The sequence below is a fragment of the Myotis nattereri genome (genome assembly GCF_964212035.1).
Source record: "Myotis nattereri genome assembly, chromosome: 5".
Lineage (NCBI taxonomy): Eukaryota > Metazoa > Chordata > Mammalia > Chiroptera > Vespertilionidae > Myotis > Myotis nattereri.
Window position 1 is genome coordinate 33,241,961 of NC_138080.1, and position 60,860 is coordinate 33,302,820.

The 60,860-nt window shown below is 48.6% G+C and overlaps 1 protein-coding gene across 2 annotated transcripts; it reads left to right on the top strand.

The window, feature by feature from the left end:
• The first annotated feature begins 18,553 nt into the window (after positions 1–18,553).
• Positions 18,554–44,752, top strand: SCARA3 (scavenger receptor class A member 3). Of its 2 annotated transcripts, none has more exons than XM_081090695.1 (5): positions 18,554–18,643; positions 20,069–20,188; positions 22,099–22,197; positions 23,471–24,514; positions 36,867–38,722. In XM_081090695.1, the coding sequence occupies exons 1-5, from the start codon at positions 18,616–18,618 to the stop codon at positions 37,316–37,318; spliced, it is 1,743 nt and encodes a 580-aa protein (XP_080946821.1). In that variant the 5' UTR covers positions 18,554–18,615; the 3' UTR covers positions 37,319–38,722. The 2 variants fall into 2 exon arrangements, with proteins under 2 accessions (XP_080946821.1, XP_080946822.1); XM_081090696.1 differs by lacking the exon at positions 36,867–38,722 and adding an exon at positions 44,251–44,752 and having other exon boundaries at positions 18,594–18,643.
• The last annotated feature ends 16,108 nt before the right edge of the window (positions 44,753–60,860 follow it).

The following is a 60,860-nucleotide window of genomic DNA, read 5'->3' on the forward strand; positions in this document are numbered from 1 at the left end:
GGACCATCCAGATTACAACTCCTCAGATCTATAAGGGACACACTCAGGGGGCAGACTCAGTGAGCACCAAAGCCCCACTGAAGCAAGTCTTGCCCCATAAGGGTGTCTCCAGCACAGAAGTTCTCCCACCATAGACACAGCTGATTCTCACAGCCAATTGGCCTGGAGGTCAATTCCTCCCAGTGATACCAACAACAATCAAGGCTTAACTACAACAAGACTGTGCACACAGCCCACAAAGGGGTGCACCAAGAATTTCCACCTCAGGTAATTAGGGAGGCTGAGCTACTGGGCCCTATAAGACACGTAACACAGAAAACCACTCTATCAACACAGGAAAACAGCCAAAATGTGGAGACAAAGAAATAGGTCACAAATGACAGAAATGGAGGAAAGCAAACTACTGGATATAGAGTTCAAAACCACGGTTATAAGGTTTTTCAAGAATTTTCTAGGAACCGCTGATAAATTTAATGAGACCCTCAATAAATCTAGTGAGACCCTCGAGGATATGAAAAAGGACAAACTAGAAATTTAGCATACACGGACTGAAATAACAAATATTGTACAGACTCCCAACAGCAGACTAGAGGATCGCAAGAATCAAGTCAAAGATTTGAAATATGAAGAAGCAAAAAACACCCAACCGGAAAAGCAAAAAGAAAAAAGAATCCAAAAATACGAAGATAGTGTAAGGAGCCTCTGGGACAACTTCAAGCAAACTAACATCCAAATTATAGGGGTGCCAGAAGAAGAGAGAAAGCAAGATATTGAAAACCTATTTGAAGAAATAATGACAGAAAACTTCCCCTACCTGGTGAAAGAAATAGACTTCCAAGTGCAGGAAGCACAGAGAACCCCAAACAAAAGGAATCCAAAGAGGACCACACCAAGACACATCATAATTAAAATGCCAAGAGCAAAAGACAAAGAGAGAATCTTAAAAGCAGCAAGAGAAAGACAGTCAGTTACCTACAAGGGAGTACCCATACAACTGTCAGCTGATTTCTCAAAAGAAACTTTGCTGGCCAGAAGGGAGTGGCAAGGAATATTCAAAGTGATGAATGCCAAGAACCTACAACTAAGATTACTTTATCCAGCAAAGCTATCATTTAGAATTGAAGGTCAGATAAAGAGCTTCACAGATAAGAAAAAGCTAAAGGAGTTCATCACTACCAAACCAGTATTATATGAAATTCATCACCACCAAATCAGTATTATATGAAACGCTGGCTGGGGAGGTTTTAAATTGCACTTTGTTCTGAGTAGCGTAATAAAATCTCACACTGTCCCACTCCTTCCCACCTACGATATGGTCATCCCTTTGTCCAGCATTTCCATGCTGTATGTACAGTACAATAAGGTAATTAGAGAGAGAGTCCACATTCACCATTCACATAACTTTTATTACAGTATATTGTTATAATTGTTCTATTTATTAGTTACTGTTGTTAATCTCTTGCTGTGTCTAATTTATAAATTAAACTGTAACATAGATATGTATGTATAGAAAAAAAACATAGTACATTGGGTGACCCCAAAAATGTACACACACACTTTAAATAATTATAAAGGCAGTGTTTATGACAATGCATTTCATTTTCAAAATTGAGCTATCAGCTGTTAAAGTGTGTATACTTTTTGAGGGTACACCGTGTATGTAAGGTTCAGTCCTATCCATGTTTCCAGGCATCCACTTGGGGGTCTTGGAATGTATCCCCGACAGATAAAAGTGAGCTACTGTATTAAAAAATTCCAATATTTGGTAAATGTAAAATGAGAGGGAAATCTATAGGCACAGGAGAAATTTCAGGTGAATTTCTGAGAGGAAGCAATGAAAGATAAGAAACTGAAGAACTGTGAAAATATCACATGGTTGAGAGAATGAGCCAAAAAAGGCCAACTTAACACTTCTCTGGACAAACATCTTCACTTGAGAATGTTGATGGATTCTTTCCCAGGGAATTCTATTGCTTATTTTAAAGGGAAGCCAATGAAAAAATAGGCTAAGGTCCAACTCTGCTCACGCAGAGCCCACCTACAAGCAGACACCAGTATCTTTCATCTTTGCTGAGGCATCTGCATTACCATAGCAACGCCTCAGATCCTGGGAGAATGAGGCTCATATGGCAGACTCAGAATCCAGATTCAGGGCCCTGGAGTACATCGTGACTACCAGGTAGGCAACATCCTCTCTGTCCGCGTAAGAAACGTCCAACCTATAGAGGATCTTTATGCGTTTATTTGAGCCAAACTGACCATAATTGTGGGAAAGTAAGATCTGAAATGCTCTGAAGAATGACCGTTTCCTGTTCCTTTTATACATTTGGAATTAAGTGAGGAAGTAAGGAAGATTACATGAAGACGGGGAAAAACAAGAATGGGATTGGATGAGAAGACAGTTAACAAGATTATGTGCTCTCTGGAGGGTGCTTACCTTCGGAGGGGTCTGAAGGAAGAGGCATTTCAAAGGTGCGGTAAGCTAGATGCAGAGAAGCAATGGGTGGGGCTTGCTCAAGGCAAAGATGTAGCTTTTACTAGGAAAGCTAGAGGTCTCCTCAACGTGGTAGCCTGGCTCCTGGCTCCCTCTCTCAAGGTTGCCTTGAGGTTCTGTTGAGATAATGGAGAGAATGCACTTTGGGAACCGAAACTTGTCCTTGGGAAGTGGGGGAGATTAGAGATAACTGAGCATCCCCTTTCTTTTTTTAAAAAAATATAGTTTATTGATTTCAGAGAGGAAGGGAGGGGGAGAGATAGAAACATCAGTGATGAGAGAGAATCGTTGATTGGCTGCCTCCTACATGCCCCCTACTGGGGATCGAGCCCACAACCCAGGCATGTGCCCTTGACTGGAATCAAACCTGGGACCCTTCAGTCCGCAGGCTAACGCTCTATCCACTGAGCCAAACCGGCTAGGGCAGCATCCCCCTTTCTGATTGGGTGGGAGAAAGTTTCTCTGCCCTTCCGGCCTCACCTACTTTACTCGGAGGGTTAAATGGGGATGGGCATGGAGGTGTGGGGATATGGGAAAAGGGCTGTGATCCCTTCTCTCACTGCACGACCCTGGACCCTGCCCATCCTGCCTTAGCAGCACACACACCTCAGCACCAGTTACTTGTTTAACTGTGGGCTTCCCTCACCAGATGCACCTTCCTGGAGACAGTGCTAGTGTGAAGTGTTCCTCACGCTCCTAGAGTTTGGGGCAGAATTTGACACATGTAGGTGCTCAGCAAACTAAATGTTTGTTTCAACAATGAAAAGTAACATGTGTGAAGATCTCAAAGGAGTGCCTATGACGAGAGTCACAATTTCTTGCTAGAGGTCAGTGTCCCTCAGATGTCACTCTTTACATCAGCGGCGCCTTTACCAACAAAATCACAGAATTTGGGCCCTGCTGCATGGCTCAGTGGTTGAGCATCGACCTAAGAACCAGGAGGATTCAGGTCAGGGCACATGCCCAGGTTGCGGCTGGATCCCCAGTGTGGGGCATGCACGAGACAGCTGATCAATGATTCTCTCCCATCATCATCATCATCATCATCATCATCATCATCATCATTCTCTCTCTCTCTCTCTCTCTCTCTCTGACATCAATAAAAATATTTTTTAAAAATCACAGAATTTGGGAATGCTGGGGGCCCCATTCTCTCAGGTAGGAAACCAAGGTTTGGAGAGGTGAAGTGGCTGCTCAAAGTCACCCCCCTAGGGTGGCAGAGCGAGAATGACCAACCACTCTGGTCTGTTCGGGACTGGGGGGTTCCTGGGGTCGCGGGACTTTCAGGGGACAGTCCCAGGCAAACCAGGGCGGTGAGGGCTGGGGCTGGATCCTAGGAATCCTTTTTGCTTCCAGTCCCTCTACCCCTCACCGGGGAGAAAAATGTCCAGGGCGAAACTCCAGCCGCCACCGCCACCACCGTCCACCCCCACCCCGCGCCACCAGGCGGCCCCCACCGGCCAACGATGTTAGAAGAGCCTTCCCTGCGCGCTCCCCGAGGTGCTGCGCGAGCCGGGGACGCGGGCGCAGGGACCCACGGCGGCACAAAGAGGCCTGGCCGCGGCAGTTTTGAAAATACCAAGGAAGTTGATCTGGGCCAGGGCCCAAGAAGTGACGAAGAGGGAGGGCGCGAGGGAGGGCGCGCGGGGATCCGGGGGCCGCAGAGCTCGCCGGCCTCCAGCGGGGAGCGCGGGCGGCGGGATGGGCGGCGGGCGCGGCGCCCCCGGGCTGCGACCCCGCGCACCCTCCCCCCGGCGCGCCGCCTCCGCGGCCCCGCGCTCCAGCAGGACTCCGACTCCCAGCCGGGCTCCCGCAGGCGGCGCGTAGGGCGCGATCGGTGCCCCTCGAGGAGCCGCCGGCTTCATCCCGGTCACCCCGCAGCTCGAGCCGCCTGCAGCGAGGGCCTCCCGAGGCCCCGGCACCAGGGACCATGAAAGGTAAGCGGTGCGTGCGCCGGAGTTCCCTGGCGAGATCCTGCGGAACCACCCCGCCCAGGCGGGGCTGAGGAGGGGGGACTCCCCAGGGCAGGAGTTCAGGGGACTGCTCCCTGCCTCTCCGACCGACCCTCTTGCGGAAGGCACGGGGAGGACAGCGTGGAGCCCTGTAATCCCGAGGAAGGGGAGAACATGGAGAAAGTTCTAACAGTCCTGTCCCGCTCATGGGTCTAGCGGCTCTAGCCCTAAAAAAACGGTTTTAAATTCTAAAGCGGTTCCTGATCTCTTTACCTGGACAGCGCAGAAAGATGTCACCAGTCCAGCCTCTAGCAGTGTAAACCCCTCCCCAGGAGAGCCATCTCGGAGGCTCCTGCAGCCCCACTAGCCTCTGTCCGGCCCCAGGCGAAGGGCTCTCCTCCAGGAGTGCCAGCCCCTTCTTCAGAGAGCCCTGCGTGCGGTGCCCAGGTCCCCCGGGCCCTGCCCTCCCCAACCTCTGATCCCTGGCTGACCTGCCCTGCCCTCTGACCTCCTGGGAGCGAAGCAGCTAGAGTAGAGGAGTGGTCTGGGCCTGAGCTGTCCCCCGGGCAGTGGGTCATCAGATGGTGGCCTTTCCCGCCAGTTTTCGGGATGGAAACAAGAACCATACTTGGTTCCGGGTGCTCCTACCTGGGCCTGGCTTCCCTGGGACCTGGGAAGGAGTGCGCTTGGTCTTCAGGTTCCTTTTCAGGTGCAGGGAGAGGCTATGGGACAGGGAACCATCGGCGTTTCTTCGTGCTGTCCCCCGTCTTTTGTCTTTTGGTTAATCCTTCCATGCACCCAGGGCAGAAGCCTGTGCTCTGAGCAGTGAGAACCCACTACCTGTTCGGCTCACTTGAAACTATACCCTCAGGTGGTGCTGCAGAAGCGGCTGTTTGTCTCTTTTACATGTAAAAGTCCGGGCTTCTCTGATTGAATACAGTCTCCATCGTTGAGGAAATGGAGGCCCCCTCAGGTGGGACCAGCGGCACGGGTACACAACCTGGTACACAACCTGTGCATCCCCACCGGGGCCTGGGCTGGGAAGGCCTCGCCCTGGGTGAATGCTCTGCTGTCACTCTCTTGAAATTCTTAATAATTTCTCTAACCAGGGACCCCCAATACTTTGTTTTTTGCACTGAGCCCTGCAAATGATGTTGCTGGTCCTATGGGCAGGAGTGAGGACTTGCTTACGATTCACAGCGAGTCAAGGGGAGTAGAGCCGGGGCTGCTGACTTCCAGGCCCGAGCGCTTCCTTCCCTGTGGCCTCTGGTCCCTCTGTCCTTCCCCATGGCCTCACCGTGTCTTGGGTGGTCTGCGAAGAGGCAAGTTACAATCAACCCCAGGGAGTTCGAGTGGCAGCAAGGAAGAACCTCACCCAGGAGCCATACACTCCTCGGTTGGCCGCTGGGTCAGCTGCTGGGGGCAGGTCATTACCCAGAAGCCTCCGGAACGGTCTTAGACCACATCTCCCCACAGGCCTGGAGCCCATGCTGCTCTCAGCCTTAATGATGCTGCTGAGATGCTGCACATTCTCAGAGTGGTTTGGCTCCACCGACCACCCCGACAAACCATGGAGAAAATACAGTGCAGGAAAGACAGGCAGGGCCGAAAACCTCTTTTTTTAAAAAAAAAAATATATATATATATTTTTTATTGATTTTTTACAGAGAAGAAGGGAGAGGGATAGAGAGCTAGAAACATTGATGAGAAACACCGATCAGCTACCTCCTGCATACTCCCTACTGGGGATGTGCCCACAACCCAGGTACACGCCCTTGACCGGAATCAAACCTGGGACCCTTGAGTCCGCAGGCCGACGCTCTATCCACTGAGCCAAACCAGTCAGGCAGGGCCGAAACCCTCTTAAACGGAGGAGACACCCGCTCCCACGGAAGAGGGAGTCAGATACACACACCCCACCTTTCGAAACTCAGCAAGGCCATTCTCCTCTGAACGGAGGAGAAAGGAGCTGGCGTGACAGCACTTAGAGGAGCTTCCTGAGGAGGACCAGCTGAAACCTGTCGTCATGTTATCAGGCCTTAGGTCCAGCTGGCCGGGAGGCTGGGAGTCCCAGAAAGAAGCCCAATGCCTGCCCCTCTCGCCTCCTTCCCTCCCCCCACCCCCCCTCAGCCAAGAGCCTCACCACATGGGGCCCGATTGCTGCCCACGGAGGCCTCAGGCAGCTCTCCTGTGTTTTCCCTCCAGTCTCCAGGAAACCTGCCTGTGATCTCCCATAACAGACCGGGGACCGGGCTGCAGAGCTTCAGGGGAAGCTGAGGGGTGATGCCCAGCGCACCTCCCTGCAGGGGCTTCCCTCGCCCTCCCCAGGAGCCAGGCATTGCCGCCTCTCCGCCTGAGATGGAAAAGGCAGGGCAGACAGCAAATATTTGGCCTTTGGGATCTGTGGAGTGTGAAAAAGCCGGATTTTTTTCACTCAGATGGAAAAAGTAAAGTGCCCGGCAGAGCAGCCCTTCCCCAGGGCAGTGCTGCCCATGCTTGGCCAGGGCCCCTCCCATTTGAGAACGACATCTGTTGACAAAGATTCACCACCCCCGCTCAGAGCCAAACACAGTGATGTGATGTTTTTGGGGGGAGAGGGGTGTTGGCGGGGGGACGGTACTTAAACAAGAAAACACGTTCTCTGAGGAGCCCTGCCACCAGTGGCCAGGGGCCAGGCCACCTCTGCCAGCCAAGCTGTTTCCACCCTGAGGCCCCTCCTGCCTGCCTGCCCGCCAGCCAGGCCTCCCAGGCAGCAGCATCTTTAGATGCAAGCTGGCACCTGGCCCCAGGCAGAGCCCCTCTCACACCGGAAGGCCACACAGCTGCCTCCAGCCCCTTGGTGATGGGCCCACCTTGGAGCTTCCCTCTGACTTGTCAGAGCCATGAAGAGCCACCTGTGGGATTGTTTCCACAGCTCTGAGGAGAGCGTCCTGTGGTGGGAGCCCTCCCAGCTATAGGAGCCGCACCCCCCAACCCCCAGACGCAGCCTGGCCCTGCATTCAAAGCGTTTCTCTCTCTCTGGGTCTGGTCTCCTGGGTGTCCCTGAGGCCATCCTGCTCTGATGCACGTGACTCAGCCCCGGAGCTCTGGGCCTGAGTGCCACTTGGGCAGCAGAAATGACTCGGTAGAGAGCTGGTTGGAAGTGGGCCTGCTGCATGGGCCACTCTGCCCCCAGGAGACTTGTCCTCAGCTGCCAGGGACCGGGCAGAGACACGCCCCACTGTTCCCTCAGCGGGGGAGGAACAGCCCTTCCCCAGGAATCAGGGAGCAGTACCCACTCCCTGTGGGCAAAGGACAGGCAGGAGAAGAGGGGGCTGTGGAACACAGCAGTGCGATCCCAGGAAAATCCACCTCACAGCTCGGTGAGGGGAGATTTTATCCTCTCATGAGTGGGCAGACTGGGTCCCCTTTGGAACCCTGACCTCCATCCCCAGACCTCGGGGTGCTAGAAGGAGCCTGAGACTAGAAGAAAAGGAGCTGATGTGGCAAAAGTGTAAAGACCCACTAAATGGCCCAAATCAGGGGAGGGGGAGGAGCTTAGATGTTGGAGATCAGCTTCAAACTCTCAGACACACACACACACATTGGTCACCTTGTCATCCAACTGGGGTAATTTTAATAACTGAAGACTCACATCCCATAGCTAATTTTGGAGAGAGGAAAACGAATTATTTTTCTCAGTAGATGTTGGTGGATAGCTTGGCAGTTTTCATGGCCAGGCAGCTGTGCTGGGTGTTAGAACTGGCAAGTCCAGTAACACGAGAGACTGTGCCAGTCATATCTACACTGCCATGTGAATTATGCTTAATTTAGCAAGTGTGTGTGTGTGTGTGTGTGTGTTGAGCACTGCTGAAGCCATGGTTAGACCTGGCTCTGTCATAGACTCGCTTTATAACTGTGATGAAGTCATTGATACTCCCTGGCCTCCAGTCTCCTCCTCTGCAAGTAGACTGGCTGATCGTCAAGGTTCTTTCTAGCTAACATTCTACTCTATTGTTTTTCCTTCTGTGAGGGTACACACACACACACATACACACACACACACACACAATTTAGAACTGTAAAGCCCACAGGGTAATATAAGAATGTGAGTTTTATGAGCATGGGGTCTCTGCCTGCCTCTTTCCTGTCTCACTCCTGCACAGTGCCTGGCACATAGGAGGTGTCCACCTATTCATTCAGGGGATACATCTGAGTCTTCCACCGGGTTGGAATCCTTAAAGGCAAGTATCACACCATGGTATCCCCAGACTCTAATACAGATATTCAGTGAAGATTCATACTTCTACTTAACAAACATTTATTGACCAACTACTAAATGCCAGGGTTTGTACATTCATGTATTTCTAATGTCCAAGATTCAAAGAAGAGCTCAGACATTGCTCTTTCTCTCAAGGAGCTTACCCTTTGCTAGGACACTTCAGATTTGTGCCCAAATCATTAAAAAAAAAAAAAGACTAAAAGTGGTAAGTGTCATAAGAGAGGCAGTTTGGGGTGTTACTGGTTCTTTTCCTGTCTCTCCTCCTTTGCTGGATGTGTCTGGTTTCATCTGTGAACTCCTCGGTCCTTACTGGGCAGCCATTCTTTGAACAGTCGTGCCCAGTTTCATAGATTTGCTATGGGAATAGGCTGACGGTACCAGGTTTCCCCTCTGAGCTCCAGTCATCTTTCCAACAGTGTCTGAACATCTCCAGATGCACACCTGCAGGCACCTCCTTCAAGGCTCAGATGAGATCCCTTTATGTTCACCTGCATCCAAGCTACAATACTGGTTATTCTGGGATGTTGTCCCACACTTTTCAGTCAACAAACTTGTATTGAGTACACGCTTTGGGGAAGGAAACATGCAAGTTTAAAGGCAAACCAGGATGGTTCCTACCCTCAAGCAGAGACTAGACCTTCACTCTTTTTTTTTTTTAATATATTTTATTGATTTTTTAAAGAGAGGAAGGGAGAGAGATAGAGAGCTAGAAACATCGATGAGAGAGAAACATCGATCAGCTGCCTCCTGCACATCCCCCACTGGGGATATGCCCGCAACCCAGGCACATGCCCCCGACCGGAACCGAACCCTGGACCCTTCAGTCCGCAGGCCGACGCTCTATCCACTGAGCCAAACCGGCTTCGGCTAGACCTTCACTCTTAAGAAAATCAGATAATTGCCCAGCCGGTGAGGTTCAGTGGTTGAGCATCAACCTATGAACCAGGAGGTCACAGTTCGATTCCCGGTCAGGGATACATGTTTGTGTTTCGGGCTCGATTCCCAGCAGGGGGACGTGCAGGAAGCAGCCCATCATTGATTTTCATCATTGATGTTTCTATCTCTCCCTCTCCCTCCCGCTCTGAAATCAATAAAAATATATTTCTTAAAAAAAGAAAATCAGGTAATCACGGGAGATGAGGCAGAAGAACAAATGAGTACTACATAGGGCAGATTCAGTAGGAATCACCTGAGATAAAGAGAGCATTTCAAGTTGGGGCAGTTGAGGAAGACTTTAGGGAGGAGTTGAAGGGTGGGCAAGATTTGGATTAGGTCAGTGGTCGGCAAACTCATTAGCCAACAGAGCCAAATATCAACAGTACAACGATTGAAATTTATTTTGAGAGCCAAATTTTTTAAACTTAAACTATATAGGTAGGTACATTGTTATTAACTTAATTAGAGTACTCCTAAGGCTTAGGAAGAGCCACACTCAAGGGGCCAAAGAGTCGCATGTGGCTCGCGAGCCGCAGTTTGCCGACCACGGGATAGGTCATTCAAGGGACAGTCAGAAGAGGCAGGAGTCAGCGCCGGGGAAAGCTGGGCGTTATGCCATTGGATAAATGTGTTTAGGGGTGGTGGGTAGAGATTTGTCTGAAGTTGAGAACTGGCTGAGAAACACAGGGAGTCACTAGACCAGGGGGCCTTGGGTGCCATTCTAAGGACTCCCAACCACGTGCTGTTGACAGTGGAGAGGATTTGGAAGGGTTTGTCAGGAGAGGTTGTGGTTGCTGCTTCTCCCTGGAGACCTTGGGAAATCTCTCCTTTTAGAGAACGAGGGGAAGAAAATGAGCTCCTGAAGGAGCCAAGAGGAGTGGTCAGGGACTCGTTCAGAGACGTAGGATGGTAAGTCATGGAAACAGAGAGGAGAAAGTTCCAGGAAAGAAGTCAACAATGAGATTGACTGTTAATCAACAGAGCTGGCCCAGGATGATCTGATCTAGAGAAAGACAGGCGACACACGCTGAGAGGGGCATGGGTAGCTTGGTAAAAACGGTGCAGGGAGGCCTTGGGTCAGAGAAGTTTCAGAAAAAGGGAACTAAGTAATTAAAGTAAGAAGCCGGGCCAGGCATGGAGGGTTTTGCAAGGTTGGCTTGTGGTCAGTGAGAGGTAGAGGGAAAGAGGAGAAGGGAGAATTGGAGCCATGGTGATGAAGAAGGCAGGAATGCGTGAGCTTTGCTGTGGAAGGAAGCAAGGCTCTCTTTATGGGGTCCCCAGGGAAGGACATGGACATAGACTTTTTGCATTACTAGTTGCATTTAATCTCCTTATGACACATACTCATCATGAAAACTTTTGAAAAATACAGAAAAGCAAAAAATAACAGCCCTCACATGAATGCTTAGCCCTGAGAGATAATTGACAAGATCTGGATGCGCATCTTCCAGAAATCCTTCTGTGTATATTTGCACAGATTTTTTTCCACATAGTTAAGATTAATCTATCCATATATGTTTTTAAAATTCAACAATAGCCCAGCCAGTGAGGCTCAGTGGTTGAACATTGACCTATGAACCAGGAGATTCGATTCCTGGTCAGGGCACATGCCCGCGTTGTGGGCTCGATCCCCAGTGTGGGACATGCAGGAGGCAGCGATCAATGATTTTCTCTCATCATTGACGTTTCTATCTCTCCCTCTCCCTTCCTCTCTGAAATCAATAAAAAGATTTTAAAAAATTCAGCAATACAACATAGGTGTCTTTCCTGGGCAATAAATATAGGGCTGCTTTATTTTTTCAATGGTTGCATACTATTCCATAGTACAACTTTACAATCATTTATTTAACCAATCCCTTATCGATGGGCTTTTGAGTCGTCTACTTTTTTCCTCAGGTGTATGTGGCCTCTAGTGATAATTTTGACACATCCATCCGAGCCTCGCTGAATATGTATTCCCTGATGGGGGGGGGGGGAATCCTTAGAAGGGGGGATTGCCGAGTCCAAAAGCATGCTCGTTCCAAGTGTGGATGAGTGCCACGCTGGGCTCCACATTACAGGAGGGCCTGTTCCACACACCTTCGCCTCCGCTGGGTTTGAAGCGAAACAGCTGGAGGGAGTTAGGGGAAGGGGAAGAGCTTAAACCTAAGTTTTGGTCTTTTCAGAAAGGGAGGAGGTGAGCTCATCTTTGGAGAATGGGGTGGGCTGAGAAGAGGAGGAATCTCGCGGGAGGATCCAGATGGCAGCACTTGACTGAGCCCGAACCCACACCACGCTCTGACACGCTTTCACCAGGCTGGGTTTTCCCGGCACAGAGCACACAGGCTGAGGAGAGACGGGCACAAGGGCAGGACAGAAAGCTTAGGGCTCCAGGCAGCTGAAGCTAATCCCGGGGGCTTGGCTGGTAGCCTGGATGAGGTATAGCCTGTAAAGGCTTGGTGCAGCCGGGCTCAGGAAAAGCAGCGGGAGAAAGGCGCTGAGATGGTGCAGCTTTATGCTCCAGAGGGTGGTCAGGCTGAGCTGCGGCCCCTGAACCTACAGACTCCAGGTCATGGGGCCCCGAGGTCCAGAGGACCAGTGGACATTCAACGTAACGTTGCCTCCACTAAAGTTGCTGGTGGGAGACAGGATGAAGACATAATGCAGTCCAGGTGAGGTTCTATCCAGAACAGTGTTCCCCGATGGAGGTGTACCTCTGAATACCATTTCCATGGGGTTTCATAGATCACTCTTTTTAAAGAATGGCAGGGAGCTCTATGGTCAAGTAAGTTTGAGAAACATCGAATTAGACAGAGATTGAAATGGGCTTGTGTTTTTTTTTTTGAAGGACTAAAACAACTTTAGTGTATTACTATGAGTTTCTGAGATGATGAAAGAGTATGCAGCATTTTCCAGATGTACTTGATCTAAGAACCCTTTTCACGAAGAGTATCTTGGAACTAGTGTTCTGCAGGACGTGATTTAGAAAATGGATTTGTTCGAGGTTGGAAATGGGTCCTGAACGTGACGGGCATGGGGAAAGGAAGACGAATGACAGCAGCAACTCCTTAGGACGGAATGATCCTGATAAAAATGACTGTTCCTACCATTTCTCAAGTATTTACTATGTGGCAGGTACTTTTCGTATATTGCCTCATTGAATTTTCCCACAGCTCTGTAAAATAGGTGGCATTCTCTGTTTTTGCACGAGAAGCTCGGAGAAGGGAAGGGAAGTCCCCAAATGAGAGATAGCATGGGCCTCAAGTGGTGACCATAGACACCAAGACTCCTCCCACCTCTCCCATCCCACAGATTATAGGTTTTAGGGGGAGTGGGGGAGTTGCTCTCTGCACAGAGATCAGTGTGTATGTGATGGGGGAGGGCTGGGGTCTGTTGCATTGAGTGAATAGCCTGGGGTCTCTTCTCAACTAGAGGCCACAGTCCCCCTTGAAGGGGTCCTCAGTCATGGGGTGGCCACTTGGAGTTCTCACAGGGGCCAGGGAATGCCACTGGCAGTGAGGGGGCCAGATGCCAACTGTCTGCGTGGTGTGGGAAAATCCTGTCTCATGAAGAATCGTGCCACTCAAATGCCACGAGTGCTCCAGTTAGAAACACCGAGGGCCGGGGAGGGGAGGAAAGTCATTTGGGATGGAGGGGGAATTTGCCCACAAGCTCTGCGGTCACCAGGAACACAGTGAGTGGAAGGCAGCAGGCAGTGGGAGGCTGTGGGCTGGCTCGGGTTCGGACAGAGGTGGCAGGGGGTGAGGAAATGCCTGTCCCAGGTCATGGAATGTGGCGTTTAGGGGTGAAGGAGCAGAAAGGAGGCCAATGTTCCGGGGAAGCCGATCCTGACAACTTGTTGAGCAGGAGAATTTGAAAGGGAAGAACCAGATTCATCAGAGCCCAGACGGGCAGACCGATTCCCGTCCTCATATAGATGCACCCACAGAGGAAGCCTCCGGGGAGGGGGGGATAGCAGGAGGGTTCTAATGCAAACAATTTTGCAACCTTAATTACAGCATTCTGCAACCTTGGACTCTAGCTATTCTGCAGGTTTAAATATAGCACTGGCTCCTGAGAAGGCTCTCGAGTCTTTATTTTTACTGACCCAATTGGCTGTTTTGAAAACCCACTCTGTGAACCCTGCAGAAGATAATCATCAAAATATGTTTCTTGAAGTTCCCAAAGAAAAGACCTTTTATTCAGTTCCTCGAATCTCTCCCCCCTTGCTGACTCCGCGGGAAGATGGCAGAAAGGCTGAGGAGTGAATGAAGTCCACATTTTCGGTCAACCAAGAGACAGCTAGAGTCGCCGACCGCAGTTGAGTTAGCAGTTGGTTAACGGTCCCGGCTCTTCTCCGCCTCCCGAAGGAGAAGTGAACCTGGCTCATCCCCCGCGGAGTCAGCAGTCAGGCCGTGCAGTGTGCCAACCACACATGCACCTTCCATCAACCCTCCCACGTGGCGCTGGGAGCAGAGGCCTGAAGAATGAGGAGTTCGCCCCGCGGCTGCCCCGTGTTTGAGTTGGATGTTATGACCTTCGGTAGGAGAGGAACAGAGGCCCTTTCAGATCCCCAGCGGTTGCTGCTGCTTTATGAGTCCGAGCGTGCCACGCTGGCTTCGAAGGCGATTGGATTTTTTTTTTTTAAAGACACTGCCTGTAATTGGGGTAGGGATTGCTAAATGAAGAGAGGGCCTGGCTTCTTTAGCTCGGGGACCAGGATGCTCCCCGTGACACCTCTTGGGGCCTCTGGAGCAGGGGGGCAGGAGCTGGCCTGTAGAGTCTTAGGTACTTGCTACCCAGAGCAGCAAGCTGTCCCAAGCCTGTCCTCACGTTGTCCCAAGAAAGGGGCTTTCCCCAAGTCCATGCATTACCCTGTCTTCTCCGGTGTCCTTTCCCGAGCTCACCCCCTCCTGTCACAAGAACCTTTATCTGGGATCAGCAAAATGAAAAAAGGAAGAATGAAAGAGAGAGAGAGAGAGAGAGAGAGAGAGAGAGAGAGAGAGAGCGTAACAGAGGCTATTGGAAACATGGCCTACAATACGGCAACTTCTCCAGACACCTGGCAACCCGTAATGTTTGATACTCAGGTGCCCCTCACTGTTCTGCATGTCAGAAGTCCTCGGTTATCCGTGGGTAATTTATGTGTGACACCAGGAAGGACCAGGGCCTTATTTTGGAGGGCCATAAAAACACCAGGGGTATTCTAAGATAATTAACTAGGACACTAATGAACCCCCCCGCCCCCCCCCCAAAAAAAACAAACAAAAACACCACCACCACAACAACAAAACACACAACAACGCAAAAGAGGACTTTTAGTTTTAGGAGAGGAATATTACATCCCTTGTTCTAGTTCTGAGAAAGGGAGGAGAAGCAGATACTAAATTTTGCTGCACCTCCCCCCATCCCCCATTCATTCCTTTTCAGTGCAAACATTAGGCCCCTGGGTGTTAATTTTTTTAAATTTATTTTTTTAAATAATGTTTTTCTTTATTTGAGAGAGAGAGAAAGAGAGAGAGAGAGAGAGATACATCTGTTGCCTCCTATACGCTGCCTACTAGGGATCAAAACCACAACTTGGGCATGTGCCTTGACTGGGAATTGAACTGTGAATGGGATGAAGCTCAACCAACTGAGTCACACTGACCAGGGCTTAATTTTAAATCTCTACTGCTCTAAGTCTTTGCATCTCAATGCATCAGCACCCCCCAAGACTCCCTAGCCATGGAGAACTCTAAGAATAAGCCATATTTAAAACACATTTTAAATCATTTATGTTTATATTTGAATAAAAATTAGCCCTTAATTGAAACAACAGAAGTTGACAATTAGCTAAGGATGCAGGCCTCCTCAAAGGGCCAGTGAACCCATCTGTTGTGAACACCCACTATGTGGTCAGCCCTGTGCTGAGGGAAGACTTCCTGACCCCAAGGAGATGACAAACTGCTGGGAGGCCAGACGCGTAAACAGATGCCAGGCCTGCTTGGAAGGGCTTTGCCCAGCTCTGTGGCCTGTCTGAGCTGGGTATATGCCATTCTGCAAGCGCTCCGTATGTGTGTTTGCATTTTGCTTCAGACATGTACGAACCACTCACTAACTGGCAGGTCACTGAACCTCTCTGAGCCTTTGTAACATGACAGGTGGGTTCTGTGACTTACAAGTGCCCACGCCCCTTGACATAAGGAAGGTCCAAACCTCTAGAGATCTTCAGTTTATTGGAGCCAAACTGATGACAATTGCTGCGAAGCAAAATCTCAACAGATTGAGAAAATGCTCCAGAGAATGTCAGTTTTATAGCTTATTTTATACATCAAGAGTCGAAGGAAGAGACATAAGGGAGTTACATGAAATTCACTGGTGATACTTTCGGGAGGTGGGAGAAAGCAAAGCGGGGAAATCTCTGAGACTGGGTAAACAGAGACACCTACTTCTCTTACATTGTGGGTACAGGATAGTTAACAATTAACATGACAGCGCATAGAAATGGTATGTGGGGAACAAGATAACAATGAGGGGTCCTGTGGTCTCTGCCCTGGTGCTGGCTGTGTCCTGCGGGGTCCAGAAAAGAAGGGGATCACTTTGACATTCCAAGTGTATGTTACCTTAGATGCAAAAAGACGATAGATAGGCTCACTTAAGGTAAAGACTGACCTTTGTGAAGGAAGCTACAGACCTAGGATGTGACCACCCGCCACACTCGCTTTTAGTTAGGCGTTTTTATGTTCAGACCATCCTATGCGATTACTTTTTTTTTTTTAATTCCTCACTCGAGGATATTTTTCCATTGATTCTTAGAGAGAGGGAAATATCAATGTGAGAGAAACACACATTGGTTGCCTCCTGCATATGACCCGATTCTGTTTCTTTGTTATGGGGTGGGGCCACAACATTAGTAACCAAGAAACAGAATTTCCGGAGGATGAGGCCCAGAAATCAGGATTTTAAAAAGATTCCCAGGTGATTCTAATGTGCAGCCAAGGTTGAGAACCACTGCTGGAAACACTTCAGAAAACGGGTACAACCAACACTGAGTCAGATCACCCCAGAAGCCATGGGAAGGGGCAGGCATGGGAGATGGATTGGGAGAGGAATATTCTTTTCCTGTCTCTGTCAAGCAAAGGGGGAGAACAGATTCCTGTCTAATCAATCATCTTCTAATCAATTAGAGACTCTGTCCTCAGGGCAAGCTTTTTCTCAGTTCTTTATGTCTGTTTCTCCCTCCATCCTCTGACCGGAACAATCTGGGGGTAATGTGAATGTAATGAGCCTGTGCTTACAAAGAGCTTGGCTTATAAAAGCCTCACAATTGCTTGGGATTGTGTTCTCACTAAAGCAAACAAGGCGAAAGTGGAGAGTTGCTATAGCATTCCCAACCCGACATAGGTAAGTTAGGGGTCCCCAAGGCCCCAGGCTCAGCCCTGGTGAACAGGAAGTCCAAAGAATGAGAAAGAGAAGAGAGCTCCTTGGGGATGGGGGTGGGGGGGGGACTGCGAGTTACGGAGCTGAGACATGAGCAGAGGGAACAGGGCCAAATTCTTGTGAACGCTTCATGTAGAGAGAGCTGAGATCCACCCTGGCAGCTGTCATTTCCCTTCCCATGGGCTGCTCTGCAAAGTACCGGAACGGGGCCTCTTTTACTTCCCGCTTGCTAATGATTGCCAATTGGGAGGGGAGGGGGGGCTCTCGAAGGGACAGCAAAGTTATAACAAAGCTGTGTGCTTTTCAAGGGGGTGTTTGCTGAAGGCTCGGTGTCAGCCTTGCTTGATTTAAGTCTTCCCAGATTCTTGCAAAGGCTATAAACAATGAAGTGATGAAATCAGTCCCAGAGCCAGAACAGGGAGGAGGCCTAGTCACGAGGGAGGGCAGAGGAGCACCATCAAGGGGTGGGGAGGCATGAGAAATGAGGCAGGATGGCCTAGAAGGCAGTTCTGCTCCAAGGAGTGGAAGGAATACCTCCCCGAGGGGGCCGGAGATGGCCGGTAAGTCTGACAGCCGAAGCGTTGTTCTAGCTGAGACCATCAGGGGATGAGAGAGCCTGAGGATCCGGGTCAGAGAGAGCACAGGAAGCACCCAGGATTCCTAGGAGGCCCCACCTGAGGCCCCGGTTTATGGGAAAGGCGAGGCAGTCCTGGTACCCACCCGGGGAGTTATCCTCTGAACTCTTGGCGGATGGATGATGGATAGCAGCCTAAGACACAAAGCAGGGCTGAGCAGGCTGCTCTCAGAATTCATATACAGGGGTGGGGCAGTTGGACCAAAGACCCCAGCATAAACCCCAACCCTAGAAGGTGCTGCCCCAGGCCCTGTCACCCTGCGACAGCCATTCTCGTTGCTTTTGTTTGTTTGTTTGTTTTGGCCCCAGTCTTTTCTGATTGGTCAGTCTTCTACTGACTGCTCAGCACCCATACCTGTGGTGGAAGATTCTGTCTCAGTCCAGCTAGTGCTCCTTGAAAAAAGGGGCGTGAGGGCAGGAGGCTGGGGGCTGTGGGGATGGTGCACGGGGGTGGGGTGGGGGATGCACCTGTTTCAGTCACCATGTGTTCAGGATGAAAGGACGCTGAGCCAGATCAAGCAACTGGCTCTGATTTCTTTTCACTTCACGGAAAGGGGGCTGAGCACGGTGCACACAGTGTAGGGAGCTGGACTGGCCCGTGCGTCCTTTCCGCCTTGTGGGAGACCATGGAGTCTCTACAGGGATGTGTGGGGACGTCCCAGTTTCTCAGCCCCTCGGCCCTTACCTTTATCCCTGTTTCCTCTGCCTGCCGTCAGGTCACCTGGAGCTCAAGGGGGCCAACTAGGACCCAGGCGTGTGTGGGGGAGGGTTGGACAGGGGCTGGGGATCGGTAATGAGTGGGGCGTCTGGAAAGGGGTGGGTGTGGCTCGGGTCCCGCCTGGCATCTGACTGCACTTGGCTCATCACAGTGAGGTCGGCTGGTGGCGACGGAGATGCGTTGTGTGTTTCAGAAGAGGAGCTGGCTGGTGACGAGGACATGCCGTCCTTCCCGTGCACACAGGAGGGTAAGGGCTCTGGGGAAGGGGGGGGGGGGGCGTGCCCTCTGACCTCTTCTCTGTGCTCCTTGCTCCCAGCCCCAGGCTGGTCACTCACCTCTCTCCATGGCTCCAAAACCCTGGCTGTCCTTCCCCCCTCTGCTTCCTCGGCGGTAAAAAGGCAGAGTAGCACGGAGTTTGACACAAGTGCCACCTGTCTCCAGGGCCTCCCCCGTGAGACCTGTCGGGGACCTCTGCCATTTTCCCCAGGGCCTGCCTCTCAGCGGGCACAGAACTGTCCCCGTCGTATCCCCTGCCAGCCACGTAGCCTAGCCTCAGGCCCACAGGACCCAGCGTAGCATTTGGCTCATCTGAGCTGTTACCTGGAGCTCTTCTTGGTGGGTTTCAGTATAGATTGGAGCAGCTCTTCTCAACCTTGGCTGTGTGTACCTTGTCACCACCCAGGGATGCCTGAGGGTGGCCCTCAGAAACGCGGATGCCTTTTGGTCTGGAGTGTGAACGAGGCATCGGGAATTTTTAAACATTCCTGCTATTTCTAACGTGCAGCCGAAATGGAACGAACCCTAGAGATTTCACAGCTGGAACGTCCCTGCCTTCTCCCTGAGCATTAGCCACCAGCCAGCGTGGCCAGGCACACCTGGTCCTCTCCTTCCTCTGTACCAGGGACCACCTGGTAGACTAGAAGAATTCATTTGGTTTCCATAAGAATTGCTGGTTACTCTTGAAGTTTGGGGACTGGCGATCGACCTTCTGGTTTGCCTGGGACTGAGAGGGTTGCCCAGGGGGTGTGACTTTCAGTCTTGGCAAACCATCCGGGTGTACCCCCTATCGCGGAGTTCCCGTGACATGAGGCTTTCGGTGCTGAAACCAGGGAAGTCCCAGGCAAACCGGGACGGTTGGTCACGCAGTGGTGAGCCGTGTGCTGGCTGCCGCAGGCTGTGGATGTGCGGTAGGGCTAACGTATGGGAAGACGTGTTTGCCCACAGCCAGGCTGCATGATGAGGCCATAGAATGACGGTAGTGCTGGGTGTGCTGTGAAGACCCTGGCTCTGGTCTCTTGGATTCCTGAAAGCTCTGAGGCCTAGAGGGAAGGCGGTGAGATGGTAAAGAATGAGGATCTAGACCAGGGGTCCTCAAACTTTTTAAACAGGGGGCCAGTTCACTGTCCCTCAGACCGTTGGAGGGCCGAACTATAGTTTAAAAAAAAAAACTATGAACAAATTCCTATGCACACTGCACATATCTTATTTTGAAATAAAAAAACAAAACGGGAACAAATACAATATTTGTATTTGCATGTGGCCCACGGGCCGTAGTTTGAGGACCCCTGGTCTAGAACGTGGAATGAAATGAGATGAGACCGGCCAGGGCAGGGACATGGAGCTCACTTTTCAGCTGCAGCCTCAGCACTGGCCTTCTTTTGTGCCCCGACAGGCCGGCCGGGACCCCGCTGCAGCCGCTGCCAGAAGAACCTGTCTTTGCACACGTCCGTGCGGATTCTTTACCTCTTCCTGGCTCTGCTCTTGGTGGCCGTGGTTGTGCTGGCCTCTCTGGGTGAGTGCAGACTCCCAGCAGCATCCGGGGAGTCCCGGGCTCCCCCCGCCCCTCCGCCCTCCCAGGCTGCAGGGGATTTCTGATCAGGGCTCCAGCACCCAAACTCCCCTACACAGACCAGCAGACCCCTGCGGCAGGGCCCAGCGCCAGGGGGTCTCCGTGCCTGGTTCAAACAACAAAGACTGGCTCGTGCTTTCTGGTCAGCGATGGGCTGTGTGATCTGGAGCAAGGCCCTTCCCCTCTCGGCACCTCCATTTTCCGAGAGATAAAATGAGAGGCTAGGACGAGATCCGCGATTCCCAGTGTTAGCCCCATGTGAGAATCGCTGGGAGCTTTAAAAATATATTGATGCCTGGGCCCCACCCCAGTAATGTAATTAGTTCATGTATTTAAGCTTTCCAGATGAGCCTGCCGAACATCCGTAGTTGAGGTCCCTGGATCAGGTGATTTCCAAGCCCCTTCCGTGGTCTTTGTGACTGTTTCTCAAAGTGAGGCTGGATGCCTTCCCGCCTCAGGGTCACCTCGGTATTTGTGGGAGTGCAGATTCCTGGGTCTCAGCCAGACTTACTCCATCAGAGTCTCGCAGGCGCAGCCCAGGGACCCGGAGGTCGTGGGTCCCTGGCACACTGTGGTTTCTGTGCGTGGTAGCTGACCCAGGTGAGGCATACAGCTAGCTAGACTCAGGTAACTTCCGCCTTCTGGGTGCTACCGGTTTATGGTAAACTGATGGAAACACATGGGATGGCTTCTCACTGCAACTGCATTCGGATTTAAAAAATCCAGACTTCTTTCCTAAGGAAACAGTACGTGTGTTTGCCCTAAAGGACTAGACATTAGGGCAAAGGGCTGGGACTCGGATGAGACCAGCGGGGTGCGGAGGGTGCCTCATGCTAGGTGCTGTGCCCTGCACGCATCCGGCCCTGAACAGGGGGCTGTCTGGTTCCGACCCTGGTTAGAGAGATAGTAAGTCCTCACTCAGCGTCATCAATAGGTTCTTGGAAACCGTGGCTTTAAGCGAAATGACATATATGGAAACCAGTTTTGCCATAGATAACTGATATAAACAAGAGTTAAGTTCCTACACTATATTTCTGGTCACAAAAGTATCATCAAACTTCTAAATAAAGACCCAAAACACTTCTACTATTAAACATTCAAATAAATGTGAGCCATACATACATTTAAGAAAGATGAATAAGGACAAATAAGATTATTTTCCAACCCAGTGATTCCAGTCCAGGGCTGTGGGTGGGTGGCCAGAGCCTATCCCGGCCGCTCAGGGTGTGCTGAGGGAACCTGCCCTGCACGCCCTTCCATCCCAGGGTGCATTGCACACACACACACAATCACTCAGAGGTCCCGGGCCTCTCACTGATACCAATTAAATCTCGACAGCTCTGACCTACACAGTGTTAATCAAAGCCCATGGCTCCCAAGCATTTGGAATCAGCATTTTAGAGCTGATTACAACCTTAGAAGTCATTTAACTTCAGGTTTTCTTTTTACAGATGATCCAGTTGAGCTCCAGAAAGATTAACCAACTTGCCCAAAGTCACCCAACACATTTGAGGCAAATCTGGGACTAGAAGCATATATATACACATAATTACATATGTGTAATTATGTATATTACACATTATAATATGTACATACATTTAAGACATACATATACAGCCAGGTATATGTACACATAAACATATAAACTTAAAGGAGAGATAAAAACAGATATATGTCTATAGTTAGGAATAGTTACATAGATATGTATTTTTAAGAGATGCATGACAAACTCTGGTCATAGGAAGCATTTTCCCTCTCCGCCCCTGGGAAGCCCCATAGAAGAAGGGCTGATAAAAATGCCTTTCTCTGAGGCAACATCCTGCCCCAGTGTCTCACCTGTATTTGCCCTACAGTTTTCAGGAAAGTAGACTCTCTCTCCGAAGACATCTCCCTGGCCCAAGCCACTTATGACAAGAAGCTTGTGTCTATGCAGGAAAATCTCCAGGGCCTTGGTAAGTGTCCAGTGTCCAGATGTGCTGACTATGATAGAAAACAAATGGTAACTGGGGTAGGGTGATGGTCACCCCCGCAACCCCCGCCATGTGCCTCTATGTTTTGGTGCCTGGAGCAGGGCAGCCTTCACCAACTTAGGCCTAAGGGAGGAGGGAGGACAGCCATGGCTGCCTGCTCCCTGTCCAGCTGGAGAACCACCATTGCAGGAGGGCTGCTCCCCGGGGCTGGAGGTTCTGGGTGTGGTAGGGAAGGAAGCGAAAGACAATTCATTTCCCTAATATCCTCATGCGATTCATTTCCCTAATATCCTCATGCATCTGAAGTTATTTTTGAGACCTTCTAAAGCCTTTTGGTAAGTCAGCCCTTTCCTCATCACTACTTTAAAGTGTGCATGATTCATGATACTCTTTTTTGTTTTGTTTTGTTAATCCTCACTCGAGGATATTTTTTCCCCACTGATTTTTAGAGGGAGTGGAAGAGAGAGGGAAAGACAGAGAGAAACATCGATGTGAGAGAAACACATCGATTGGTTGCCTCCTGCACAAGCCCTGACCAGGCTGGGGAGGAGCCTGCAATCAAGGTACATGCCCTTGGCAGGAGTCGAACCTGGGACCCTTTGGTCCGCAGGCTGATACTCTATCCACTGAGCCAAACAAGGTAGGGCTCATGATGCTCTTGATCTCCTGCTTTAACAAGGGACCTTCTCATGCTGACAATAAGCCAGAAGGAGCCATCATGGAAGGGGTTAGAGGTGGTCTGTGTCATGGAGAGAGAAAGTCCTGCTCTGCCACTGTCTCGATCAGTGAGTGATATTTTGTCAAGCCACTTCTCTGTGCCTCATTTCTCATCAGTTACAGGAGAAAAAATTTTTGCACCGTCTCCTCAAGTTTATTGTGAGAGGAATAAATGAGATAATAGATCTAAAAATATTTGGAGAAATTTTAAAATAAAATGTCAATGGGAGGTTCTTGGTAACCTCAGAAAAGCTAGAAAGATATATTCTCCAGCATTTGGTGGCAAGATGGAGATTTAGATCTAAAGCCTAAGTACCTAAATCCTACATTTCAGGTCATAGGAAAGAGGTTTGATACAAATAAGATCTCATAGAGATGGCCAGGCTCTTCCAAAATGGGTTTCAGAGCAGGACCTAGGAAAGGAAGAGGCACTGGACAGCCACTTGCCAATTCATTATGCTCTGCAATATTTTATTTAAAGAAGTAACCTTTGTCCCATGATCCTTCAGCAACTGAATGTTCTCTCTTTCTCCTGAAGATCTGAAGGCCCCAAACAACTGCTCTTTCTGCCACGAGGCTGGGCAGCTGGGGCAAGAGATCAGAAAACTGCAGGAGGAGCTGGAGGGAATTCAGAAGATGCTTCTGGCTCAGGAGGTCCAGCTGGACCAGGCCTCTCAGACCCATGAGCTGCTCTCCACCACCAGTAGTCAAATCTCCCAAGAGATGGGCAACTGTTCCTTCTCCATCCACCAGCTCAACCAATCTCTGGGGCTCTTCCTGACTCAGGTGCGAGGCTGGCAGGCCACCACGGCCAGCCTGGACCTCTCTCTGAAGGACCTGGCCCAGGAGTGCTACGACGTCCGGGCTGCCGTGCACCAGATCAACTTCACCGTGGCGCAGACTTCAGAATGGGTCCACGGGATCCGCCGGAAGACGGACGAGGAAACCCTGACCCTCCAGAAGATCGTCACCGACTGGCAGAACTACACCCGGCTCTTCAGCAGCCTGCGCACCACCTCGACCAAGACCGGAGAAGCGGTCAAGAACATCCAGGCCACCCTGGGGGCCTCTTCACAGCGCATCATCCAGAATTCCGAGAGCATGCATGACCTGGTGATGCAGGTCATGGGCTTGCAGCTGCAGCTGGATAACATCTCGTCCTTCCTGGACGACCATGAAGAGAACATGCATGACCTGCAGTACCACACGCGCTATGCTCAGAACCGCACGGTGGAGAGGTTCGAGACGCTGGAAGGACGCATGGCCTCTCACGAGATTGAGATTGGCACCATCTTTACCAACATCAATGCCACCGACAGCCACGTGCACAGCATGCTCAAGTACCTGGACGACGTGCGGCTGTCCTGCACGCTGGGCTTCCACACCCACGCCGAGGAGCTCTACTACCTGAACAAGTCCGTCTCCCTCATGCTGGGCACCACGGACCTGCTCCGGGAGCGCTTCGGCCTGCTCAGCGCCCGCCTGGACTTCAACGTCCGCAACCTGTCCATGATCGTGGAGGAGATGAAGGCCGTGGATACACAGCACGGAGAAATCCTTCGCAACGTCACCATCGTACGAGGTGAGAGTGAGATCTGGGCCGGGCTGCTACACAGCTCCCAGAGGGCCTTGGTCATCTTGCTAGAACTCAGGAGCACCTGGTTTCAGGCAAAAATCCTAGTGGGCTAATACAATCCTGTAGCAAATGCCTGGGGCAACTGGCAGTTTTAGTGCACTTGCCACCTCTTTTTAAAGGTGTTGTGGCTCCTAACTTTGCCTGTTATACATTTATATGGGTTTGTTTAATGGCACCACAAAGAGAAATAGGCAGACCTCGTCTTTTGGAAACCATCTCCTCTTGTTTTCTGCCTTCCCACCCTCTCATCAGTGCTCTCAACCATCTGCCCTTCAGATGCCCACCCTTCTGATGCTGTCTTCTCCTATTTCACCCCTGCATTCGTCAGAGTTCTCCAGAGAAACATAATAAATAGGAGAGAGGGAGAGAGAGAGAGAGAGAGAGAGAGAGAGAGAGAGAGAGAGAGAGAATGAATGAATAAGGAATTGGCTTATATAGTTATGGAGGGTGGTAAGTCCAAAATCTATACAGGTGATGTCCCGGTTAATATCCAAAGACTGGAAGTTGCTGCAGAACCAGGAAGAGATGATGTGTAAGTTTCAAGACCTTCAGGTCAGGCAGGAAAATTCTCTCACTTGGGGAAGGGTCAGCCTTTTGTTCTATTCAGACCTTCAACTGAGTGGACGAGGCCTGCCCACATTGGGGAGGGCAATCTGCGTTACTCAATATAGATTTAAGTGTCCATATCATCCATAAATAGCCCTACAGATATACCCAGAATAGTTTTGACCAAATATCTGTCTATCCCGTGGCTCAGTCAAATTGACACATAAAATTAACCATCACAAGTCCACCTCTTTCCAACTTGGCACTCATACACATTTCCTTAAATCATACTTAATCCTCAAATGGAGACATAACAAAGTCATCATTTTACCTGACGTACATGATGCTCCTATCCTGTGTACAACCAAAACCTCACTAACCCTTCCCCGGAAGAGGAGCCTAAGGCCTTCAGTGATGTTTATTCTTCTCCTTGATATCTCATAATGTAAATACTATGATATAAACTTAACAATATTTAAATACTGTAATATAAAGTCAATAAATTTTGTATCTTATGTTACATGATAAGGGGATAAGAGAGAGAAGAAAGAAAGATATATATGTTATATATTTATATACTAGAGGCCCAATACACGAAATTGTACAAGGGTCTTGGCCCTTGCAGCCCTGGCTTTGCCTGGAAGGTCTTCCAGAAGGACGTCTGGAAGGTTGTCTGGCTGTCTGGTCTAATTAGCATATTATGCTTTTATTATTATAGATATTAGTAACACAATAAGGGGAAAATACTGTTGACAATTACATTCCTCATTTCTTCACCTGGTCACATAGCTGATATTTATAACTACCCTTTTCCACTACAAATTTCTTTTTTTTTTTTTATTGCTAAAAGTATTACAAAGGGTATTACATATGTGTCCTTTTTTCCCCCCCGCCCTTAACAATCCCCTGGCCATCCCTACACCCCAGTGTCTTATGTCCATTGGTTATGCTTATATGCATGCATACAAGTCCTTCGGTTGATCTCTTACCCCCATCCCTCCTGCCCCCCAACCCTCCCCGGCCTTCCTGCTGCAGTTTGACAATATGTTTGAGGCAGCTCTGCCTCTGTATCTATTGTTCAAAAGTTTATAATGGTCTCTATTATCCATGAATAAGTGAGAGCATGTGGTATTTTTCCTTCATTGACTGGCTTATTTCACTTAGCATAATGCTCTCCAGTTCCATCCATGCCGTTGCAAATGGTAAGAGTTTTTTCTTTTTTACAGCAGCATAGTATTCCATCGTATAGATGTACCACAGTTTTCTAATCCATTCATCTACTGGTGGGCACTTAGGCTGTTCCATATCTTAGCTATGGTGAATTGTGCTGCTATGAACATATGGGTGCATATATCCTTTCTGATTGGTGTTTCTGGTTTCTTGGGATATATTCCTAGAAGTGGGATCACAGGGTCAAATGGGAGTTCCATTTTTAGTTTTTTGAGAAAATTCCACACTGTCTTCCATAGTGGCTACACCAGTCTGCATTCCCACCAGCAGTGCACGAGTGTTCCTTTTTCTCCACATCCTCTCCAGCACTTGTCGTTTGTTGATTTGTTGATGAAAGCCAGTCTGACAGGTGTGAGGTGGTACCTCATTGTTGTTTTGATTTGCATCTCGCGGATGATTAGTGACTTTGAGCATGTTTTCATATGTCTCTTGGTTTTCTGAATGTCTTCTTTTGAAAGGTGTCTATTTAGGTCCTTTGCCCATTTTTTGATTGGATTGTTTATCTTCTTTTTGTTAAGTTGTATGAGTTCCCTATAAATTTTGGAGATTAGGTCCTTATCAGATATGACATTGGCAAATATGTTTTCCCACGCATCCACTACGAATTCACATTCCCTTTGCCTCCAGCAAACAGCTTGGCTGCTTGCAATTCTTTACCTGACGGTGAACAAATCTTCACTCTCAAAGGCCCACTAGTAGTCCTGCCTGGACTGGGTTGTTGTAGTTTTCCATTGACTTTCCTCACAAGCATGGGGATGCTAAGTGGTCTCCTGTATTCCACACATACTCCTCCACTGTGGAGAAGTAGTCTAATTCCTCCCTGGTAGTCAGGATCAGTCACCCCCGTCAGCACAGTGACTTCTTTACCTGTTCATTCAGAGGCATGAGGCACCCAGCGTGTCTGGGCAGCAGTCTTAACTTCCTGTTCAATGGAATTATGTTGCATCTCCTGACAGAAACATTCTTCCATTTGCAACTAAGATCTCTGAGCCAGCAGAGCCTAAGGTTGTAGGAGCAAGCAGCAAAAGTTTTGCTAGTGGGTCACTAAGGATAACAGTGAGTGGTGCCACTCCCATGTCCATCCCTGACCCCTGGAGCCGTGACTCCTGGCCGTCAGAGAAGCAGCACCACGTATGGGACACTAACAGAGCATAGCCCTGAAAGTGTTTGCCTGCTAACTGGCACTGTAACTGAGTCTTCAAAAGGCTATTCCATCGCCTGGCCAGAATCGCTCAGTGGTTGAAGGTTGACCTATGAACCAAAAGGTCACAGTTCACTGGTTCAGTGGTTGTGGGCTTGATCCTCAGTGTCAGGCCTGCAGTAGGCAGCTGATCAATGATTCTCTCTCTTCATTAATGTTTTTTTCTCTCTCTCCTTCTCCCTTCCTCTCTGAAATCAATAAAAACATATTTTTTAAAAAGCCATTCCATCCATCCAACAAGCCACCTGCTTCAAGATGGTAGGAAACACGCAACACCCATGAGTTCCATGGTCTTGGGCCCAGTGCCACGCTCCAAGTGCTGCGAAGTGAGTTTCTAGATCAGAAGCAATGCTGTGCCGATACCGGGCGGTGGGTAATGCATTCTGTAAGGGCATGGGTGGCAGTTTTGGCAGAAGCATTGCATGCAGGGAAGGTGTATCCTCATCCAGAGTAAGTGTCTCTTGCAGTAAGAACAAAACATTGCCCCTTGCTTGATGGAAGTGATCCAGTGTAACCAACCTGCCACCAGGTAGCTGGCTGATCCCCTGGGGAAGGTGCCATATCAGGGACTCGCTGTTGGTCTCTTCTGTCGACAAGTTGGGCTCTCAGCTGTGGCTATAACCAGGTCAGCCTCGGTGACTGGAAATCCATGTTGCTAAAACCATACATAACCTCCAACCCTGTCCCCATGGCCACTTTGTTCACGAGCCCATTGGGTGATGACAGGGGCTGGGGGAAGAGGCTGACTGGAATCCATAGTCAACCCTCTATCCACTTGCTTATTACAACCTCCTGGGCTGAGGTCCCCTCTGCTGAGCATTCACAGAGGACACAAATCTTCACATGTTTTGCCCATTCAGAGAGAACTATTCAAATCCTCTTCCCCAAATTTGATTTCAACCAATTTTCCGATTGTGTTCCTTCCAAGGCCCTGACCATCCAGCCAAATCACTGGCCACAGCCTATGACCTGCTATATAGTTAGTCCTCACTCCCTGTTATTGATAAGTTCTTGGAAACTCTGACTTAAGCAAAACGACATGTAACACAACTAATTTTACCCTAGGGTAATTGATACAAGCAAGAGTTAAATTCCCACAGCCTACTTCTGATCACAAAAATATTACCAAAACTTCTAAATAAAGACCCAAACACTTCTAATGGTAAACGTTGAAATAAATGTGAGCTATACCTACATTTGAGAAAGATGAATAAAAACAAGTAAGAAAGTGATTTTCCAACCTGCTTATTCTAGTTCAGAATGACAGGTGGCCGGAGCCACTCCCAAAAGGTCAGGGAGCAAGATAGGACCCCACTCGGACGGGACACCCTTCCATAGCAGAGCCACTCAGACATCCACACTCTCTCAGACTGGGACAATGTAGAAACGCCTACCACCTACCATCTTTAGGATGTGGGAGGAAACCGGCGTCCCCAGAGAAAATCCATGCAAACTCGGCCAGAATGTGCAAACTCCACCCAGATAGTGGCCCTGGCCTGAATTGACTTTTTTCTTCTCATCAACATGATAACGAAATGACATTGAATGAAATGACATGATTCGAGGGCCTGCCTGACCATTTCTCCTTCCAAGGAAACAGCACGGCCAGAAGTCCTGCCCACTGGGAGGCTTTCCCTTCACCGTGTCCTTCAGAGCTGTCGCAGAGCAGGGCTGCAGTGCTACGGCAGTGCACTGTGATGCCTGCATATTATGCAGACCTGGCCCTAGGAGTGTTCCTCTCTGCCTGCTGATTGTAGGGAACTCCCCATGACGCCCCAGAGAGAAGGCAGTGTCATAGGAGTGGGGACCATGGGCATTTGGGTCACTTCTTCATAAAACTTCACCTGTATACCTGGTCCATTTGACAAGGTGAAGTGCAGCTCTACATGCCCAACTTCATGGCTTGGTGGGTCAGGTAACAGCCAGTCCATGATGGCCAGCTCAGATCGTATGGTAACTTGATGGCCCATGGCTAAGCATTCAGTCTCTACTCAGGCCCCGTAGCAGGCCAAGAACTATTTCTCAAAAGGAGATTCGTTATCTGCAGGGCTTTGTACCCAAATCCTAAGGGCCTGCGCTGCAATTGACTTGTAGGGACCTGCCAGCGACTCCAAAAAGCATCCCTTTCTGCTCCTGCCACTTCAAGCACCATTGGGCCCGCTGGATCCGATGGCCTGAGTGGTGAGCGGCTCGTATGGCAGTCTGGACCTGTTGCAGAGCCTTCTCTTGTTCTGGGTCCTGCTCAAAATGAGCAGCTTTTTGGGCCGCTCACTACACAGGATGGAGCAGCGCAACCAAATGAGGACTCTGTTGCCTCTGAAACCAGTAGGAGTGGCGCCTCCTCTTTGATTGCAGGAGAGCCCAGATGCAACCATTTATCCTTCACCCTTGAAAGATATCGGAACATGCTCCACCCACGAGACCCCTAGAAATTCCAACAATGTGGAAGGACCTAAAATTGGTCAGCTTTGTTTCCCACCCGCTGACACACAAATGTCTTAGACATGGAGCTGAAACAAAGCGTGAGCTCCTATTCACTTGCTCACTAGGTGCAGTCAGCATAATGTCATCAGTGTAATGGGCCGGGTGGTATCTTGTGGAAGAGAAAGGAGAACAAGATCCCGTGAAGTGGGCCTAGGACCTCCCCAGGGTGGGTGACTAAATTATGACATAGGCCGGAGAGCTGACATTCCTCTGAGGTAGTGAAGTGGGGGACAGTGAAGTCGGTGATGCTGGCCTTACCAGCAGAGAGCAAACTGCTTCTGGTCCTATGGACAGGGATGGACCAAGAAAAGCATTTGTTAAATCAGTATTTGCATCCCAGGGGATGTGTTGATTTTCTCAAGCAATGAAACCACATGTGGAACAGCAGCAGCAATGGGAGTCACCGCCTGGTTAAGTTTACAAGAATCCTCTGCCTTCTCAGATACCTAGCACGCTCTGCCCAGGCCAGAGAGGAAGGATGGATCGGGGCGTGGGGGCATCACTACCCCTGGTCCCGTAGGCCCTGATGGTGGCACTCATCTCTGCAATCCTTCCAGGAGCATGGTGTTACTTTGGATTACTATTTTCCAGGTAGGGGCAGTTCTGGTGGCTTCCACTTGGCCTTTCCCACATAATATCCCTCATTCCCGGGCCAGGGACCAGTGTGGGGATGCTGTCAGCTCCTCGGTGCGTCTAGCATAATTACACATCCCAGAACTGGGGAGTAACCACGGGATAGATCTGGGAGTTCCCTGGGCCCATGGTGAGATGGACTTGCTCACCTGACCTCCACAAGCCCCTTCTCTGACTGGTGGGCCACAGGGACCCTGGGTCCCCTGGAATCTGTCAGGTCAGAGCCAGTGGGCAGGGCCCCCCCAAAGGCCTGATTATCTCCTTTTCCCCAGTGCAGTTACCCTGGCGAACGGCTATGGTCCCTTGGGGAATGCTGGGAGAAAGATTAGCATATAAACATTTCGTAGTGCACCGGAGGCCCTCACTGGGGGACCCATCTTCCCCTTCATTCAAGGGGCGCTGGGCTGTAAACTGTCTCAAGTCTGAGAACTGATTGAGGGGCCATGACTCTCTGTTTTTATGATTCAGATTAGACTTTATTCACTGGACCTAGAACTTTCTGTTATACAGGAATAATAAGGATTTAGTAGGCTTCCTGCCTATCTCACTTCTAGGAACACCATGATCAGCAAGCTAACGCCATGGTTCTGTGCATGTAGGACTATTGTAATTGCTGCTTTGACTCTCTGTCCATTCAGTACCCACACCCGCCTTGCTTCTGGTCGTGGATGTCTCCACCAGGCTGCTGCCACCCTGAGATGGGATCCAGTTACCCCCACTGCACTTAGATTTCTGAATTCAGTGACTGCAGGTCCCCCTGTGAGGTCTGGCCTACGGAGGAGGGAGATCACAGAGCTCTCCTAGGATGCTGGGCTCCCCTCACAAACTTATCTCTCACAGTTGTAGTGAAAGGCCTGTCTTCTGGACCTGCCCAGGGCGGGTGCCTAGGTCTCAAGTGAGAAACCCACTTCAACATGACAGTCCCCCTAAGTCTTTGAATCCCCTTCCTCTACATTCAACCAAGGCAGGCCCAGCATTTCTAACTCACTCTCTGTGGTCCTTGTTTCATCCAACCAACCACACAGACCGTTAGAGCCCTTTCTGACTCCCCAAGATGCAACTTTAGATGCATCTCATCTTCCCTCTCTGTGTGTCTGTCAGTGTTCAAATGTCCCTTTTTTATAAAGTTACTAGAGACCCATTGCATGGATTCGTGCACTGGTGGGGTCCCTCGGCCTGGCCTGCAGGGATGAGGCCGAAACCAGCCCAGTGCACAGATTTGTCCAGGGCCTGTCCAGCCCGTCTTGCCCAGTCCTGATCAGCCAGACCCCAGCATCAAGCTAACCTACCAGTCAGAGCATCTGCCCCTGGTGGTCAGTGTGCATCATAGCGACTGGTTGAACAGTCGAACGAATGGTCAGACACTTAGCATATTAGGCTTTTATTATGTAGGATACTTGTTTGGGGCCACCCTAATGACCACATTCAAACATGATTATCTCCAAAGACCCTAGTTCCAAGTAAGGTCATATTCCCAGGTACTGGGGGCTACTACTTCAGCATATGAATTGTGAGGAGACACAAGTCAACCCTTAACAAATACCATTATTTTTTCATTCTAGTCCTTCACAGAAATATTGCCGACAATTTTTCCCCCTAGAAAATGGTTCCAAAGACTGCCAATCAGGATTCTTTTGTTGTTGTTGAAGCTAATCTACACCCGAGGATAGTTTTCCCATTGATTTTTAAAGAGAGTGGAAGGGAGGGGGAGAGACATCTTATGTGAGAGAGATACATCGGCTGGTTGCCTCCCTCACCTGCCCCAACCAGGACCGGGGGTTGAGGTACATGCCCTTGACTGGAATCGAACTCAGGACCCTTCAGTCCTCCGGCCGATGCTCTAACCACTGAGCGAGACTGGCTAGGGCATAATCAGGTCTCTTTTTCACAGGAATTTGTATGGCTATAACCAGATTCCCTGGACCCTTCCCCAGGAAGTGTGTGTCTTTGTGGGAAGACTGTTCAACCTAAAAATCTTAGCTCTAGAGAATAGACTATGTAACCAGGGAGATCTGGTAGTCCCAGAACATATAGTTGGCAGGTGGGCCAAATATCTGGGCCAATCACCCAGGGAGCCCCAGGAGGAAGGAGGGAGGCCCCCACTATCCCAGACAACTCTGTTCTCTCCTCAGAGCTCAGACTTAGAACTAACCTCTCTGGTTCTCTGGTCCTCTTTATCTATTTAGTCTCGAACCTGTGTTGCCTTCATTTTGTAGCACTGAGCATTTCTATTGCTACTAGGGATCATTTTTTCTTTAATCTAGATTGGTGGTTTGGGGGCTCCTGGGAGAGTAGGTTTTGCTTGTCTCTGTCATATCTTTGCAACAAAGCCAGTTATTGAATATTTCCTTGGTAACTGAAATCTTCCCACAGTATTCCTCTAACTTATGTGTCCATGTGGCCTCTGGATCACCATGTTCCATCGAGGCATTAGTAGGTAATTCTTTTGGTTCACCTTCTAGTAGTTTGTATCTTTGTTGCATTCGACCTAAGAACACACGAGAGATGAAGTTTTTCCCACGACAAAGCCCATGCACACACTTGGTTGCATTTTAGCCTCGCTGCAACTTTGCACAGTGGACAAGGTGTCGGTGTCGTTGTTTGACAGAAAGGTGGCCTGAGCCTGGGAAAGGTCAGGGAATGAGCCCCAAAGAGGGGCAGAGCCTTACCCAGCCACCCAGTGTGTTACTACCAGAGCTGGGCCTCGAACCCCCATCCCCCGAGTTCCAGGTCAGTGTGCCCTCCGAGGCACCAGGCCAGTTCCCCAAGAGGCGCCACTCTGTCTCTCTGTCCTCCCCCCTGTAAGCTTGCTTGTTGTTTGGGCTGAGAGATGAACTTTGGACCCCTCCTGCCCAGGCACCACCCCATCCCCTGGCGGGCAGTGTTGGGGCCCTGAAAGGCTAGGTACTTCTGCTCATCCTCCCACCCCTTCCCTGTTCCCAGTGCGGACCACCTACTTGTCCCAGACATGCAGTCAGCTGTGGCTCTGCCCTAATGGGCCAGGATGGCCTAATTACAGCCTCTGGCTTCCTGAGTAATTATGGGCCTCCCTGGGCTCCAGAGTCTCTGTCCCCGCTCCCAGCTCAGCGGCACAGCCCGGCCGCTGCTGCTTTTCTTGCCTCCTTTGCCTGAAATGCCACTGCTCAGAGCAGCACTCAGTCCGCTGTCCTTGGCCCTTTAGCTCTGTGATATCAGGATCGTACTCCCAGCTATGTCGGGGCACCCTGTCCTGGAGAGCGCCTCGGTCAGCCTCCGTCCACATGCCTTCCCCCGTGCTAACCACTAACCTACGGTTGTTGACTTCCTCCCTGGCCAGCCCTGTTCTCTGACCGCATGATTCATGGCTGACCCGGGACCGACAGGCGGAGGCTTGGCTCACCTGAGGAAGACAGGCCTTCTGGTTCCTGCACCCCCGTCTGTGGGAGCCCTCCCCCGCTGTGGGAACCCTCCCACTCCTCCGGGCAGCACCCGGCAGGAGGCCTGGCAGTGGGAGGACAGTGGGGTGGGAAGGACTGGTAGGAAAAGGGCCAAGAGCCCCAGCCACCATGTAATGAGGAACACAGGCAGCGGGGTGGGGAGGAAGGCACAGGGGTTTCAGAGCTTCTCGGGCCTGGGTTTGAATTCTGACTCTGCCCCTTACTAGTCAGGGCCAGGGAGGAGAGGACGCTCGTCGGAGATGGTGACAAGGGAAGGAATAGGGGAGACTGAGGGGAGAGAGTGCAGGGGCTCCAGCTGGACTCGGGGCCAGGCAGGGCAGGGCGTCCTTGTCGAGGTGCAATTTCTCAGGCTCTTCCTGAGTCGAGGCTAGAGATGGGGACTGTGGACCGTTCACCCAGGGGACAAGAGTGGGAGCCTCAGAAGTGGCTGTAAGAAGAGAGTGAAGCACCAGGGAGCTGGGGGTAAGCCCTGGGAGCCGGTTCCTAGGGCAGCCCGAGCTTGAGCCCAGAGAAGCAGGCGGAGGAGCGGGGATGCTCATGGAGCCACGGGGGCCCTGGGTGAGACTCAGTTTTATAGACGAGGACCCGAGCTCGAATGGGCAGGGACTTGCCCAGTGTCCCTCCATGGCCTCCTGACTTGTCCACCCGCTTGGCCTCTAGGGCTGCGCCTCCTCGGAATGGCTCTGCATGCCCAGCCTCAGCTGGCCCAGGGGCCAAGAGCAGAGTTGGGGTGAAGACAGAGCAGTGGCTTTGCCAGTTCCCAGCCCGGCCTGCCAGGCTCGGGGAGGCCGTCGGCTGCTCGGGCATCTTCCTGTGCCCGTGTTGTTCTGTGCTGTTCTGGCCGCCTTATTGGGTGGGGGTGGGGCTCGCTGTGGACCAGAGGGCACATCCTGCCTGGAGCTGCTCCCAGGCCAGGGCAATGCCACCCCCACCCCCAGCCAGCCTGGTGATGGAGTCCCAGCTTGTGCTTGTGCTGCCGGCAGGCCACGTGAGCGGAGCCCAGGCTGTGTGAGGGAGGTGGCATGGCAGGCGGGGGCGGGGAACGGCTGGGAGATTTTATTGGCCCTGGGGGGTCTGACTCTGTCTGGGTTCCAGTTTCCAGGTTAGATGGCAATAGAGGACGGAATTCAAGGACACTCTGTCCCACTTAGACACACTCCGGGACGGAGACAAGAGGGAACAGCAGGGGTGGAGAGCAAGGGGAGGGAGGAGTGGGGTGGCAGCAGGTGGCATCAGCCAGCGAAGGAGCCCTGACACACCCTGGACCACAGCCCCTGGGAGGGCCCCCAGTGCCCCGCTTCCAGGGTCCCTTCTCTCTGAGAGGCCACCTGGGCTCCGGTTTCCACTCAGGGACCCCTGGGGATATCACTCACCTCTCTGGGCTTTCGTTGCCTCCTCTGTGAAATGATGGGATTGGGCTGGCTCCTCCCCAGCTCAAAAGCTGCAGGGTTCTCTTTGCCAAGCGGATGATGTCACAGCAGAGTTCGCAGACAGCCGACTGTGGGCACCGGACTTCATCTCCCAGGCCAGCCTGGGTTCTGCTCCCACCACTTCCAGGCCGAGGCGGCTGCAGAAAGCCAGGCCTTCGCTGGGCCCCGGCCCCGGCGGCCTAACGCTGTCCTCCACGACTGCCCGCCGTCCTCAGGAGCCAGGTGGTTCTCCTTCCTCTGCTCCGAGCGCCCTGAGTGCCTCGGGCAGAGTGACGGCTACTCGCTGCTTTGTGTCCGCAGGGTCTGGGAGGTGGTGATTTGCAAGTCCCCGCAGCCAGAGGTTGGTCAGGACGTCTGAGCCCTGGCCTGAGCTCTAGACCGGGCACTTTGAGGAAGGGGCCATGTCTTCATCTTGGCAGCTCACCCAGGCCCTAGGCCAGAGCTGGGTGGGAGCGGGTGTCTATAGCCATTTGGTGAATCACCTTCCTCAAGTGTGTACCGAGCTCTCCCTGCCGTGTGTCAGGCTCTGGGCCCAGGATGGAGGATGTGAGCCATGACCCTCATTATCTTCTGGGGGTTCCACAGTCTAGCAGGTTCCACCAGATAGTCTCCAAGGGCTGCTTTCTCCTTCCACATGCCAAGTAAACGATTCAGAGGGCAGTAGCCCCGAGAGCTCCGAGGAGAGGCTGGTGTGGTCGGGGTATGCTTCCTGGAGGAGTTGCCCTTATTCTGGGCTGTTGCTGTGCCCACTCACACTGGGATGCATCTGTGTCTCATGCCTCATTTTCTTGGCCTTCTCCTCCATAATGCCTGACTCCATCCCTGGCCCCAGCTGCCAAACAGGTCATGAGCAAAGCCTGGAGTTGGGACTGGGGAGTGGGCTGTGGCGGGGCTGCGTCTAGCAAACAAAGACCATGAGGAGGTGTGGAAGGCCAGGCCAGCCGGAGCAGGCCAGACAGTCTTGGACAGACTTGGCCTGTTCCCAGAGCTGTCCAGCTGTCAGTCCCCAACCTGAGTGCACGTGTAGAACTATGGACGAGGCCTGAAGGTAGAACAAGGAGTGGCCACCGTGCACCAGGCCTCATGCTGGACACCGAACACGTGTCCTCTCAGAATCCGTGAGTAATCTCATCCCTGCTTCACAGATGGTAGAGTCAGCTCGGGGAAGTCAAGTCACCGGCCTGAACTCCCAAAGTCCGCAGCTGGCAGACCTGGGCTTTGCATCTGTCGAACCCGTGGGCGTCACAGTGCCCAGTGCCCTGCACCTACTTCATGAGAACGCCTCGAGAGACCTGCCCCTCACGGACTGACCTCTCCCCTCTTCTCTCCAATCCTAGGTGCCCCCGGCCCTCCAGGACCAAGAGGACTCAAGGGAGATGTGGGTGTGAAAGGGCCCGTTGGTGGCAGAGGACCAAAAGGAGACGCTGGCAGCTTGGGGCCCCCGGGACCCCAGGGCCCTCAGGGGCAGCCCGGGGAAATTGGACCCGTGGGAGAAAGGGGGCCGGTTGGCCTGCGGGGTTTCCCAGGCCTCAAAGGCTCGAAGGGCAGCTTTGGAACCGGAGGCCCAAGAGGACAGCCAGGCCCCAAAGGGGATGTGGGGCCCCCGGGGCCAGAGGGGCCCCCAGGATCTCCAGGGCCCTCAGGGCCTCAGGGAAAACCGGGGATCGCTGGGAAGACAGGTTCACCAGGCCAGCGGGGGCCCGTGGGACCTAAGGGTGAACCAGGAATCCAGGGGCCCCCTGGCCTTCCTGGGCCCCCAGGCCCACCAGGAAGCCAGATTCGCTACTGAGGGGCATCCGCAGTCCCAGACACTGCCTCACAGAAAGCTGGGAAGGGGGCTCAGGGCAGAGTGAGTCCCCAGAAAGCCTCACATGCAGAGAATTGTGCTCCTTTGATCCCGAAGGGGGTTGCCCCCAGGCCGGCCCCAGCACCTTTGGGCTCCCCAGTAGTGACTGTACCCTGGAAAGTAGCCCCTCACACACACACACACACACACACACACACACACACACACACGTACACATGTACACGCACACACACGTGTACACATGCACACATGCATTTCCCTGCTGGCCAGGGGGGCCAACTAGGTTTCCCTGGCTGGACAAGAGGAGAGGGCAGAGAGACGACCTCCCTCTCCTGTGACTGAGCCAGCCAGGGAGGTGGCTACCTCGGGAGGAAGGTCTTGAATCTGTCTCTGAATTGGTGACCAACTCCAGTCTTCCCAGCACCTTCACACCCATCCCAGCCAGTACTTTCCCGGGGCTCCCAGTGGCCGAAAAGACGCAGGGAAACCCTTACAGGGGATTGTGGTTCAAACTGGAAGGACAGGGTGGATTTGGCAACTGCAGACCCTCCCCATAACCATGGGAGCAGACCTGGGACCCGCCTGTCTCGCCCAGGACAGAGGAACCCACTGGGGCTGTCATTCTCTCGGCCCTGTGCACAGTGCCCCCAGGAGCGCAGCGATTTCCACATGTCAGAAAACTCCTTGCTTCATCCCGGCCTCCTCCGGTCAGAAGCATTCCAGAAGACATCTAAACAGCAGCTTCACCCGTGCAGGGACGCTCCGGGCACTGGAGCATTCCACCAAAGTGGCGCCCGGCACTTGGAAGCTGGAGGAGGGGTGGTGAAGGCCTTGGTCACTGGGCTGCCTAGAGAGCTGGCCCCCTTGCTGCCCATTCCTGGGGTAGGCAGTCTGGTGGCTGGGGGAGGACTGACTCCCCGCCCTCCACCCCATAACAGAGCCGCTCTCCCCTCTGCACCCTCCTGCCCACTGACCTCACCCCACCGTGACCCAGACTGGCCTCTGTATGAGCAGCACAACTGAACAAGGAGGAACAGGCCTGAACAGCCACAAGAGGCTCATTTGGACGTCACCCCTCGCCCACCTCCAACTTCCTGCGCACCCTGGCAGGAAGGAGCTCGGGGAGTTCCCAGCAGGGAGCATGCCGCCCACAGGCTCCACTCGCTGTGCAGTGGCCCAGCCTGTGTTCCAGCAGAGCCTGAGCATCCAGCCTGACTCAGAGACCAGCCCCTCCCCCTGCCCGTGGCCGTGATGCCACCTCCCTTCTCGGAATAGATGTGCAACTGGTTTGCACTCCTGCCCGTCCCCACTGCCATGTAATTCTCCCGTCTACGTATGGTATCCTGCAACTTAGTATTACTGGCTCAGTAAAGAGTGTTTCCAAGAGGGAGGTGTCTGCTATCTTTTCTGCCTGCCGGGGGCATGATGCCTTCAGGGGCTCCGCCTCACGTGGCCCTTGAAGGGGAACCAGTGGACGAGGGGTCCCCTAGCTGTTCAGTCGCACTGTGGAGTCTGGGTCTAACCCCCTGGCCCTCACTCCAGAAACACTGCACTTCGCTGGGGGTTCCCGGTGATCCTATTGGGACCAGGGATCAGGGTGTCTGAGGGAATTACCCATGAAGAGCGGGGACCCCGTGGGAGACAAGGTGAGCTTTATTAATTGGGCAGCAGGGCCCCAGAGCTCCGAGGGGTAAAATGAGACTGGAAAATAAGGCAGGCCTGGACCTCTGAGTGAAAGCTCCTGCTTTCCTCTTTTGCCTCTAAGACGAGGAGCTAAAACAGAAGCAAGAGGCCAGGCCAGAGCTGCCCCAAAGGGTTTGACTCTCCAGGGTCCACAGGAAAGAAAGGACAGCTGGGTCCCCTGTGAATCTGTTGGGGCTGCTACAACAGAATACCATAGACTGGGGAGCTTAGAAACAACAAATTTATTTCTCAGTTCTGGATGCAGGGAAGTCCAAGATCAAGACACCATGACTCAGCGGTGACAGTCCGCTTCCTGGTTCATAGACAGCCATCTTTTCGCTGTGTCTTCACATAGCGAGAGGGTCGCGGGAGCTCATAAAGACACTAATCCCATTCGTAGGTGCTTCACCCTAGTCACATCCCTAAAGCATCACTCCTCACATTGGGGGTTAGGTTTTCAACATGCAAATTCTGGGGGACACAAACATTCAGTCTATGGCAGCACAGTAACTTCGTAACTTCATGGTCTCATGCAAGCCTTGTGCCCTGGCTTGCTTTTCTGGGGCGGGGAGGGGAGGTGGGAAAGGGTGTACATTAATCAGGGTTCCCCAGAGAAACAGAACCAATAGGAGATATAGTTATATGGAGAGAGAAGCTGAGAAGTCCCATGATCTGCCATCTGCAAGCTGTAGACCAAGGAGAGCCAAAGGGGAAGTTCCAGGCCAAGGGCAGGAGACCTGGGTCCCAGCTCCTGCAGCAGGCAGAGAGACAGAATTCGTCCCTCCTCCCCTTTTCCTTCTATTCAGTCCCTCAACAATTTGGATGATAACCTCTGCTTTGGTGGGGGATGATTTTTACTCAGTCCACAGTCCACTGGTTCAAATGCTAATTTCTTCCAGGAACACCCTCAGACACAACTAGAAATAATGTTTAACCAGATATCTGGGCATCCCGTGGCCCAGTCAAATTGGTCCATAAATTAACCCTCACAGGGTTCTGGTAGAGAAGAGAAGTGGAAGATGGGAACGGGTTAATGGGGCCACTGCACAAGACTCTCACCACTTCCTCAGCCACCCATGGTGGCATGGGTCCCTCCTTCCCACAAACACCTGAGTGCGTTGGGCACTGAGTTAGGTACAGTGGGTGAAGGAGGCCTTGTCCTGAGGGGGGCTTGTCTCTAGTAGGGGAGAGGATTACATACTAAAAAGATAGGTATTCGCCTAAGCAGTGCATGGGGCAGGCTATGGGCTGGATAGGAAGGGGACCCTCAGGGCAAGTCTGGCAGGTAAGGCTGAGCAAGCAAGGAAGGTGTCAGCCAAGCGGTGGCACTGAGATGATGAGCCATGAAGGAGGCAGCAAGGATGAACCAGTGGCACCATTACACAGTCTGGGTCCCCAAAGAAACCTCCAGGAAACTCTAACCACTCATTGTCCAGGGTAGAGTGGAGGCCATGCTGGGTCGGTGGGTGGTCCAGCAGGAGCTGGGGTCTTGGCGAGCTGGGCCTGGCAAGTAGGAGCAGGAAAAGCCCAAGAAGGCAAGAAACATCCTGGAGACAAAATGAAGAAAAGTTAGACCTTGGATCCATTCAAAGGATGAGTGGAGGCCAAAATGAGACACAGCCACAAGGATCAAAAACAGGCAATTTGAGAACATAAAAGTGAAGACATTAGAAGAACTCATGGGTCCTGGACAATTACCCCAACACCTTGGCCATGTGGTTTGGGGGATTGGCTTGATTCAAAGGCACAGAGTGGGGGCAGCACCTTGAGCCCACCCACGCAGTCACCCTTACCCCAAGGTCCAGGCCTCTGGTGTCCCTGGTCACAGAAGTCCTCTCACACAAGGAAACAGAGGAGGGCACCGTGATAGGGACACAGCAGGTGAAGTGAAAGGCCCGGAAACTGAAGTTCAGCTAAGCCTCAGGGTTACCAGACGTGAAAAACTGCCAGTGTCTCGAGCTTCCGTCTTTACTTCAAAGAACTGACCAGTCTCTCATCTCTCTTTGCTCAGTGGCATTGATCTCTCTTCTCTGCTTCTCTTCGTCCCTTTCTCTTGACTAGCTTCTGTTTGCACAGGGCACAGGGTGACAGGGCTACTGCACACCACCAAGGACTCGGCCCCACCATTTCTAATTCCCAACCACAGGAGAGCAATCTGATTGCTAACCCTTCGGGTTGGGGGTCTACCCTTGGTCCAGTTGGCTGTGACCACAGAGGCAGAGGAAGAGGAAGAGGGAGAGGAAGAGGAAGAGGGGTCATGTGGTAAATTAGAGGCATGAGAGAGAACATGAACAAAGCTGGACAGGAAATCTGTGATTGGCAATGTAGGAATAGGAGAATAACATCAACAACAATAACAAACACCAATGGACGCATTACTGTGCAACAGAATACCATTCGAAACGCTTTACATACATTAACTCATTTAATCCTCACTACAATTTACAATATAGGTAGTATACCTATATATCTATATATCCATGTCTATCTATCCATCTATCATCTATCTATCTATCTATCTATCTATCATCTCTATATGTACTGTTATTATTCTCACTCTACAAATAGGGAAACTGAGGTTTGGGAAAATTAATTAACTCCCTCTCCCTCCTGAATGACTTTTAGACATATCTCTATTGAAGCTCAGCCTTTTGAGAGTTAACCTCTGTGCGGCTCTGTTCCTCCCCCGTGGAGTGGGAATTATAATTGAGCCTCCCCTGTGATGTTGCTGAAGGGGAAGTAAGATGATTCTTTTGTCCAACTGCCCAGTGTATGAGTCAGCTCGGGCTGCCATAACAAAATACCACACACTGGGTGGTTCAAACAACAGAAATTTACTTTCTCTGACTTCTGGAGGCTGGAAGTCCAAGATCAAGGTTCCAGATCTTCCTGGCTTGCAGATGGCTGCCTTCTTGCTCTGTGCTCACATGGTTGAGGGAGAAAGAGTTGTGGGGAAGAGGAGCAGAGAAAGAGAGAGAGAGCTCTCTTCCTCTTTTTATTTATTTTTTTAATTATATTTTTATTGATTTCAGAAAGGAAGGGAGAGGGAGATAGAAACATCACTGATGAGATGCCGAAACCGGTTTGGCTCAGTGGATAGAGCGTCGGCCTGCGGACTGAAAGGTCCCAGGTTCGATTCCGGTCAAGGGCATGTACCTCGGTTGCAGGCACATCCCCAGTAGGAGATGTGCAGGAGGCAGCTGATCGATGTTTCTCTCCCATCGATGTTTCTAACTCTCTATCTCTCTCTTCCTTCCTCTCTGTAAAAAATCAATAAAATATATTTTAAAAAAAAGAAGAAAAAAAAAAGAAACATCACTGATGAGAGAGAATCATTATCAACTGCCTCCTGCACGCCCCCACTGAGGATCTAGCCCGCAACCCAGGCATGTATCCTGACTGGGAATCAAACCATGACCTCCTGGTTTATATAGGTAGATGCTCAACCACTGAGCCACACCAGCGGGCTCTCTTCTTCATATGGATTTTGTCTATAGCACCTGGCAGTGGTTGCCATTCCATAAACATCAGGCATTACCATGATGGGCCTCATTACCCAGAGCCAGAGTTTCTTGAATCGCAGGGGCTCCAGTTTCCTTTGTGGATGAGTGGCCAGAGCTGGAGGCCCTGCACTCTTTACTTTCCCTTAATGCTCAGAGCTAGGACTGAGCTGGGGAACTGTGAGGCTCAAATGCTTTACTTTTCAAGTGAGAGACCAAAGGCTGAGGGGTTCCCATCCGGCACAGTTCTTAGGTCCCTGGATTCCTGGTCAATGCAATTTCTCATGTCTCTGGTTTTGGGGCCATTCCAGTTCTCAGGCCACTTTGCTGTTGGGTAGGCCATTGGGCAGCTCCTGCTGGGCATTCCCCAAAATGTACCCCCACCCCGATCCCTCTGTCCCATCTCATCAAACAGCGAAGGTACTAATGAGACCCTCCCTTCAGAGTACCAGGGCCGTTATAGGCACTGCTGAAAATCCCAAGAGCTGACCACTGGGCTTGGTGGGGCGGGCAGGCTGACAGACCACAAAGCTTGTAGCAAACACTGTGAGTCAATGTGTTGCTCTGTGCGTAAACTGGGTGAAATGGATCCAACCGCATCAGAGTGAGGAGACTTGGGACGGAGCAGGGGTGGAGGTGGCGGGGGGGCTCCACCTGGAATCTCTCTGTGGACATGGAATCGGGGCAGGTCGTGCTTCCTACCAGCCGGGCCCTGCATCCATTGTGGGACCATCACTGCCCCACTCTGACCTTCAGTGTCTTTATCAGGAAACAGAGAGTAGCCCTGTCTTGACTCCTTCTGGGATTCCCATGGAATGTGCTGGATTCCTCTGTTCTGCCGTTCTAACCAAGCACTCTTCCTCCTGCCCGGCCAGGGCCAAAGCGATAAAGCCTGACCCCAGACCAAGAGGCGATAGCACACAGGATCGCAGTCACTGGGTTAAAATCATGGCCTTTGCCATTGAGGTGTTTCAGTCCCAACCAGATCTGCAAACCCTGGAAGCAGTTCCTGGGCCTCCCTCTAAGGAGAGCAAGAGGGCTTCCAGGCCTCGGGCACGTTGGTGAGCCCCACAACACTCCAGCTGGGGTAGGACAGCGGGCTGGGCAGAACCTGCAGGCCTTCCTCCAGCTCCCCTTCCCTGGCAGGGGCTGAGCTGGCAGCTGCTGCGCCAGCCCTGGACACACCTGTCAAAACAGAGCCAGGGGAGGGGAAAGGAAAGAGATGACAAACGGCGTCTGACCACACTGCACTTTCCAGCAGGGTTGGGCTTGGCTGGGCTGACAAAGACCTGCCTGGACACATATAAAGGCCGTACACTGAGCAGCCTCTGGGGACCACTTGACCTGCAGAAGCACAGGTCATTTGTCTTGCTGGCCTTCACCTGCCCAGTCCTTTTGTTTGCTTTTCCAGCACTTCAAAGTGCAAGGTTCCGTGTCTGATGGAGCAGGAGACCTGCAGAGCCTGGTGCTGTGCCTCAGTAGGGGTAACCACCGAGGAGCCCACAGAAATGCAGACCCCGGACCTTCACCCCTGACCCCCTGCCTCAGCATCACTGAGACGGGGTGAAGTAGGAGGAATCGGGGGGAGGATGCCCCAAGGGATTCGGAGTTCCCAGTATAAAATTTGAGGACCACAGGTGTAAGAGATAAAGAAAGGAAAATATTATTTTTTGGATTTATGTATACTATCTCATTTGATCCTCACAAACTAACTGTATTTTCATTTTATAGGTCAGACAACAAGGCTCAGAAAAGTAAAGTAATTCATTCAAGACCACGTAAATGTTACGTGGATTTGGACCCAGGATTTATAGAAGCCAGCCACCCTGAGCTCCTTCTTATAGAATGGTGGGACTGGGAATGCCATGGACCTGTGTTTCGTACACGAGAAAGCCGAGAATCGCAGAAATGGACTTGCTCAAGATCCCAGAGTAAGCTAGTGACAAAGGCCCCAAGCCTCAGAGATGCCAGGCTTCCCTTATCCTGGCTGTTTTGTCACTAAACATAACTAGGGATTAGCAAGAGCCGGGCAGGAGTTAGACACAGAAGCACGCTTCCCACTGTGACCGCTGGAGGCTTGGAGAAGGAAGCCAGATGCCAGCCCTCAGCCAGGCTGCTAACCTCCCGATGGCCTGTTCCTTAAACCCAAGGTCTCCAAAATGTGTGCCCAACTAACTCGTCCAGGGTGAGGGACGAATTATTACACATTAAAACATCTTCTTATTGTGTTTCATTCATTTGAGGTCACACTTCGTTTTTAAATAATCAGATCTGACATTGAACCTTCTAGCCTGCCCGCTTCTCCTGCCCCAGGCCTTCACCACCCTATTGTCTGCGTCCATGGGTTATGCAAATATACATACAAGTTCTCTGGTTGATCTCTTCCTACCCACCCACCCATCCCCACCTTTCCTCTGAGATTCCACAGTCTGTTCCATACTTCTATGTCTCTGGATCTATTTTGTTCATCAGTTTATCTTAGAACATAAATTATTTTCAAGGGCACATGGAATATTCACCCAAATAGATCATATACTGGACTATAAGTCTCAATAAATTTCAATTATCTGAAATTATACAGATAATATTCACGCTCCACAATGAAATGAAATTAGAAATCGATAACTGAAAGATACATATGAAACCCACACGTTCTTAGACATTTAAAAAGAAACACACCACATTTCTGAATAGCCATTGGTCAAAGAAAAAAAATCGCATGGAGACTTAGAAAATATTTTCAGTTGTTATGGTAAACACAGCATGCCAACATTTGTGAGGTGCAGATATAGCACAGGGCTTAGAAGGAAATTTAGAGCTTTAAGTGACTATATGAGAAAAGAAGAACGATTTTAAATCATTGATTTACGTTTCTACCTTAACAAGCTAGAAAAAGAAATTTAAACACAAAATAACTTCAAAGAAGGAAACAGTAAAGATTAAAGCCAAAATCAACAAAATTGGAAACAGGCAAATAAGGAAAATCAACATAGCCAAAGTTCATTCTTTGAAAATACAAATAAGATTGATAAACCCCTTGCTAAATTGATCAGGAAAACAAAGGGAGAAGAAATAAATTAACTATATTAGGAATGAAAGGGGGGACTATACTATGGAGCCTACAGTGAAGGATAATAAAGGAATATTGTGAACAAGGTTATACCAGCAAATTCAACAAGCTAGATGAAATGGGAAAATTCCTGAAAGACAAAAATTACAGAAACTAATATAAAATAATCTAATTTTTTTAACATAATACATATTTTAAAAATTAAATTCATAATTTAAAGTTTTTCCCTGAAAAAGATCCAGACCCAAATGGTTTCATTAGTGATTTATTTCAAACATATAAGGAAAAAATGTCAATCTTACACAAATTCTTTCAAAAGAGGAGGAAGGAACCACTAAAGTACAAGAAGATAAAATCATAGATCAATAACCCTCATGAATATAAACGAAAAAATTCTTAACAAATTGAATTAGCAGTATTAGGCAATCAAACCTAGCCGTACACAAAGAACATAACCATTATGAATAAATGAGGTTTATCACAGTAAAACTATGTTAGTTTAACATTTTGAAAATCAGTTAATATACTTCATCCTATATACAGAAAAGGAGAAAAACCACTTGATCATCTCAACAGATGCAAAGAATTTGTTAAAATTCCACATTTTATAATTAAAACCTTCAGCAGACTAGAATAAAAGGAACTGTCAAACTTCAATAAAGCTGTCTTCTGAAAATCCTTCAGCTAACGTACTTAAAGGTGAAAGAGCAATTGTACTCCCTCTAAAATCAGAAACAAGGCAAGGGTGTTGCCTCTGCACTTGCTTTCAACATGTACTGGAGGTCCTAGCTAGTGAAATAAGGCAAGCAGAACAAACATAAAGATCGGAAGAGAAGTAAAAGGGTCTCTATATACAAACAAAACAATTGTGTATATAGACATTTTTAAAGAATCTACAAAAAAACCTTACTTTAAAAAAAAAACAACACAAAACAAAACACCAAACTTATTAAGGTCATGGATATAAAACCATTAAATAAAAATCAGTCGTATCTTTATATACTAGCAATGAAAAATTGAAAAGAGAAATATCACTTATAACAGTATCAAAGAACATAAAATACTTGGAAATGACTAACAAAATTTGTGTTAAGTCCCTACATATAAAACACTGCCGAGAGAAAATTTTAAAAACCAGAATAAATGGAGAGATAGACATATTCATGGATTTTTATAAATCATTTTTTCTTTTTCAATTATAGGACATATTCATGGATTGAAAGACTCAAAATATTGTACATTCTCCCCAAATTGATCTATAGACAGTACAATCCCAAACAAAGTCTCTGCGTTTTTCTTTGTAGAAATTGAGAAGCTAACAAGGCCGAAGTGGGGAGGGGAGAGCGCCCCAAAGTGAGAAGTAGGCTAATCAGATTCTTCTGTCGCAAGAATCTGGCAGTCATTGCTCCCCTCCTGCGCATTGCAGATTTCCCCATGACTGTGGAACCAGCTGTTTTCTTGTGAAACTATGGTTGACTCAGAAACACACCATTTGATATTTGTTTTTCCTCTTTTCTAGCCTTACTTTTCATTTTATTCTTGCTCCCCGCTAATAAATTATACCAAAATGTGAGCAAAACAACAAAAATGGTGATAGAACAGCTGCATATCCATACGTGGAGGAGTATATCTTGACCCCTACATACTATAAACAAAAATTAATTCAAGATGGGTAAATATAAAAGCTAAAATTATAGAGCTTCTAGACTAAAACACAGGAAAACACCTTCATGATCTTGGTATAGCAAAGATTTTGCAGCTAAAATAAACAAAAAAAAGCATTAACCATAAAAGAAAAAGTTGATAAACTAGACTTCATAAAGTTCAAATCTGCACATTAAGACACCTGGTTAAGTAAATAAGGTATGTTACATGATTGGGAGAAAATATTTGACAAATGATTTATAAACAGAATATATAAATCCCTTGCAATTCAGTAATAAGAATATAAAGACCCCACAAAAATGATGAAATACTTCAACCAACACGTCACAAAAGACATTAGTGCATGAGAAGACGATCAGGGAAATACAAATTAAAGCCGCACTGAGATAGCACCACACAACCATTAGAATAGCTAAAACTACAAAGACCAACCATGCCAAGTATCGGTAAGGATGTGAAGTAACTGAAACCCTCATATACTGCTGGAGAACAGTTTGGTAGTTTTTTTAAAAGTTCAACATATACCTCTCACGGGGTTCAGCCATTCCACTCCTAGATATTTATCCAAGAGAAATAAAAACATATTCCCAAAAATATGTGTGCAAGAATATTCATAGAAGATTTGTTCAGAATAGCCAAAGAGTAAAAACAAACCAAAAGTCCATCATCAGGAGAATAGACAAGCAAGTTTGGTATACCCATACAACAGAATGCCACTCAGCAATAAAAAGGAAAGTGTTAATGCTAGACACAAAAGTACGGGTGAATCTTAAAATAATTACGCTGAATAAAAGAAGCCATACCAAATGCACAGTACATAGTATATGATTCCATTTATATGAAATTCTAGAGCAGGCAAAACAAATCAAAAGTGGTGGAAATATGATTAATGGTTACCTGGAGCATCAGTGGGGCGGAAGTGACTGTAAAGGGTCATGAGAATTTCCTGAGGTGATGGAAATGTTTTATACCTTGATTAGAGATGATAGTTTATATAGGCATATACATTTGTCAAAACTCACCAAATTAGCCCAGCCAGTGTGGTTCAGTGGTTGAGCGCCAACCCATGAACCAAGAGGTTTCCAGTCAGGGCACATGCATGAGTTTTGGGCTCGACCCCCAATAGGGGGTGTGCAGGAGGCAGCTGATCAATGTTGATGTTTCTCTCCCATTGATGTTTCTATCTCTCCCTTCCTCTCTCTCTAAAATCAATAAAAATTTATTAAAAATAAAAAACCTCAACAAATTATACATTTTTTAAAAATATATTTTATCGATTTTTTACAGAGAGAAAGGGAGAGAGAGATAGTTACAAACATTGATGAGAGAGAAACATGGATCAGCTGCCTCCTCCACAACCCCCACTGGGGATGTGCCCACAACCAAGGTACATGCCCTTGACCGGAATCGAACCTGGGACCCTTCAGTCCACAGGCTGACGCTCTATCCACTGAGCCAAACTGGCTAGGGCAACAAATTATACATTTAAAATGTGTGCATTTTATTGTATGTAAATTATACCTCAATAAAATTGATTATAAAAAACAACTAGGATACCGCATTTTACCCACTAGAATAATTAAAACAAAAAAGACTTAAAATGTTCAGTGTCAGTGAGGATGTTCCTAACGGGAGTGTAAAATGGTAGAACCTCTTTCGAAAACTGTTTGGCAATTTCTTATAAAAGCAAACACACACCTATCCCATGACTCCAGTACCTCCACTCCTAGGTGTTTACCCAGGAGAAATGAAAACATACTCCACAAAAAGTCTTGTACAAAAACATTCATAACAACTTTCATCATCATAATTGCCCCAAACTGGAAACAATCCAACTATCCATCAACAGAGGAAGGGATACATAAACTGTGGTACTTTCATGCAATGAAATATGAACTCCTTAAAAAGAAGAAGAAGGGGAAAGAGAAAGGGAGAGGGAATGGGAGGATGAAGAAGAAGAGAAAGAGAGAGAACAATCACCAAAAACTACAAGCAACAACAGAGAAAACATTCACAAACACTATATTGAAGAAAAGCTAGATGCAAAAGAGCACATAGCACATATAGTATGATCCTATTTATATCAAAACTAGAGGCCTGGTGCACGAAATTCATGCACAGGGGCATGTCCCTCAGCCCAGCCTGAGCCCTCTCAAAATCTGGGACCGCTCGCTCCTAACCACCAGCCTGCTTGCTCCTAACTGCCTGCCTGCTCACTCCTTACCGCTTGGCTTGCTGCTCCTTAGAACTGCTGTGGAGGCAGGAGAGGCTCCCACCACCGCTGCTGCTCTCGCCCCTGGTGGTCAGTGCGTGTCATAGCAACCAGTTGTTCTGCCATTCGGTCAATTTGCATATTAGGGTTTTATATAGATAGATTTAGAAGAGGCAAAGCTAGTCTACCATGCTCAAGAGCAGAATAGCTGCTGCCCCAGGTTGTGCAGGGAAGAGCAGGGGTAGGTGGAAAGAGAATAAGACAAGTTTCTGCTGTCATGGAAGTGGTCTATATATTGACAGATGTGTTATTTACACAGATGTATATGTTTGGTAACACTCATCAAGCTATACACATGATCTGTGCACTTCACTAAATGTAGATTAACAATCTCTCTTTTTTTAATTATAAAAAATAGAAATTCTCTTCCAAATGCTCATGAGTCAAAAGAGAGACTATAATAAAAATCAGGTTGAAATAGACATAGAAAATGCTTTTAAGCTATTTTATAAGGAAAAGACTAAATCTTAGAAGTTGAGGATTGTAGCCAAGGAAAGCCTTGGAGAGAAAACACTTATATTAAAAAAAGAAAGGCTAAAATTAATGAGCTAAGTGCCCAACTTAGAAAGTTTGAAGAAGTGCACCAGAACACACATAAAGAAAGCAGAAAGCCTTGGCTGGTGTGGCTCAGTGGTAGAATGTTGACCTATGAACCAGGAGGTCAGTTGGATTGCAGGGCACATGCCTGGGTTGCGGGCTCAATCCCCAGTACGGGGCATGCAGGAGGCAGCCGATCAATGTTTCTCTCTCATTGATAGTCCTCCTCTCTCTCTCCCTCTCCTTTTCTCTCACTCTAAAATCAATAAGAACATATTTTTAAAAAGAAACCAGAAAGAAAAAAATAATAAAGGCCAGAAATTAATTAAATGGGAAAAAGAGGTTTTGAATAGAGAGGATTAAGAAAGCCAAAAGTTGGTTCTTTTAAAAGACTGATAAAATTGGTAAACTCTAGGCACTATTGATCAAGAAAAATGAAAGAAGGCAAAAAAAAAAATATATTAGAAATGAAAAAGGTGACCTTAAGAAGAAATGTTATGAACACTTGATGTCAATAAATTTGTAAACTTAGAACAAATCCATAGGAAAATGTAACTCATCAAAACTGACTCAAGACATAGAAAACAGGAATATTCTGAAACCATTAAAGAAATGGAATCAGTAGTTTAAAATATTCCCACAAAGAAACACCAGGTCCTCACACAAAGACTTACAGGCAAGTTCTACCAAAACGTTAAAAAAAAAAAAAAAAGACAATTCCATTCTAACACAAATTCGTCCAAAAACCAGAAAAAATAGGGAGTATTTCCCAACTTGTTCTATGAAGATAGAAACCCTTGTTACCAAAACCAGAAAAGAATACCGGTAAGGAGATGAAAAAAGAAGAAGGAGAAGAGAAGGGGGAGGAGGAGGAGGAGGAGGAGGAGGTGGCGGGGGGGGGGGGGGTTGAAAGCATTTAGTAAATTAAGCATCCATTCGTGACTTTAAAAAAAAATCTTATCAAATTTGGAATAAAAGGGAACTTTCAAACATAAAATATAGTATCTACTAAAAAAAGTCCACAGCAAACATCTTTCATAAGGTGAAAACCGAAATCATTCCCTTTAAGAGAACCAGACTTCACGTACCTCCTGATACGATGCAATAGAAAGTACGCAGCACCACCTATGCAGACCTGCCAAAGAAAAGAAAGAAAAGAAAATTGACCCTAAGAAATCAGGTCTCTAGATCTGGCTTCCAGTCTACAAACAACAGCTCCAAAGAGAGAAACATGTTGACACCATCTTCATGATCTTGAGATATTAGCCAGTCAAACTAGAATGACTCAGTTTGTTCAACAAGTAAATGCCACGGGAAAAGTAAAACGTGGAGGAAATATTATAGATCAAAAGATACTTACATTCCATTTCTGGGTATTTATCTGAAGAAAACAAAACACTACCTCAAAAGGAGAGCTGCGCCCCAGTGTTGATTGCTGCATTATTTACCATAGCCAAGATATGGAAATAATCTAAGAGTTCATCAATGGATGAGTGGATAAAGGAGACATAAAACATATACACAAAGGAATACTACTCAGCCATAAAAAAGAATAAACTCTTTTTAAACTTTTTTTTATTGATTTCAGAGAGGAAAGTAGAGGGAGAAAGAGATAGAAACATCAATAATAAGAGAGAATCATTGATCGGCTGCCTCCTGCATGCCCCCTACTGGGGATCAAGCCTGAAAAAACAGGCGTATGCCCTAACCAGGAATCAAACCTTGACCTCCTGGTTCATGGGTCAATGCTCAACCACTGAGCCACACTGGCCGGGCAAAGAATAAACTCTTATCATTTTTGACAGCATGGATGGCCCTCGAGGGCATTATACGTGAAATAATTCAGACAGAAAAAGACATATACTGTACAATCTCACATACATGTGAAACAAAATAGATCCAGAGACATGGAAGCATGGAACAGACTGACGAATCTCAGCGGGAAGGAGGTGGAGGGGCTGGAAGAGATTAACCAAAGAATTTATATGCATATAAGCATAACCCGTGGACACAGACAATAGTGCGGTGAAGGCCTGTAGTGGGGGTGGGAGCAGGTGGAGGGGACCAATGGGGGGAAAAAAGGAGGACATTTGTGATACTTCCAACAATAAACATAAATTAAAAAAAGAGAGAGAGACAAAATATCTTCAAGTAAAAGTTTACTGAGAGAGACTTGAGAGATGTATCAACCAAATGCAATGTGTGGACTTCGTCTGAATTTTAATTCAAACAAACCAAGTTATAAAGACATTTTTTGAGGAAATCATAGAAATCTGAACACAGCTTTGTCATTAAGCTATATCAAGAAATTATTAAGTGTGGTAATGTAGCTCCCTGATTAAATCCTGCCTATCCTGCAAACCCAGCTCCAATGTTATCTACGGCACAGAGCTGTTGTCAGTCTACCTTTGTGTAAAAACCTATCACCACTTCATGTTGTTCAAAGGGGGTTGACCTCACACCCACATCCCCCCCCAGCAGTGGACCAGTGACGCGGGTCTGACCAGGGAGAATGCCATTGCTCTGGCCACACTAATCGTGGGAATGGGCATGTTACCCAGGCGGGACCAATTAGCCAGAGTGTCACCTCTAGGCTTTTGCTGGAAATATTAGAAAAGAGGCAGTTTCTCTTTATGGGATACACAAGTCAGGAGACGGAAAGTCTGGAATGTCTGTGACCATTTGCCTTACAATGAGATAAGATCCTGTCTAAGAAAGAAGGCACAATCAGAACGCAGACTCAGAGCCTGATGGCAATGTAGTCCCTGAATATAAATTACTAGTAGCCCCACTTTCTCCCTCCAACCAATACCCCGCCTCCATCTTCCAGTACATTAATTAATAAAATACTCTTGACAGAGAGGGAGAAAGGGAAAGAAGTAGGAAGAGAGGGAGGGAGGGAGAGAAAATATGTATTCTTTTAAAAAAAATTTTTTTTATTTATTTCAGAGAGGAAGGAAGAGAGAAAAAGAGAGAGAGAGAGAAACATCAATGATAGAGACTCATTGATTGGCTGCCTCCTGCACACCCCCTACTGGGGTTGAGCCTGTAACCATGGCATGTGCCCTGACCGAGAATCGAAGCGTGACCTCCTGGTTCATAGGTCAAAGCTCAACCACTGAGCCATACTGCCCAGGCAGAATAGGCATTCTCTTTAAGATCCAGAGCAAGGTGTCTGCCTAAAACTAACATATTGTATGTAATTTAAAAAAACTTAAAAGCTAGAAAAAGAACAGGGTGTCTGCTGCTCTCACCACTTGTATTCAACACTGAACTGGAGGGCCTGTAACTTTCAATAAAGTAAGAAAAAGAAATAAATGGTAAAAGGCATAGGAGCTGACATAGTGTCTGAGATATTTTTTGCTGCTTATTTTCTTCAGTGATGAGCTAATTCAGTCAACATCCTTTATTTTGCCATTAGCCTTTCACAATGAACTTAACAACCTAGCTCACGTGATTACATGCCCGCCAGTCAGAGAATTCTTCCCTCCTCCCCACCCCTCCAGTAACTTGGAGGAGATTTTCTTTGGCTCATTCTCTTCCCTACTGAACAGGAAACAGCAGGGCCGCAGCCAGGCGGGGCATGGGTGCAGCATGTGCCTGGTGTCTACAATTGCATCTCAGCTCCGACCAGCTGTGTGACTTGCTGAGCCTCACTTTCCGTGTCTGTAACGTGAGGATAATAAAAGCTGTCCACAGGGCTGTTGAGATCGAGGTGACCTACTGGGTGTAAGGCCCACAGCACACTTCCCAGCACACTCCTGTCCGCTGCCATTCGTGGTGCTGCTCTCTTGAGAGCAACCAGAGTTTGGGATTTTGTTTCAGTGCAAATCAGACCACACCTATTCCGCGCCTAAAACCCTTCCAGCAGTTTCCCATCACACTTAGAATAAAAGCCAAACTCTTTAACAAGGCTCATGAGGCTCGGCCTGCTCTAGGCCCTGCAGATTTCTCTAGCCTGTCCTTCTGCCCCCCAGACACAGTGGCCTTGATCCTCCTCACACAGGCCAGCGGGTTCCATTCGCAGGGTGTAAACCAAGCATGTCAAACTCAAAGGCTAACACGGGCCAAATAAACAAGGTCTAAGTTTATGTGAGCCGCAAAACAGCAAAAGCTTCAATTGTCATAGAAACGTAGGCTTATTTCGATAGAGACATGCTGAACACAAAGGGCTGAAGTCAATGAGTAATCGTTAACATAAAATAATAGAACATTTTAATAAAAATTAATATTTTTTCTTCAACATTCACTTACCAGACACGGAATAACTGCACAAATTAATAAGCGTAACGCAAATAAACCCATTTTTCTTGTTCTTTGAAAGCGAAATATTTCCTGTTGCGCACACCAAACAAGACAGCACAAGACTAATGACGTGGTAATGCTAAAATAATCGCTGCTAGTGTTAGTGGAGAGAAATGGTGCGCCTGCGCGTAAGGCGAGTAAGGGAAATGAATGCAACACGATTATAGTAATTAGTCATTAGCGAACATTATAGTTCGTTATTAATAAAATTGTGTATAACAGGATATTGTAAAAATTAAGTTACAACATTTTTATTAAAACGTTTCTTACATACCGTTATATTGGCTAGGGCACAAAAATACTCATTGTGGGCCGCATGTGGCCTGTGGGCCACGAGTTTGACATGCTTGATATAAGCGCTTGTGGGTTTTGCTGCCTAGAACTCTCTTCCCCGTGACCTTCATCAGACTGGCTCCTTCTCATCCTTCAGAACTCACTCAAATGTCACTTCTTCAGGGGGGCCTTCCCTGATCAACTCTTCAAAAGTAGAGGGATAGACCATCGGCCTGAGGACTGAAGGGTCCTGGGTTTGATTCTGGTCAAGGGCCCGTACCTCGGTTGCAGGCTCCTCCCGGGCCCAGGCCCTGGTTGAGGTGTGTGCAAGGGGCAACCAATCAATGTGTTTCTCTCACATCGATATTCCTCTCTATCATTCCCTCTCACTTCCACTTTCTATAACAATCAAAAGAAAAATATTCTTGGGTGAAGATTAACAACAACAACACGAAAAGTAGGGGGAGACATTCGCAGTGTGGGGAGCTGCAGACAGGGAGCGTTTCACACGGACTGCTCGCGCTGTGAAAATCTGTACAAGGATGCACACTCCCACCAGACTGTAAGTCCTGGAGGGCAGGCACTGTGCTTCACACGTTCATCTCTGCTTCTCCGGAATCCAGTGCTCAATCCGCGGGAGCTGAAACGGACCAGATACAGCCCTCAGCCAGAGGTCTCAGCGGAGCCAGTCCTGGGTTACCTGTCTGGCCGACTGGGTCCGTTATTATTAAGCGATGGTCTCTCACCTCGAACCCCGCACTCCTCCGTCCCTGCGTTGTGACGCTGGCTTCAGTTCTCGTACCCACCGGGCTCCCTGTCCTGCTCTGCCCAGAGCGGGCACGAGGTGGAGACTGCAGGCCTGAAGGAAGAGAAGGGGCTCACTCCTTCCTGTCTGCTTCCTGGAAACCCTTGGTTCTTGTGAGCATCGCCCCAACCTGCCTTCTTTACCGGTAACAGCAACCGGAACCGGTTCTAAGTTTGTCCAACACAGAAACAGCCTATTGCATCCCCTTCTCCTGTTGGAGACGCCAGCAGCAGTAGCCTGGCGCCCCTTCTCCGAGGGCTGGCTCCCCTTGTCCGAGCTGAGACACCTCAGCATCAGCTGAGCCAAACCCCCTCCTCAGACATCTGAGTTTCAGATTCATAGGCCCCTCCTGCAAGTTTCTGCGTTTTAATAATTCAGTCTCATCCCTTTGTTCTACCAGCTCTGGAGGTGGCAGCTGCTGCCTGCAGTACTCGCTGCATGAACCCTTAGGGTTCTTGCCTTGCCTTTTCTCTAATGGACAACTTTATACCAGTCAACACTTCGTATTAAATTCTCTCTATTGAATAACTGGTATGATTTCTGCCCCTGGGTGGACCCTGAAGACACAGCAAACCAGGTAGTAAAGCGTGAGAAATCAGACCATTGGTCAAGGCCTCGGCCAAGAGAACCGGAGGGTACCCAACTTAGACAACAAAGAGAAGCCAGGAACAGCTACGGAGGAATGTGGTGGTTTCCTGAGGTTTCAGGTAGGAGAGAACGCTGAGCCTGGGAAAAGGCTGGACAACAGGAACGAGTCCAAGAAAGTTGTATTTGTTCAAAACTATTTATTGAATGCCTCCTGGACTTAAGTCTCCTAACTAAAAATGAAGGACAGAAATGGATTCTGTGCCCAGTCATTGTACATGTGTAGAGTCTGTACTCGAAAGTTATTTTCACCTACAGGAAGGAATGTTTCATTGTACTCATGGCTGATGGCCAGGCATGACTTATGATTGCGAAGAAAGGAAGACAGGATTTAAAAGGCCCCGAGATAAAGGGGGAGAACTGCCAAAGTCCTTGATAGTGACCCCAAACCCCCAAAATGCTTCTTTGGAAAAAAAGAAAAGGTGCCCTGGCCGGGGGGCTCAGGTGGTTGGAGCATTGTGCCATACACCAACAGGTGGCAGGTTTGAACCCCAGCCAGGGCACATACTTGGGTTTCAGATTTTATTCCTGGTCAGGGTGTGTATGGGAGGCAATTGATCAATGTTTTTCTCTCACAAAGATGTCTCTGTCTTTCTCTCCTTTCCTCTAAAAATCAATAAAACATCCTCGGTGAGGATTCATTAAAAATAGAAAAGGCAAAGGAAAGATTTACCATAGCCAACCACTCCTCTCTCACCTATGCATTTTATTTGTTAAGTATTTTTACCTACTAATAACTTCTTCCCAACCTGGTGGGGTGTAAGGCAGGGGCTGGGAGAGAGCAAAGTTTCAGAGCTTCATAGACCTACAGAGAAGGCAGCCGTGAGCATGTATGATTAGGTGCTGTGAGTAGAGCTAGAGGTCATTCAGAAAGGACATCAACTCAAAGCTCTTCAGACCTGCTTCAGAGGAGAAATCTCTCCTGAATCTCAATTATTAAATAGATTAGGGAGAACCACAAAAAAGGGGGCTTCTAGGGTACTGGCCATATTCTATTTCTTGACCTGGTGAAGGTCACATGGGTATTGGCTTTATAATAATGTTTAATCTGTACATACAAGTTTTTGTGCTTTTCCGAATGTAGGATATATAGTTCACCATTTTTGGAACTCTGTGGTTGAAGGGCTCCCCTTAGCAATCCAAGGCACCTTCTTAGAACCTGTTATTCCAGGGGAAATACTCTGAAAACACTAGTGAGCAATCCAGTCTATCAGAAAAGCCTGAAAATCAGAAGAAGCCCCTAAAAGAAGTGTGTCCACACCGCTCAGAAGGGGTCCCTAGAGAAAAATTTGATAAGCCAGTTCCAGAAGCATCCAGGGGAGCCACTCCCTGGGTGCAGGGTCTACAGGACCCCTCCCCTGCCCCCCTTCTCGGTTCCAACCAAAGGATTGACTTGGGGGGTGAGTGGGAACAGCTTTGGTTTCCTCGGAATCTGGAAAGCTGAGCGGGAAAGGGCTGTGGCCAGGCTGGGGTGGGAGCTCCTGAGGAACGAGGAAATGAAACAGGAGCTGCTGATCCAAAGCGTGATTACTTTGTGGCGGTTCCAAGACAAACCAAGTGACCCGGCGGGATGTTAATAACGCATTGAGCCGTGCCTCATTTATATCTACCTCAGGATCTTCCCACACCACAGAGGAGGGCCCAGGTGGGTAGAGCAGGCTCCCCAAGACCCTGTCTTTGGAAACAAAAGTCCTCTTGTGCTTAGCTGTGGGCGTGTGGGCTCTGAGAAGACACCTAATTGCTAATCTTGGGAACCCTGTGCTTGGGGTGGCTCAGCCGGGGCATCTCAGGGCCCCAGGGCAATGCAGAAGCGGTGGGATGGGAGCAGGTGTGCTCTCTCAGCTCTGCTCTGGCTGAGCCAGGCTCAGCAGAGGATCCCAGGCCCACCCCAACGACCAACTTGGAAAGCTGCTTTAGGTTATTTATCATGAAGGATACATACTTCTAGAGATCAAATATCTCCATCCTTTACCCAGAGAGATGCACCCTTTCCCTGTATTAGGGTATGTGACAGACGGATCAGAGGTTGCTCAGTTAGCCCTAGCTGGGTAGCTTACGCGGTTAGAGCATCGTCCCGATACGCCAAGGTTACAGGTTCGATCCCCCATCAGGGCATATAGAAGAATCAACCAATTAATGCATTAGTGTTCCAAATAAGTGGAACAACAAATCGATGTTTCTCTCTCTTTCAAATCAATCAATTAAATAAATAAATAGGTAACTAACTAACTAACTAACTAAACATATAAAAGAACCTTGCTGTGCTTGACTTTCTTGGACAAAACATAGGATTTACTTAACTCTGTACCTCACAGCATTGTTGGCAGAACTGAGACAAACAGCATATGTAATGGTATCTCAGCTGTTTCCTCCTGTCAGTCAAATAGTTCACAGGCCAGTCCACCTGCTCAAAATGAGCAGCCAGCATGCATCTCAAGAAGGGAGGCAGACTCCATATTTTAAAACACACATATCCTTTGACTCTGCAAATCCACTCCTGTGCTCGCTCTTTTTCTTTCTCTCTCTCATACACACACAAAATGACATATGTTCAAGGGTGTAATAGCGAAAAGACTGGGAATTAACCTGAATTCCCATTGATAGGAGACTAGTTACATTCTGATGCATCTATAAGCTGGAAAATGATGTGGCTGTTAAAAATAAGGCAGTTCCCTATGTATTGATAAGGAATAGTTTCCAAAGTATGCTGTAAAAATCAAAATCCGTAAAAAGCCAGGTGCAAAGGGGGGTGTACAGTGTGCTCTCACCTATATGAAAACCATAAATAAAATACTTAGCTGTTCTTAAATGCTGACACTATCTTTGGGAGGCTCCGTAAAATCTTGATAACAGAAGTTGCCTCTGGAAGAGGAAACTGAGGAACTGGACCTAATTTTTCCTGTATATTCTCTTGCCCCTTTTGGATTTTGTGAATGTTTTAAGCAATTATTTTAAAATTTAAAAAGGTAAAGAAGTCAGGCTGCCTTTCCAAAGCACGGAGTACTTAATCCAGACTGGGGAGAGGATAGCAAATCATTCTATTCATCCGAGACTACAGCTTTCTAGGGAGAAAATTTTTAGAGAGAGTGGAAGAGAGAGGGAGAGGTAGAGAGAGGGAAACATTGCTTTGAAATAGACACATCAATTGGTTGCCTCCCACATGGGCCAGGGATCGAGTCTACTATAACCCAGTACTTTCGGTCCGTAGGCCAACAGTACTCTATCCACTGAGCCAAACCAGCTAGGAGCATGTTTCTTATTTTGTTTTGGTTTGGTTTTAATTTTTATTTTTTAAAATATATTTTTACTGATTTCAGAGAGGAATGGAGAGTAGGAGCGTGTTTTTTAATCCCCTAGCTCAGTCTCTCTCCCTTGGCCAGAGTGGCAGAATCTCTGAGATTCTTTCTTCCCTTCACTTTTTTTCCTCTTTTTCAAACTCTGACAGCTTCCCTTCTTCTTGCACTTGTCATGACATCATGCTTCATGTTAACATACCTTCATAATATGCTAACATTTTCAATTAGACTAGTCGTTTCATCCTGATTGTAAGTGATGTTGGCACCCCCCTGGCTGACTGCACTCACCCAGTTCCTGTTTCTCCAGAGAGAGTGACTTCTGGGAAGGCTTTCGATCAGCTTCATTAATCCTGCCCACTGTGGATTCCTGTAAATTTCAATGCCAATGACCCTCTTATCTATCACCTGAGGGTTCTATTCCTCCTCCTGGATCTTGGGCCCGTCTTCTTGGGAGTCCTATGATTCCCTTCCCACAATGTTCAATTACTGGAATCTCTGATCTCCCCGGCTACGTTCTCCCACCCTTTTCATTCTCCTGTGCCTGATCACAAGCCCTCCCAGGCCAGCCAGGTTCCAGATGGGAGATTATAATACAGGACCCCCATGGTCTGACAGCTTCCATCAAAGCAATGCTGGACCGTGGTTCTACTGCCCGTGTATCTTCTTCCCTTTACTCCAAACTCCCGAGTCTGGGAACTATGTGCCCTTTGATTACATTTCTTAACAGACATCTTTCTGGGGAGAAAGTATTGTATAATAAAAAAAGTCCACATTCGCCCTGGCCGGTTTGGCTCAGTAGATAGAGCATTGGCTTGCGGACTGAAGGGTCCCGGGTTTGATTCCAGTCAAGGGCACATGCCCAGGTTGCAGGCTTGATCCCCAGTAGAGGGCATGCAGGAGGCAGCCGATCAATGATTCTCTTTCATCGTCAATGTTTCTATCTCTCCATGTGATATTACCTTACACTATACACAAAAATTAGAAATTCAATCTCCGCCCTGGCCAGTATGGCTGAAAGGTGGTGGGTTTGATTCCCAGTTGGGACACATACCCAAGGCAGACGATCAATGTTTCTCTCTCACATCGCTATCTCTCTCCCTCTCTCCACTCTCTCCCTTCCTCTCTTTAAAAAAAAAAAAATCAATAAAAAAAGTGGAGAATCTTTCTTAAAAATTCCATTTATTTAACAGCTATGTTTTTAAGGAAAGTAGTGTTATTCATAGTATGATACTTAATTTATAAGTATTTGGGGGATTTTCTAGATATTTTATTTTTATCAATTTCTAATTTATTTTCATTGTAATCAGAAAACATATTATGTGAGTTTCCAATCTATTAACATTTATAATTTATGACCCAAGATATATTCTATTTCAATGGTCTATATTTCCTTAAAAGGAATGTTTATTATGCTGTTATTTGGTGTAGTGTTCTATAATTATCAGTTAGTTCAAGTTGTTCAAGATCTTCTAT

What these genes read in the sequence shown, in the direction of transcription:
- SCARA3 (XM_081090695.1), top strand. Translation starts at nt 18,616, where the DNA reads ATGCCGTCCTTCCCGTGCACACAGGAGG. An exon ending in GGTTGTGCTGGCCTCTCTGG is followed by an intron (nt 20,189 to 22,098) that starts GTGAGTGCAGAC and finishes TTTGCCCTACAG; the next exon opens with TTTTCAGGAAAGTAGACTCT. An exon ending in GGAAAATCTCCAGGGCCTTG is followed by an intron (nt 22,198 to 23,470) that starts GTAAGTGTCCAG and finishes TTTCTCCTGAAG; the next exon opens with ATCTGAAGGCCCCAAACAAC.